This window comes from Triticum aestivum, chromosome 1B (genome assembly GCF_018294505.1).
Source record: "Triticum aestivum cultivar Chinese Spring chromosome 1B, IWGSC CS RefSeq v2.1, whole genome shotgun sequence".
NCBI lineage: Eukaryota > Viridiplantae > Streptophyta > Magnoliopsida > Poales > Poaceae > Triticum > Triticum aestivum.
Genome location: NC_057795.1, coordinates 607689796 through 607761884, shown reverse-complemented (window position 1 = coordinate 607761884; position 72089 = coordinate 607689796). Strand labels below are relative to the sequence as shown.

The following is a 72089-nucleotide window of genomic DNA, read 5'->3' as shown; positions in this document are numbered from 1 at the left end:
TTCCGTTAAGCCGCCGCCCCGGTCTAATGTGCAATTATTCGGGCAAGAAAGATGACCCTTTGTGACACAGTGTTGATGATTTGCCTGACCACGTCATCAATGACATGGCAAAGTCTCTCATGAATGTAAGCCTAGCATATTGTCGTAAGGTGCGCTTAGCCCTTTCTGCGAAGCTAATCCGGCTCCAGTGATAAGTCCCCAAGCTGAATAATTTATGTTTAATATTGATGTTTTGTCTGTACTCAAACTTTTACTGACTTTCACAGGCTGCTGAAAAATTCTGGAAAGTAAAATATGATCATGAGGCCACAAAAAGAGCCAGGAAGGCCAAGAGAGCTGCTAGGAGAGCCGCCGTGAAGAAAAGGGGAAAGAAACCCAGTGCTTCTGAGCTGCTTCAACTGGAGGACTCTTCTGAGTTGGAGGTAGCCCTTGACTCTCTTGGCTCATTTTTTAATCACCTTATTGATACTGATTATGATCAGGATGACATGGGCACGAGTCATTAGGTGGAGGAAGAGTTAACTATTATTTCCTCCGACTCAGAGCCTTTGACGCGTCAAAAAATCCGCCAAGTAACCCAGAAAGTAAGATTTTTCACATCCTTTAGCTTATCAAGATCCTCAATTTCTTTTGAAGCGACAGATTCATGAGAGCCGGAGGCAGACACGAAGCTCTCCTCCAGCTTGCCCAATAGACCATGGAAACACCGAAACGAGGTCACCTCTGACTTAAATTCCTCTTATCCTTTGGCGGGTCTCACTCATCAACCACTAAACCCTTCTGACTTGAATTATCAGGAAACATCTCCTTCCGCCAGCGACTCAATTCAATCCAACCTGCCGGCTTTCAAGACCGCTCCAGGGTAATGATGACTTACTTATCTTGTACTTTGAATTCTTATGCTTATACTGACCTTTTAATCTTATGCAGCGGCAAAGCAAAAGTTAGCAATAAGGCAAAGAAGGACAAGCCGGCTGATGAGCCAACCCTCAAAGAACCAGAACTTCAGACGGCCGCACCTGAAGCTTCTGTTACTGAGACACCGCCTAAACCGGCGCATAAGCCGCCAACATCAACCACTGACACGCTAGCTGATCGAGCCACTGATGGAGTCGATAATCCTATAAGGTCTCTAGCCCAGCCAAGACAAACGACCCTCAAGACACTGAGGTTGAAATTACCAAGACCAGCTATATTGAGCCGGGAAGGCCTACTATGCTCGCCAAATGCACTGCCATAGAAGAACTCCTGGAACGCCGAAAGGTCAGATTTGACATTACGGATTACTCTCCTATGAGTGTTGGAGAAGTTTTATCTGCTATCTCAGCCAAGTGCACAGTAGCTGTGACATCGAAATCGATATGGTGAAGCAGATGCACCATAAATTTGAGGTATGATCTTCTTTTCCCTGAATCATCCTTATTATGCCAGCCCCCAAGTCTACTGCTTATGATGAATATGTTGTAGACTTAGTAATATCAGATAAGTATTAATAATGTCTCTAGATCAAAACCTGTAAAAATCTGGCTTAATCCGTAGCCCCCAAGGACCGGTTTAATCAAAATGAATGAGCCGGTCCTTCACATGCTTGTGTAGAACATATTGACTGCATAGTTTAAACTGCGATATGCATTAGCCCCCAAGTGCCAAGTAGTCTTGCTTGCAAAGTGCTTGGGACTTTAATCTTTTAAACCGGCAATCTCATGAACCACCACTGTAGATAAACTTCTGTGGTAGACTTTAGCCCCCAAGTGTCAAGTACCCTTGCTTGCAAGGTGCTTGGGACTTACTCTCATGAACCGCCAATCTCATGACCTGCCAATCTCATGAACCGTCACTATAATTTAGACTTCCACGGTAGACATTAGCCCCCAAGTGCCAATCACTCTTGCTTGCAAGGTGCTTGGGACTTGAATATGATATGCTAATAATCATGATTTTGACTCAGTATTTGTGCAGGTCGCCACCAATCAATTTCAATCAGAAATGTCTGACTTGAAGAACCGCCTGCAATCACAAGAGACAAAAACCCAAAGGGCCAACTCCAAGTTTGAATTCAGTGTATTTGAACAAGAGAAGCTGAAGGCCGACTTTGAGGTGGAGAGAAAAGCTTGGGCTGATGAAAATAATGTCTTAACCCAACGAGCTGGCAAGGCAGAAGCGGCTCTTGAAAAGGCAACCAATGAATTGTCCGGCTTGAAATGCCACGTGACTCAGATGGTTACAGCAATCTTTGGTAAGTCGCCCTGCAAGTCATAAATACTGGACACTTTCCAATGATCATATAAATTGTTATTAACGCACCTGACATTACTATGTAGGCCCCTTGAGTTCAAATCTCAACCAGGACATGTTGATAAAGGTGAAGGTGGTTTATACACTGGTGGAGGAACTCTACACCGGATCTCAGCGCGCCTTAGCCACCGTGGCCCTGTCCAATGAAGTTCCCACACTTTTGGCGGATGTACTAAGGAAGCTTTCTATGATGCCCCAACGGTTTACTGAACTAAGGCGATCGTCCACAAGAGCCGGAGCTGTGGCAGCATTAAGCTGGGCCAAAGCTTGGCTTCCGGAACTAGACCCAGCCGACATCGCCATTGGGTATCCAAGCCTGAAGGAAGATGGTACTTCATTTGAACAGGAAGATTTCGCCGCTTGTGTGAAGGAAGTGCACCCTATGGCCACTCTGATTGTTGAAGAGGCGGATCTTTCAAAATATTAGGCGGGTTATGACGCAGAGAACCGAAGGATACCAACGCCACAATATAATTTGATAAGTCTGATTCCACCAATTCGTCCATACCTTTGCCCCTGAAGTTGACCCGGCCAGACTAATTGATAACGAAACTGAATTTAAAGCTTTGAGTGGCATTGACTGGTCGTCATCAACATTCTAGGACCGGGAACAGGACGAAGAAGTGGAAATGTGAAAGCACAAGTGCTCCCTGGGTGGTTTTGGCAATTAATGTCAACATATCTCTTGTTGGACTAACACTTTTACCTAGTATATTTCAGATAAGTTCAACAATGGAGTGGCATGGACTGAAGGATGTGGAACCCCTTCAAGATGCTAAGGACAAAGGATTGGCTCAAGCTCCAAGATCAAGACTCTACATTTTCTATTTTAGTGATCCAAGATCACATTGAGTCTGTAGGAAAAGCCAATACTATCAAGAGGGGATGATGTGTTGCTTAATGGCCTGCTTGCTCAAAGTGCTTAGTGATATGCTCCAAAGCCCTCAACTACTTTCTACCATCCACATATGTCCTAACCCAAAAGTCTAACTCGGCCCCACCGATTCTTTCTATCCGGCGCCACCGAGTTCAGATATCATAGCCACTGCCACAAACCCTAAGCAAATCGGTCCTACCGATAGGGATCTCGGTCTCACCGAGATGGGATTGTAATCCCTCTGTGTCTGTCCATTATTAAAATCGGTGTCACCGAGTTTGAGCAACCGGTACTACCGAGATTACAATGCAAACTCTCTGGTTAGCTTATTACCAAAATCGGTCCCACCGAGTTTGAGTAATCGGTCCCACCGAGTTTGCCTGACCAACTCTCTGGTTAGCTTATTACCAAAATCGGTCCCACCGAATTTGTGTAATCGGTCTCACCGAGATTACGTTATGCCCTAACCCTAACCATATCGGTCCCACCGAGTTGCATGTCGGTCCCACCGAAAATCCTAACGGTCACTAGGTTTACTGAATCGGTCAGACCGAGTTTCTCAATTCGGTCCCACCAAGATTAGTAAATTGTGTGTAATGGTTAGATTTTGTGTGGAGGCTATAAATACCCCTCCACCCCCTCTTCATTTGTGGAGAGAGCCATCAGAACAAACCTACACTTCCAACTTACCATTTTCTAAGAGAGAACCACCTACTCATGTGTTGAGACCAAGATATGCCATTCCTACCACATGAATCTTGATCTCTAGCCTTTCCCAAGTTGCTTTCCACTCAAATCTTCTTTCCACCAAATCCAAATCCTATGAGAGAGATTTGAGTGTTGGGGATAATATCATTTGAAGCACAAGAGCAAGGAGTTCATCATCAACACACCATTTGTTACTTCTTCGAGAGTGGTGTCTCCTAGATTTGCTAGGTGTCACTTGGGAGCCTCCGACAAGATTGTGGAGTTGAACCAAGGAGTTTGTAAGGGCAAGGAGATCGCCTACTTCGTGAAGATCTACTGCTAGTGAGGCAAGTCCTTCATGGGCGACGGCCATGGTGGGATAGACAAGGTTGCTTCTTCGTGGACCCTTCTTGGGTGGAGCCCTCCGTGGACTCGCACAGCCGTTACCCTTCGTGGGTTGAAGTCTCCATCAACGTGGATGTATGATAGCACAACCTATCGGAACCACGGCTCAAAATTCACCGTGCCTCCAAATTGCGTTTGAATTCTCCAAACCCTTCCCTTTACATTCTTGCAAGTTGCATGCTTTATTTTTCGCTACTCATGTACTCTTTGCATGCTCGCTTGAATTGTGTTAAAGGTTGCTTGACTTGTGCTAAGTTTGCTAAAATCTGCCAAAGACTAAAATTGGGAAAAGGTTAAGTTTTTATTTGGTCAAGTAGTCTAATCACCCCCCCCCCCCGCCTCTAGACATACTTATGATCCTACAAGTGGTATCAGAGCTTTGGTCTCCATTTTCTTTGATTTCCATAGCTTTTGGTGGCCATAGCCTTGGTTTCACAACCTAGGAAAGTATGGTGTCTAGCAAGGGAAACTACCATTGTAGAGGTCCTTACTTTGATGGTAATAATTTTGCTAGTTGGAAGCATAAGATGAAAATGCATATTCTTGGACATAATCATGCCGTTTGGGCTATTGTGTGTATTGGCTTGCAAGGTGAATTCTTTGATGGGAGAGAACCGAATCGTGAAGCTAGCGAGGATGAGTTGAAGATGCTGTAATACAACGCTCAAGCTTGTGATATCCTCTTCAATGGATTATGCCCCAAAGAATTCAACAAAATCAGCCGTCTTGAGGATGGAAAGGAAATTTGGGATACTTTGATTGATATGCACGAAGGTACCGACTTCGTCAAGGAATCCAAATTGGATGTGCTTCAAAGTCAACTTGACAAGTTCAAGATGAAGGATGGTGAAGGCGTTGCTGAAATGTACTCTAGGCTTGCTCTCATCACAAACGAGATTGTCGGCTTAGGAAGAGAAGAGATGACCGACAAATTCATCATCAAGAAGATCCTAAGAGCATTGGATGGAAAATATGATACCGTGTGCACCTTGATCCAAATGATGCCCAATTACAAGAATCTCAAGCCAACGGAGGTCATTGGAAGAATTGTTGCTCATGAGATGTCACTCAAGGATAAGGAGGAGATGCACAACAAGTCAAGTGGTGCTTACAAATCCTCATGTGAAGCTCCCACATCTTCAAGTGAGAAACAAACCTTCAATGAAGAATTGAGCCTAATGGTGAAGAACTTCAACAAATTCGACAAGAGTAGAAGCAACGAAAGAAGTTCCAAGTCAAGGTCCTACAATGATAAAAGATCTTCTATTTGAGAGCGCAATTGCTACAACTATGGAAGACACGGACACTACTCCAATGAGTGTACGGGTCCCTACAAAAGAAGAGAAGGATCACCTAAAAGGAGAAGTAAAAGAGAAGAATCACCGCCAAGAGAGAGAAGGAGTAGAGATGATCGTTATGAATGAAGAACATCCCGGAGAAGCAAGGATTCGAAAAGGAGGGACAAGTCATCAAGGAGCTACACAAAACAAAGACATCAAGCTCATGTTGGTGAATGGGTATCCGGTTCCGACTCCGAACATCACTCCGAGAGAAGCTATCACTCCGACTCCGAACATACTCAAGATGAAGGTGTTGCCGGTCTAGCACTTGTGTCAACCAACTCCTACGACATATTTGATTCACCAAATGAGGGACTTGGAAGATGCTTCATGGCTAAAGGCCCAAAGGTAACACACCCTGAGTATGTTGATTTCAATAGTGATGAAGATGGCTTGCTAGGTGATGATGATTTACTTATTGACAACTCTAGTGATGAATACTATGATGAAACGTCAATTAATCATGCTAATCAAGATAAAACGAATGACGATGATAAGGAGAAGATTGAGCTCCTAACTAAAGAACTAAACACTCTTAATTATCTCATGAAACTATCTTAGGGGATCATCGAGAACTTTTGAGGATTCATGAGAAGTTCTGCTTTGAAAAGCTCAACCTTGAGCAAGAGCATGAGTTCTTAAAAGCAATCAATGATGATCTTCGCAAGAAAAGTTCTTCTTACATTGCCAAGCGTTTACTCTTATCTACTTACATGCCTCAAGTCAAGTCTAGTAACAAGAACAAGAAGGATTCTTCCTCTAGTAGTAACAATAATCATGTTAAATCTAATGTTGTTGCTTCTAGTAGTTCCCTTGATTCCACTAATGATTCTCTTAGCCAAGTTACACTTGAGCAAGAAAATAGCTTATTGAAGGGAATTATAGAGAAAGGTGTTTACAAGAGCCTTGCCGGAAGTAAGCAATTCGAAGAAATTGTACGCAAGCAAGGAAGGCACCGGAAGAACCAAGGTGTTGGTTTTGAATGAAAGTTCAATGACAATGGAGTTGAGTGGGAAGAAGATCAATACCCCAAGACGAAGTTTGTTCCTCAACAAGAGAAGTATGATCCTACTTCCTTCAAAGGGACACAAGCTCAAGATGATCTTCCACCACAAGACCACAAGCAAAAAGGCAAGGATGAGCTTCAAGAGGAGATTGATGCATTTGAAGAAGCTCCCAAGGCCTTGGTCAAGTGGGTTCCCAAGACTACGTCAAGTTCTACTTCATCAAGTATGACTACAACTCCAAGGATTCCCATCAACATGGTGTGGATCCCGAAGAAGAAGAACTAGAGAGTTCTTGAGGGTGACTCCGCCAACATACTTCACTCATATCATTTTGGCAAGGACAAGTGCAATCAACTTCCACATCTTGCACTAGTTCATCGATTCACAAACCCTCTTGTTGGTAAGACAAGGGACAAGGTAACCTAATGCTTTCATAGACATCATTTTGTGTGTGCATCACTCTATGTCTATGGATATCCTTGTTTGTTCCTTGTGGGACTAACCCGTGTAGGTATTGAAAGTGCAACTCACTCCAAAGGATTTCTCCAAAAGATCTACATCAACATTGAGCATCCACATCTTCAACACCTACATGAAGTCATCATCGACAAAACCCAAGGTTAGTTCATCCCTCTAAGGGGGGATCTCACATCTAGGGGGAGCTTTACTCTAAGAATTGAGTTAAAGAAACTCTAATGGTGTGAACACATCAATGCATTATGTAAGAGTAGTAACCCCATTTGAGCTTAAATGATGAGTATGACCTATGATCAAATGTTCTCATTTGACTCCTAAGTCAATATACTCATATATAGATGACCTAGTCATCGCCAACTGCTTCATAAATGCTAGAATTGGTTGTGCATGCTTTGCCACATATTTCATTTGTCATTATATTGTGTGAGCATGTTGGTTGCATATTTTACTCATTCGAGGACATCCACTTGTAGTTTTGCTTGTTTGGCTTCTTTTTCTTTTGCCAAGTGGATGGACAAGAATGCCTAAGAACCTTCTCTAGCTATCTATGCTTTTCTTGTCTCAAACTCTATTCATGCTACATCACAAAGTTTGATCAAGTCAGATTCGAACCACTCTATGTGAGGAGCACTCGGAGTCCCCGATTTGTCATGGACTTAGACTTCCAAAAATTCTTTGTGTGTTTCGGTCTGACCGATTCTTCCATTTTGGTCATACCGAGATCACTAAGTCGATCTAGGTTTTCAATCTCGGTCCAACCGATTTGAACATTTCGGTCACACTGAATTGCAGTAACTGCTTGCAGTAATGCATCTTGGTGCCACCGAGTTGTTCCACTCGGTCACACCGACAGGGTCGGGCTATATATACCCACGGGCAAAATTTTGGAAATTTTCTCCGAACTCTTTCGCCCGCGCTCAGCCTGCTCTGCCTCCAGGGTCTCCGGATCGTCCTCCTCGTCGCGAGCTGCCTCCTGCCGCTGGTCTCCACCGCCGTCAACAGGAATCAACTCCACTGTTGCCGCCGTAGCGAGTCCATCATCGAACTAGGGTATGGACTTGATCACTATGCTATCCCTATTTGATTCCTAGCACATTGTGTTCGCCATGAATCTTTCCACGATTGAAACTATCTTATCTAGTCAAAACACTCCGTAGATTAGGTTTGAATTGAAAATTTAGGGTTAGGTTTCCGCCGGAACCATCACGGACCCACCGAGTTGTAGAAATCGGTTCCACCGATTTGGCCACGGCCATTGCACATGTGATTCTCAGTCTGACCGAGAATTGCAAATCGGTATGACTGATTTCAGGACTTTGTGAAACCCTAGCAGTCTCGGTGCCACCGAACTGTGACTTGGTTTGACCGAGTTTACTAGTTTAGCTTCCTAAAGCTGCATCGATATCACCGAGTTTACAAATCGATAGATCCGAAATGCTTTCTGTGGAAAACTAAAACTAAGTTTTCAACCCATTCTTTTGCAAAAACCTCTGTATTTTGTGATGCTCATCCCCTCTATCTCATCTATATCTATTCACAGGGTCAGGTGTCAGTGTTTGCAATATGTCTGATCAAAGTGACAGCCAGAACAGGGAAGAGGAGCAGGTTCACATGAGTGAGGGCACTAGTCCCTCTAGTTCCTCAGATGATGGCAGCAGGAGCACCCCAAGCAACTTACCCAAAGCTGTCACCAGGGCCAGAAAGAAGAGAACCTCAGACTCTGAGGATGAAGATTATGTGGCAGAAGAGGATGAAGCCACTTCCAGGAAAGTGCTCAAGAAGGAATATGGCACAGCTGCAGCCACTAAGCCTGGTCTGAACAGGAAAATCCCAGCCAAGAGGACTACTATGTTGAAAGTCAGAGGATCCACTAAAGAAACTGAGAAATCTGATCCCAAAGAGCCAGAAGTGACTAAGAAGAAGAGGAAGGAAAGGGTCAATAAGACCATGGCCAGGGTTGTTGGAAAGCCTTCCATGATGGAAGAGGAAGAAGAAGAGCTTGCTGCACTAGCACCTAAAGCACAGAAGCTCTTATGGGTGATGCCATTAGGTCAGGGGTTGCTTCATTAAATCCCAAAGAAGCACCCAAGGCTGCTTCCAAGCCCAAGACTGCACCTAAGAGGAATACCAGGAACATACCAGCTCCTGAGAAGAACAAGGCCCCAGTGCCTGAAGTTGTTGCTGAATAGGAAGATGATGAAGAGCATGTCTTGAGAATGTTGAAGCCTAAAATTCCAGATCATAACGATGCTCACCCTGTAGCTGAGAACATGAAGCTGAGGAAGGATGCGGGTCTCAGACAGTGGAGGTTGACTGATCCTTATGTAGTTAGGAGGAGAATTGTTGTGGACTACACGTTCCATACAAAGGAACAACAGGATTTCTATGAGACAGTGTTGCTAGACAAGAAGCCAATAGTTTGTGACATGAGATGGGTGGACTGGAAATACATCAAGGAGAATGAAGAACACTATCCTGGTGTGCATGACAGTTTCAAGGGTTGTGGAGTGGATGAATTTGTTGGGCAGAAGCTCACAAAGTGGAATGATGAGCTAATAATGCAATTCTACTCCACAACACACTTTTATCCAGATGGCAGGATAGTATGGATGTCTGAAGGTACAAGGTACCAATCATCAATGGAAGAATGGGCCAATCTGATCAATGCACCTAAGGAGAAAGAGGATGACTTGGATGTCTATGCCAAGAAGAAGATGGATCACAACACTATGGCACACATGTACAAGGAGATCCCAGATGCTGCTGTTGAAACACACAAGTTTGGATCAGTACATTACCTTTTGTCAGGTCTGCCAACCATCAACTGGATCCTCAGACACACTCTTTTGCCTAAGTCAGGAGATCACAATATGATCAGAGGCCATGCAATAAATCTGCTACACTTATTTGATGTGCCACAAAAGTTCAAGGTCATGAGCCTCATAGTTGAAACTATCAAGAGGACAGCTGCTGACCAGAAGAGAAGTTGTGGGTATGCCCCACAGATCCAAGAACTGATTAACTCTAAGATGGGCACTGGCACATACTTGTTGGACAAGGAACACATGCCTATCTATCCAGATTTTGAGGAGAACCAAGTGGTTATGAATGAAGATGAACCATCTTCTATGCAAGCACAAGCAAAGAAGGAGAAGGCAAGGACTGAGGAGGCTGCCAAGATGCCAACAATTAATGAGGCATCTGAGTACTTCCTGAAGAGCAAGCAAGATCCGCTTGGCTACTTGATTGCATCCCCTCTAAGGATTGAGAAGGGGTTGGCCACCCTGACTCAAAACCAGGAGAGCCTGGAGAGGATCATGGAGCAGAAGTTCTATGACTTGGATGTGAAGGTCACTGAGATTCAGTCTGTTATTGAGCAACTCCAGGAGGACATGCAGGAGAGGAAGGGCAAGACAACCACTAAGGCGTTTACCAGAGTGCCTAGAGCTCAAAGATCAGCTGCAATGCCAGTGACAGACACAAGAGCAACTTCATCTGCACCAGCTACAGCTTCAATGCCACCAGCTCCAGCATCTACTCCACCAGCTCCAACTTCATCAACTGATGCATTCGTCCTTGGAGTCATTTCTACACGACCACATCAAGACCAAGCCTGAGAGTCGATTTAGTACTATGCATTTTCTAGGAACTTTTTGGTAACTTGTTGCCAAAGGGGGAGAAAAATGTATAGATCATAGGCTCGAGAGAGAGTGTTTGCCTTTATTCTCTCTTGTTTTGGTGGTTGAACTTTGTTTGCTTTCGCTTGTTTGAGATACTTTATGTCTGTGTGATACTTGGATGATCATGTGTTTGATCATATGCTACATTAGTGCTTGTTAGATGACATTATCCTTTTATCTCTATATGATCATTCACTTTGCTTGGTGATGAGTGCATGTATTTTGATTATTATCATTTTGAGCGCTCCACCAAGATGTATGTGACATGGGAGAGTAACTCATGATCCTAACTCTATGTGCATTTGCAGTCCAAAGCAAATCTTAAACCATGCACAAATTTAGGGGGAGCTCTCACATTTCACATACTTCTCAAAGCGACAATGTTTTTCAATCTTATTATCATTTGTCGAAGCTTTGATCTATATGTTGTCATCAATTACCAAAAGGGGGGAGACTAAAAGTGCAACTATCTCTAGGTGGTTTTGGTAATTCCTAACAACATATAGCTCATTGAGCTAACATTATTTCAAGATAAATATTTCAGGAAAAGCTCAATGAATGGCATGGCATGGATGAGAAAAGTGGACCCCTCAAAATACTAAGGATAAAAGGATTGGCTCAAGCTCAAAGCTCAAGACTCTACATTTTCTATTTTAGTGATCCAAGATCACATTGAGTCTATAGGAAAAGCCAATACTATCAAGGAGGGATGAGGTGTTGCTTAATGAGGTTCTTGCTTCATAGTGCTCAGTGATATGCTCCAAAACCCTCAACTACTTTCTCACATCCACATATGACCTACACCTAAAGTCTAACTCGGCCCCACCGATTCTTTCTATCCGGCACCACCGAGTTCAGGTGTCATAGCCACTCCCACACACCCTAGGCAAATCGGTCTCACCGATCTCGGTCTCAGAGAGATGGGATTGTAATCTCTTTGTTTCCCTTCGTAACGTTTTGGTACCACCGAGATGAGCGATCGGTCCCACCGAGATTGCAAAATAAACTCTCTGTTTCCCTTTCGTAACATTTCGGTCCCACCGAAATGAGCGAACCGGTTCCACCGAGTTTACCTGACCAACTCTCTGGTTAGCTTATTACCAAAATCGGTCTTACCGAGTTTGTGTAATCGGTCTCACCTAGATTACGTTATGCCCTAACCCTAACCATATCGGTCCTACCAAGTTGCATGTATCCTAACGGTCACTAGGTTTGCTGAATCGGTCAGATCGAGTTTCTCAATTCGGTCCCACTGAGACTGGTAAATTGTGTGTAATGGTTAGATTTTGTGTGGATGCTATAAATACCCCTCCACCCCCTCTTCATTCGTGGAGAGAGCCATCAGAACAAACCTGCACTTCCAACTTACCATTTTCTGAGAGAGAACCACCTACTCATGTGTTGAGACCAAGATATTCCATTCCTACCATATGAATCTTGATCTATAGCCTTCCACAAGATGCTTTCCACTCAAATCTTCTTTCCACCAAATCCAAATCATGTGTGAGAGAGAGAGTTGAGTGTTGGGGAGACTATCATTTAAAGCACAAGAGCAAGGAGTTCATCATCAACACACCATTTGTTACTTCTTGGAGAGTGGTGCCTCCTAGATTGGCTAGGTGTCACTTGGGAGCCTCCGACAAGATTGTGGAGTTGCACCAAGGAGTTTGTAAGGGCAAGGAGATCGCCTACTTCGTGAAGATCTACCACTAGTGAGGCAAGACCTTCGTGGGCGACGGCCATGATGGGATAGACAAGGTTGCTTCTTCGTGGATCCTTCTTGGGTGGAGCCCTCCATGGACTCACGCAACCGTTACCCTTTGATAACCCACAAGTGTAGGGGATCGCAACAGTTTTCAATAAGTAAGAGTGTCAAACCCAACGAGGAGCTAAAGGTAGAAAATATTCCCTCAAGTTCTATCGACCACCGATACAACTCTACGCACGCTTGACGTTCGCTTTACCTAGAACAAGTATGAAACTAGAAGTACTTTGTAGGTGTGATAGGATAGGTTTGCAAGATAATAAAGAGTACGTAAATATAAACTAGGGGCTGTTTAGATAAAGATGCACGAAAGTAAATATAGCGAGTGTGGAAAAGTGGTGGTAGGAGTTGTGAAAGTGTCCCTAAGCAATTGACTACGTCACTAGACCGATAGCAAGTTTTATGTGGGAGAGGCATAAGCTAACATACTTTCTCTTCTTGGATCATATGTACTTATGATTGGAACTCTAGAAAGCGTCCGCAACTACTAAAGATTCATTAAGGTAAAAACCCAACCATAGCATTAAAGTATCAAGTCCCCTTTTATCCCATACGCAATAATCCCCTTACTCGGTTTTATACTTCTGTCACTCAAGCAACCCACCATAAAAGAATCATGAACGTATTGCAACACCCTACAGCGGGAATCCCTCACGCTTGCGCGACATGGAGGGCACAATAGGACAGCAACATAAGAACAAGCAAATTAAATCAATCATAGCAATTCATCAACCACCAATAGGACAAAGAAAATCTACTCAGACATCATAGGATGCAACACATCATTGGATAATAATATGAAGCATAAAGCACCATGTTCAAGTAGAGGGTACAGCGGGATGCGGGAGAGTGGACCGCTGAATATAGAAGGGGGAAGGTGATGGAGATGTTGGTGAAGATGACGGCGGTGTTGGTGAAGATCGCGGTGATGATGATGGCCCCCGGCAGCGCTCTGGCGCCACCGGAAGCAAGGGGGAGAGAGGCCCCCTTCTTCTTCTTCTTCTTCCTTGACCTCCTCCCTAGATGGGAGAAGGGTTTCCCCTCTGGTCCTTGGCTCCCATGGCTTGGGAGGGGCGAGAGCCCCTCCGAGATTGGATCTATCTCTCTGTTTCTGCGTTCTAAATTCTACCCCTTCACCGTTTCTTAAATATCCGGAGATCCGTAACTCTGATTGGGGTGAATCGTTCGCCCAGATTTTTCTCGTAAAATTAGCTTTATTGTAGCAAAAGAAGAGCGTCAAACGCCTTACGGGTGGCCCACGAGAGTCCAAGGTGCGCCCTGGGGGGGAGGGCGCGCCCCCTATCTCGTGGCCACCCCGGACACCGTTTCGCGTTGATTATTCCTCCGGAAAATCCCAAATATTCCAAAATAATTCTCTGTCTGTTTTTATCCCGTTTGGATTCCGTTTGATATGGGTTTTCTGCGAAACATAAAACATGCAATAGACAGGAACTGGCACTGCGCACTGGATCAATATGTTAGTCCCAAAAATAATATAAAAAGTTGCCAAAAGTATATGAAAGTTGAATAATATTGGCATGGAACAATCAAAAATTATAGATACGACGGAGACGTATCAGCATCCCCAAGCTTAATTCCTACTCGTCCTCGAGTAGTAAATGATAAAAAAGATAATTTTTGATGTGGAATGCTACCTAGCATAATCTTGATCATATGTCTAATCATGGCATGAATATTAAGACACAAGTGATTCAAAGCAATAGTCTATCATTTGACATAAAAACAATAATACTTCAAGCATACCAACCAAGCAATCATGTTTTATCGAAATAACATAGCCAAAGAAAGCTCATCCCTACAAAATCATATAGTCTGGCTATGCTCCATCTTCATCACACAAAGCATTCAAATCATGCACAACCCCGATGATGAGCCGAGCAATTGGTTCATACTTTTTAATGCGCTTCAACTTTTCAACTCTTACACAATACATGAGCGCGAGCCATGGACATAGCACGATGGTGGTCTAATGTGGTGGTTGTGAAGACAAAAAGTGGGAGAAGATAGTCTCACATCAACTAGGCGTATCAACGGGCTATGGAGATGCCCATCAATAGATATCAATGTGAGTGAGTAGGGATTGCCATGCAACGGATCCACTAGAGCTATAAATATATGAAAGCTCAACAAAAGAAACTAAGTGGGTGTGCATCCAACTTGCTTGCTCACGAAGACCTAGGGCATTTTGAGGAAGCCCATCATTGGAATATACAAGCCAAGTTCTATAATGAAAAATTCTCACTAGTATATGAAAGTGACAACATATGAGACTCTCTATCATGAAGATCATGGTGCTATTTTTGAAGCACAAGTGTGGAAAAGGAGATAGTAGCAATTGTCCCTTCTCTCTTTTTCTCTCATTTTTTTCTTTTTCTTTTTTTTTCTTTCTTTCTTTTTGTTTTATTTTTTTTTCTTCTCTTTTTGGTGGGCTTCTTTGGCCTCTTTTATTTTTATAAAGTCCGAAGTCCCATCCCGACTTGTGGGGGATAGTATTCATCATCCTTTCCTCACTGGGACAATGCTCTAATAATGAAGATCATCTCACTTTTATGGATTTACAACTCAAGAATTACAACTCAAAGCTAGAACAAAATATGACTATATGAATGCCTCCGGCGGTGTACCGGGATATGCAATGAAGCAAGAGTGACATGTATGAAAATTATGAAGGTGGCATTGCCACAAATACGATGTCAACTACATGATCATGCAAAGAGCAATATGACAATGATGAAACGTGTCATAATAAACGGAACGGTGGAAAGTTGCATGGCAATATATCTTGGAATGGCTATGAAAATGCCATATAGGTAGGTATGGTGGCTGTTTTGAGGAAGGTAAATAATTGGTTTATGCTACCGGCGAAAGTTGCGCGGTAAAATAGAGGCTAGCTAAGTGGAAGGATGAGTGTGTGTATATCCATGGACTCACATTAGTCATAAAGAACTCATATACTTATTGCAAAAATCTACTTAGCCCTTGAAGCAAAGTACTACTACGCATGCCCCAAGAGGGATAGATTAGTAGGAAAAGACCATCGCTCGTCCTCGACTGCCATTCATAAGGAAGACAATGAAAAAAAACACCTCATGCTCCAACTTCGTTACATAACGGTTCACCATACATGCATGCTACGGGACTTGCAAACCTCAACACAAGTATTTCTCAATTTCACAATTACTCAACTAGCATGACTCTAATATCACCACATTTATATCGCAAAACTATTGCAAGGAATCAAACATATCATATTCAGTGATCTACAGGTTTATGTAGGATTTTATGACTAACCATGTGAATGACCAATTCCTGTCATCTCTCTAAATAGATATAAATGAAGCAAGAGAGTTTAATTCTTTCTACAAAAGATATGCCCATGCTCTAACAAATATAAGTGAAGCAAAAGAGCATTCTACAAATGGCGGTTTTCTATGTGAAGAGAAATAGGCAATCCAAACTTCAAATGATATAAGTGAAGCACACGAAGCATTTTATAAAGCCATACTCAAAATATTTAAGTGAAGTGCAATGAGCATTCTATAAATCAACCAAGGACTATCTCATACCAGCATGGTGCATAAAAGAAAGGTGAAAACTAAATGCAAAAGACGCTCCAAGACTTGCACATAATGCATGAACGAAATGAATTCGAAAACATACATATACTTGTTGAAGAAAGAGGGGATGCCTTCCGGGGCATCCCCAAGCTTAGACGCTTGAGTCTCCTTGAATATTTACTTGGGGTGCCTCGGGCATCCCCAAGCTTGAGCTCTTGCCTCTCTTACTTTTCCTCATATCGAGACATCCTCGATTAGACACTACATCCACACAAAACTTCAACAGAAAACTCGGTAAGATACGTCAGTATAATAAAGCAAATAACCACTCTAAGTACTGTTGCAAACCAATTCATATTTTGTTTTTGCATTGTGTCTACTGTAATATAGCTTTCCCATGGCTTAATCCACTAATATAAATTGATAGATTCATCAAAACAAGCAAACTATGCATAAAAAACTGAATCTGTCAAAAACAGAACAGTCTGTAGTAATATGAACATCCACCATACTTCTGGTACCCCAAACATTCTACCAAAATTAGGAAAAATAAATAAGTTGTACAGCAAGACAGTTCAAAAGGAATCAGAACCTTTTGACTTTCCAGTTAAAAATGTAAAATCGAGCACTACAGCCAAAGTTTCTGTCCTGCACCGTACAAATCAACAAGCATTGTAAACATCCTAAAGGCAAACCTTGGCACATTATTTTTATAATACAATGGAATTTTACAAGGGGATAATTATTTTTGTTGAAAATTTTCTGTAATCAAGATTCACAAACTTTCCATGAGCATGAACAAAGTTCAAGGAGCTCTCCCACTTCAACAATGTTTATCTCTCTCACTTTCACTTTCCTTTTTGAAAGATTTTTAGGTTCCCCTCTTTATTTCTTTTGTTTTTAAACTATATAAAAGCACTAAACAGAAATAAATGACTCTCTAAAACTTTCGGGTTGTCTCCCTGGCAGCGCTTTCTTTAAAGCCATTAAGCTAGGCATTTAGTGCTCAAGTAATGGATCCACCCGGATCCCAAGGTATATCAAAGCCAATTTTAATTAACAATGATTTGTAATTTAGTAGTGAGCACAAAGTAATATATATCAAGCAACAACGAAGTCTAACTCTCTTCCTATGCATCGGCATGTCATAAAAGAACAATTCATGCACACAAACTAAAGGCTAATGCATAGTATAAGCAGTTTCTTGCAATTCTATCGTGTTGGAAACATAAAGAGGTGGAAACATAGTTCCTCTCTCATAATAATTGCAAGTAGGAGCAGCAAGCACATGCATATTACATTCATCAAAATCATCATATGCAATGGTAAAAGGTAACCCATCAATATAATCCTTACTAAGCGCAAACTTCTCCGATATAGTGTAGTCGGGAGAATTCAAGAAGATAATCGGACTATCATGCGTGGGTGCAATAGCAACAATTTCATGTTTAACATAAGGAACTATAGCAAGTTCATCTCCATAAGCATAATTCATATTGGCATCTTGGCCACAAGCATAGCAAGCATCATCAAAAAAGGATATTTCAAGAGAATCAACGGGATCATAGCAATAATCCTTCGGTAAGCACGAAGGGGAATTAAACAATGTATGAGTTGAAGAGTTACTCTCATGTAACGCCCCAGATCCGATGCGCCAGGTGTCTGCCAGTTATTCGCCGTCATTGCCATGTCAGCTGCTTGCGTGTTGCAGTTTGTCATGTCATCATCTGCATTGTGTCATCATGTGAATTGCATTGCATACGTGTTCGTCTCATGCATCCGAGCATTTTCCCGTTGTCCGTTTTGCAATCCGACACTCCTATGTCCTCCGGCGTCCCCTTTTGTCTCTCATTGTGAGCGGGTGTTAAACATTCTCGGAATGGACCGTGAGTTGCCAAGCGGCCTTGGTATACCACCGGTAGACCGCCTGTCAAGTTTCGTGCCATTTGGAGTCCGTTTGATACTCCAAAGGTTAACCGGGTAACCGTAAAAGCCTCTTTTGTCTTGCAGCCCAACACCCCTCCAAAGTGGCCCAAAACCCATCCTAACCCCCTCCATGCTCTTGGTCTTTCAATCAAGATCGCGTGGATGAAAACGGCTCCTCATTTGGACTCTCCTAGCTCCCAGAATCTATAAATTAGCCCCTGAAATCCTTTCTTTCCATAGATGTATCTGGTCTGAGACGGTACAGAACTCTACGAGAGGAATGCAATGGGATGGATGGTAGAGGGCTGCCTGCGCCCAAAAGCGATGATTCACTTGTCCCCTTGTCTATAGGGACCTTGTGGCATACAACCGCCACGACTCCTGCGTTATAGCCGCCCCTTTCTCTCTTTCTTTTGACTGCCTCGTGGACGGACGAAAGAAGGGAAGTTACAGAAGGGGGCAGTGAAGGCTCGCCAAGTAGACAGCAAGCCCCCACCCCGTCAGTCCTGTGTTGCCGTAGCGTGCCCTACTTCAATAAGGTATTACCTTGCCAATTTTAAACTTCCTCCTCCAGCCACCGGACATGTCCGTGCCCCACCGGACATGTCCGCCACCGCCCCCTCAGCGAATCGTGGAGCGCCACGTCGCCCTGCGAGGTCCTCCCCACGACTCCCTCCGCCACTGCCCGCTCCAGCCCACGTCCGGCCCGCGCCGGACCGCGCCGGGCCCGCCCACGCCCGAGCCGCCCCACGCGCTCCCGCCGCCGATCGCCGTCCCCGCCGCCGGGTCGCCGCGCCGCCTCCCGCGGGCACCCGGGCCTCGCCGGACCCGCCGCCGCCGCCCGGGATCTCCGTCGCCGTCCTCCGCCGACGTCTCCCCGCCTCCTCCCGTCGGCGCCCAGCCCCGCCACCATGCGCCGCCGCCACCGGAGGTCGCCGCCGGCCGCCGCGTCTCCCCTCGCGCGCGCCCGTGGAGTTCGCCGCCCCGCCGCCAACCGCCGCCGGATCGGGTCGGGAGCGACCAGATCCGGTCATCCCCGGCCTCCTCCGCCCCTTCCCGCGCCTCGCCGGACTTTCCAGGCTCACCGGAGCTCCATTGCCGGCCGCGTCGACTTCTTCTCGAGGTCGTTTTTTTTGTCTAAGTCCCTAAATTATTTGCATTTTGTTCTCTTGTTCATCGCATCATAACTCTGCATCCGTAGCTTCATTTTGTGCGTGTAATATATCAAAATGTTCATCATGAGATTCTCTACATTTCATTCCATTGTGACATGCTTGTTTGAGTCCATCTTGGTGCCTGAATCATCGTTGCAAGAGTGCTATATGATGTTACTCTGCTGAAACTGTTATAACTTGGATCATTTGTCATTTTTGTTGCATTTTGTGTGTGCATCCTATGAGCATGAGCTCTACATGTGTTTTGAACTTCATCATGCCATCTTTACAGTGGTGCTTGTCTTATATTTTTGTGAGTCTTGTAGTGAGTTCATCAAGCTTGTTAAGTAGGGTACTTGTTGTTGCTGTTTTGCTAGGCTGTTTCTGTTATTTAGTGATGCTATGTAAACCTGCTGCTACAAGTCATTCTATGCATAATCTGGAGATGTTCACTAAGGATGTTTTGTTATACATGTCATGCTCCATCCATCCATGCCCCTGGTTGCATTTGTAGCCTGCTGTAACATGTTGTTATCTTGCTCCAAACTTGCTAAATAATGTTACTGTCAGCCTGTTAACATTAAGTTCAGTTTGTGCCATGTGTTTTGCTAGTGATCCATGCACCCTATGAACTTGTTATTGCCATGCTTAGCTTCACAAACATGTCTTCTTACTGTTAGTTACCTTTTCATGCCATGTATTGCTCTGTGGTGAGTGGTACAAGCTCACCAACATGCCTACTTATTGTTGTTTCTGTCATGAATGAATCTGTCATATAACTTGCCATTTTTACATGGGTGTCATCATGTCTTCTGATCCTTTTTGGCTCATGTCCAGTAAGGCACTTTTGTTCTATGCATTCAGTAGTATCATGCCATGCCTTTGTTTGACATGATAAGTTCCTGTAGCATGTTGTTTGATAGCTCTAAACATTGCAACCTGATGTTATTTCTGCAAAGTTTGAAACTGTTACTATATGCAATCTTGCCATGTGTTTTTGAGCATGTTCTAGTGATTTATGAAGATAGCTCAGTGTTCTTGTTTTGTTATGCTTTACCTGTACATAATTTCCATGCCTTTTGTTTTTATGTTGAGGTGCTGTAGCATATTGTTTTGATGCTTGCAATATGCCTAGTTGCTGTTTTGAACAGATTGATGATATAACTTGTCTAGTGTGTGTGTGTGTGTGTGTGTGTGTGTGTGTTGAACCGTTGCTCCGTTTTGAGTGTGCTCTATATGAAACTTGCTTGATTTTACATGGAGTTTCATATTATCATGTTGCATCCTTGTTTTGAGGTGTTTGCTTCATGTTTGTATGCATTTTGCATCAATGACATGTTTAACTTGTTTTGCTCATATCTTCTAGGCCATAGCTCCGAATTAAATGAACTTTATATGTAACTTGACTAGAATCTCGTGTAGATCATCTTGATGCATCTTAACTTGCTGGTTAACAATTTGAACATAAGGTTTATTCAGATCTGGACCAATTTCGAAATTTGCATATGAGGACTTACCGGAATTGTTATATGTTGTTCTCGGCCTCATTTAAACTTGCTTTGATGTGTTACTCTTGTTTGCATAATCTCTTGCCATGAGTAGCTTCATGTAGCTTTGTCATGCATCATGCTTGTTGTGCATCATGTCATGTTTATGTGTGGTGTGTTTACCATGTTGTGTGCTTCTTCTCGATAGTTCATGTTTCGTTGCGATCGTGAGGATTCGTTCGCCTATGCTTGGATCATCTTCGTGGCTTCATCTTCTTCATGGACTTGTTCTTCTTCGTAGTGGGATTTCAGGCAAGATGACCGCTACCCTGGATCTCACTACTATCATTGCTATGCTAGTTGCTTCGTTCTATCGCTATGCTGCACTACCTATCACCTGTTTATCAAGCCTCCCAATTTGCCATGTCAGCCTCTAACCTTTTTCACCCTTCCTAGCAAACCATTGCTTGGCTATGTTACCGCTTTGCTCAGCCCTCTTATAGCGTTGCTAGTTGCAGGTGAAGTTGAAGATTGCTCCAAGGTGGACAGATTTATGTTCGAATATCACAATATCTTGTATTTAATTAATGCATCTATATACTTGCTAAATGGTGGAAGACTCGGCCTTATGCCTGGTGTTTTGTTCCACTCTTGCGTCCCTAGTTTCCGTCATACCGGTGTTATGTTCCCGGATTTTGTGTTCCTTACGCGGTTGGGTGATTTATGGGACCCCCTAGACAGTTCGCTTTGAATAAAACTCCTCCAGCAAGGCCCAACTTTGGTTTTACCATTTGCCTCACCTAGCCCTTTTTCCCTTGGGTTTCCGGAGCCCGGGGGTCATCTTTATTTTAGCCCCCCCCCCCCCCCGGGCCAATGCTTGTCTAAGTGTTGGTCCAAACCGAGCGATGTCCGGCGCCCGCTGGGCAACCAGGGTCTATGCCAACTTGTCGTCTTGCTCATCCGGTGTGCCCTGAGAACGAGATATGTGCAGCTCCTATCAGGATTTGTCGGCACATCCGGGCGGCTTTGCTGGTCTTGTTTTACCATTGTTGAAATGTCTTGTAAACCAGGATTCCGAGTCTGATCGGGTCTTCCTGGGAGAAGGTATATCCTTCGTTGATCGTGAGAGCTTATCATGGGCTAAGTTGGGACACCCCTGTAGGGTATAAACTTTTGAAAGTCGTTCCTGCGGTTATGGGCAGATGGGAATTTGTTAATGTCCGATTGTAGATAACTTGACACCTGATTCGAATTAAAACGCATCAACCGCGTGTGTAGCCGTGATGGTCTCTTCTAGGCGGAGTCCGGGAAGTGAACACGGTTTTGGGTTATGTTTGACGTAAGTAGGAGTTCAGGATCACCTCTTGATCATTGTTAGCTTCATGATCGTTCCGTTTGCTCTCTTCTCGCTCTTATTTGCGTATGTTAGCCACCAAATATGCTTAGCCACTGCTGCAACCTCACCACTTTACCCCTTCCTTTCCCAATAAGCTTTGCTAGTCTTGATACCCATGGTAATGGGATTGCTGAGTCCTCGTGGCTCACAGATTACTACAACAACAGTTGCAGGTACAGGTTATGTGATGATCATGACGTGAGAGCGATGTTTGCTTGTCTTGGAGTTCTTCTTCTGCTTCTTCTTCGATCAGGGGATAGGTTCCAGGTCGGCAGCCTGGGCTAGCAGGGTGGATGCCGTTTGAGTTTCTGTTTGTGTTTCATCCATAGTCGGATGTTGATCTTATGTATGATGATGTTGTATTCGTGTGGCATTGTATGCCTCTTGTATGTATCCCCATTTATTATGTAATGTTGATGTAATAATATCCACCTTGCAAAAGCGTTTCAATACGCGGTTCTATCCTTGGTGGGACCTTCGAGTCTTTTTAGGATAGTATCGCATATTGGGCGTAACATCTCATTAGAAGGTGGGCACGGGTGATCAATCCGCTCTTCCTCCTTTTGTTCTTCGCTCTCCTCATCATCTTTTTCATCCAATGAGCTCACAGTTTCATCAATTTCTTCTTCCATAGCTTCCTGCAAAATATTAATCTCTTCTTGGACAGCGGAGAAGACCTCAATATATGGTTTAACATAGGCATTAGAAGCATAATTGTCATAACAATATTCAAGTATGGCAAAAAATTTAGATTTGTAAAGAGTGGCATCATACTTTTCAATCAAAGAAGCAATTTCATAAGCACCCTTAAAAGCAACAAATTCTTCAATTTGTTGAACATCATAGTAATTATAAACACCCTTATCATACGAAGATACGATTCCATTGTCAAACTCACATTGGTAGGAAGGTGTTTCTTAGGGTTTTCAGAACAACAAGTAACATCATATATTTCACATAAATTCCAAGCATAGCATTGCAAACATTGAATTCTATCCCATAATAGTTTTCCTTTTTTTAGATATACGATGTCGCACATAACAAGCATGCTCATCTAAAGATTTTCCCTCAACTAAGCTAGTTGGGGTTTCAGCACGACCACAAAGGGATCAAAGATGATCCAAGTAAAAAGCTTCAGTAGTGTGATAGATTTTGAGTGTTCTTCAACCATTGGTTCAGTATGTACAACTAATTTTTTTGGTATTTTGCGTTTCCTACACATAACTAAAGATAGAAAACAACTAAGAACAGCAAATAAAATTTACTTAGTGATAAAGCAAACAAGCACACGCGAGAATATTCACCCCACACTATGACTCCCCGGCAACGGCGCCAGAAAAAGGTCTTGATAACCCACAAGTGTAGGGGCTCGCAATAGTTTTCAATAAGTAAGAGTGTCGAACCCAACGAGGAGCTAAAGGTAGAATAAATATTCCCTCAAGTTCTATCGACCACCGATACAACTCTACGCATGCTTGATGTTCGCTTTACCTAGAACAAGTATGAAACTAGAAGTACTTTGTAGGTGTGATAGGATAGGTTTGCAAGATAATAAAGAGTACGTAAATATAAACTAGGGGCTGTTTAGATAAAGATGCAAGAAAGTAAATATAGCGAGTGTGGAAAAGTGGTGGTAGGAGTTGTGAAAGTGTCCCTAAGCAATTGACTATGTTACTAGACCAATAGCAAGTTTTATGTGGGAGAGGCATAAGCTAACATACTTTCTCTTCTTGGATCATATGCACTTATGATTGGAACTCTAGCAAGCGTCCGCAACTACTAAATATTCATTAAGGTAAAACCCAACCATAGCATTAAAGTATCAAGTCCCCTTTTATCCCATACGCAATAATCCCCTTACTCGGGTTTATGCTTCTGTCACTCAAGCAACCCACCATAAAAGAATCATGAATGTATTGCAACACCCTACAGCGGGAATTCCTCACGCTTGCACGACACAGAGGGCACAATAGGACAGCAACATAAGCACAAGCAAATTAAATCAATCATAGCAATTCATCAACCACCAATAGGACAACGAAAATCTACTCAGACATCATAGGATGGCAACACATCATTGGATAATAATATGAAGCATAAAGCACCATGTTCAAGTAGAGGGTACAGCGGGATGCGGGAGAGTGGACCGCTGAATATAGAAGGGGGAAGGTGATGGAGATGTTGGTGAAGATGATGGCGGTGTTGGTGAAGATCGCGGTGATGATGATAGCCCCCGGCAGCGCTCCGGCGCCACCGGAAGCAAGGGGGAGAGAGGCCCCCTTCTTCTTCTTCTTCTTCCTTGACCTCCTCCCTAGATGGGAGAAGGGTTTCCCCTCTGGTCCTTGGCTCCCATGGCTTGGGAGGGGCGAGAGCCCCTCCGAGATTGGATCTATCTCTCTGTTTCTGCGTTCTCAGATTCTACCCCTTCACCGTTTCTTAAATATCCAGAGATCCGTAACTCCGATTGGGGTGAATCTTTCGCCCAGATTTTTCTCGTAAAATTAGCTTTCTTGCGGCAAAAGAAGAGCATCAACCACCTTACGGGTGGCCCATGAGAGTCCAGGGCGCACCCAGGGGGAGGGTGCGCCCCCTATCTCGTGGCCACCCCGGACACCGTTTCGCGTTGATTATTCCTCCGGAAAATCCCAAATATTCCAAAATAATTCTCCGTCCGTTTTTATATTGTTTGGATTCCGTTTGATATGGGTTTTCTGCGAAACATAAAACATGCAACAGACAGGAACTGGCACTGAGCACTGGATCAATATGTTAGTCCCAAAAATAATATAAAAAGTTGCCAAAAGTATATGAAAGTTGAATAATATTGGCATGGAACAATCAAAAATTATAGATACTACGGAGACGTATCACCCTTCATGAGTTGAAGTCTCCATCAACGTGGATGTATGATAGCACCACCTATCGGAACCACGGCTCAAAAATCACCGTGTCTCCAAATTGCATTTGAATTCTCCAAACCCTTCCCTTTACATTCTTGCAAGTTGCATGCTTTATTTTCCGCTGCTCATATACTCTTTGCATGCTTGCTTGAATTGTGTTAAAGATTGCTTGACTTGTGCTAAGTTTTCTGAAATCTACCAAAGACTAAAATTGGGAAAATATTAAGTTTTTATTTGGTCAAGTAGTCTAATCACCCCCCCCCTCTAGACATACTTCCGATCCTACAATATTTCTCCAAAACCTTGAGCCACTTTCTCATTTTCACATATGTCCAAAACTTCAAGTCAAACTCGGCCCCACCGAAATGATCCATCCGGCGCCACTGAGTTCCTTTGACATAGCCATTTCCAGAAACCCTAACAGTTTGGTCACACAGATAGGGATCTCGGTCTCATCGAGATGGTCTTGCATTCTCCCTGTGACATGTTGCACTCTTTCGGTCTCACCGAGTCAGTGCAATTGTTCACACCGAGTTTGCTTGTCATTCGCTCTGTTGTCCACTTTGGTCCCACCGAGTTGATATAATTGGTCATGCCGAGATAATGTTTGCCCTAGCCCTAGCACATCGTTCACATCGAGTTGTTCCTGTCGGTCCCACCGAGATTCCTAACGTTCACATCTTGAACTAAATCGGTCTCACCGAGTTCCTTTATTCGGTCTGACCGAGTTGGGTCAAATATGTGTAATGGTTGGATTTTGTGTGGAGGCTATATATACCCCTCCATATCCATTTGTGAGAGAGCCATCAGAACGTGTCTACACTTCCACTACTTATTTCCTGAGAGGTGTTGAGACCAAGATATACCAATCCTACCACAAGAATCTTGATCTCTAGCCTTCCTCAAGTTGCTTTCCACTCAAATCTTCTTTCCACCATAGCCAAATATGTGTGTGTGTGAGAGAGAGAGAGAGAGAGAGTTGAGAGTGTTGGGGAGACTATCATTTGAAGCACAAGAGCAAGGAGTTGATCATCAACACACCATCTATTACCTTTTGGAGAGTGGTGTCTCATAGATTGACTAGGTGTCGCTTGGGAGCCTCTGACAAGATGTGGAGTTGAACAAAGAAGTTTGTAAGGGCAAGGAGATCGCCTACTTCATGAAGATCTAACCGTGTGAGGCAAGTCCTTCGTGGGCGATGGCCATGATGGGATAGGCAAGGTTACTTCTATGTGGACCCTTCGTTGGCGGAGCCCTCTGTAGACTCGCACAACCGTTTTCCTTCGTAGGTTGAAGTCTCTGTCAACGTGGATGTACAACACCATCACCTATCGAAACCATGCCAAAAATCTCCGTGTCTACATTCGTTTGCCTTCTCCAAATCCTTCCCTTTACCTTCATATGCAATATTTTACTTTCTGCTGCTACACTCTTAAAATTATATGTGTAGGTTGATTGCTTAACTTAGCTAGTTACCGTAACATCACATATCTCAAGAGAATATAAGTCCATAACCTAATACAGAAAGCTTTGCATGACACCACACATATGTTACTATCCATTACGGAGGTAGTTTATACATATTGTACATTTTTGCATTGAAACATTGAGAGATTTCACATAAAGTTAGTATAAAATTGGGTCATTTATTTTGAAACGGTGGGAGTAAGTCGCAACGAAATATTGCGAAATCTGGCTCGCAGGTAAGTCACACGCCAACTAATAATCCCTTGCACATGCATCACACCTTTTTTTATCACTGCACATACGCCACACGCCTTGACTCGTTTCCGTTCGCTACCCCTTTCTCGCAACCTGATCCCGGCCCAGTTAAGACTAATGTTGTAGGTGAGTCGTCAGTCATTCTCGCTTGAAGCGAGACATAGGCTCCCCTGTAAAAAGCGGAAGGCGCCAAATAGGGGTTTGGTCTCGCTACAGACTTTTCTTTGAGAGATTTCACATACCATTGAACAAATATCAAATTACAACATGAAATCATCAAAATCACGAGAAAGAAAGAGAATACCCAAGAACATAGGCAAGAAAACTTCATTAAAGAAGATTTCTGCAACCGTCATCTTCACCACTTGCCGTCTTCGGAGACGAAGAAGCCCCATCGCCCATGAGGACTTTGTGAACCGAAGAAGAGGCCTGCCACTGGCCATTATCGTTGTGGCGAGTCGACAGTGGATCACCCCGTTCTTCTCGAAACCCAGATCCGTTGCACACCGTTGATTTTGCCGAGGTAGAACACCAGAACAGCCACCCACTAGCCTCCAACCTTGTTCTTGGACCTTTATCTTCCCCCAAACAAAGGTGACACCACAAGAGATGAGATCTGCCATAGACACAATAAACACCACCAGATCCATCGCACCAAGAAAATGATAGGATATGGTTCCCACAGATCCCTCGATTTCACCACCGAGGATGTCATCGAGGAGGGGTTGAGATTGGGGAAATTTTATTTCAGACGCTGGCGTCACCACCATCCAAACGCCACCTTGGGACACACTAAACCTAACCCTAACTACAGCTGAGGCAGAGAGCCGGGGTTCCCACACCCATCCGTCGCCGGAGCCGTGATCGGAGGGCAAGAGAACCCATGGCCTCGCTGGCAGAGGACGAGAGGAGTTGGTCGCCTCCCTGATGGCTTTTTCGTGGACGAGGGACCGAAGCGGTTAGCGAGAGCACGACATGCTTTAGTTTTGGGTAACCTCCCCATCTCGCTGCAGATTTAGGGCACAGCTCGGTCGCTCTGTGAGGGATCAAAATTATCATGCCCCTTTTTTACCTGCGATCTGCATTCTATTTTTTTTCACATGTTTCTTTACCAGGGATAAAAATGAGAATTATCAATTAGTATTGTAAAGTTTAACTACGATGAGAAGTTTGTAAATATTCATTGACTCGTAGATTTTCGATTTGTTTTGTCCATCCAAATTGGATGTCGGCAGAAGGTGTTTGCAAAAGAAAATTTAGAAAATGAGGATATACCTTTGGCCTCTGTATCTGGGCGATGCATATAGTCATTTTATTAATTATTTATAAAGACCTTATAAAGTAATACGCCAGTAAGCCTAAAGTCATCATCCTGACAACACATGTCGCTACTCCTATCTCCTCGAGGAAGGGGTGCCGAATGTCCGAGTCGAATACCAAATAGACATCGCACGAAAGCCTAACATCTAAAACCGGATGCCCCAACCAAGCCATCATTCTCAGAGGTTGTCACGCTGTATTCCACCGATCCATCTCCAGAGAAGGTACTGACGCACCGACCTTGCCAAGCCTGTCGTCGACGCCACCACGGCGCTAGACAACTCCATCATCCTGCACGTATCCATCCATACGGGCCCTTGGCCGAAACTCCGCAGCGCCATGCCACCGGGATCCGTCGTCGGCCTTGCAGTAGATGTAAAACCGCTCCTCCTCTTGTCCCCTCCAGCCATCACTTGCTACGAAATGATGTCCCAAGGAGGGAGAACGAACCAAAGGAACCGTCATCGTTTGATCCGGTAGATCCAGATCTAGGATTTCCATCAGAACATCCTGATCGAGTTGATGTGACCTGCAACAGCTATGCCTCGAGAAGGAAACAATGTCAGGGACGCCGCCACCGTCCGCCAAGACTGCAGTCAGGCACAGTTTTCACCGGAAGCCGTGTTGTCCCAATCTCGCGGCTGGCTGGAGCATGGAGCTTCGCCATGAAGACGTATGTCGCCGCCGGTACTCGGCGAAGATCCTCCATCCCCTCACCGGAGCCCTCATCGCGCCGCCAACAATGCGCGTGAAGAATCGACAACAGATCTAGGTGGCATCCAGATCCACGGCCGCCGTCATGCCGACCATCGCCAACACAACCATCCACGGGGTCGTCGATTGCCGCCGCACGGCCAGGGAGTCCCTGGCCGCGGTGCGAAGCCCCCAGCCTGAGGTGCCCCAACCGCATTGAGTGATTGCCGCCTCCTCCTCCTGCCTCAGCAGCCCCTTGGCACCGAGCGCGGCCGCTACCGCGCCCAACGCCAGCGGCGGCAGGATCTTTCGTTGTGGGGTGGGGGCTGGTGGCGCTGGGATCTAATCCTCCTGGCAGCGCTGAGGAGCGCTGAGGGGGTCGGGAGCTGAACCAACCAACCAGCACCCTTTCCGCGCAGAGTGAAGTGCACTGTAGGTCCTTGAACTATTCCAGGGATGTCACGTAGGTCCTCGAACTATGAAAATCATCATCCAGGTTCTCAAAGTGCAGTAAGTGTGTCATTCAGGTCCAAAATCTCCCTGACAGGCTCTAACTGGCCAGCTGACACGTAAACAGTAACCGTAACAGCGCGCGGGAAACAGTCATGAATTCCTGTGCGTGATGAACAGTACACGACAAAGAATAAATATAAAAATATATCAAAAAACTGAGATCCTCTGTCATCGAAGAGATCCTGGCGCGTGAACAGTAAAAATGTTCGCGAACGATGAATTTAGGAAAAATATTCGCGACTTTAAAAAAGTATTCACGAGTTTAAAAAAAGTTCGCGAACGATGAATTTGGAAAAAATATTCATGACTTTAAAAAAATGTTCGTGAACTATGAATTTGGAAAAAATATTCGCGACTTTAATAAAATGTCCGCGAACGATGAATTTGGAAAAAATATTTATGACTTTAATAAAAAGTTCACTAACATTTTTTAAAGTCACGAATTTTTGTGGTTCGCGAACATTTTTTCCATACCCACGAACAATATTTGTGGTTCGCGAACATATTTTCAAATTTATTGTTTGTGAACTTTTTTAAAGTCACGAATATTTTTCCCATATTCGCGAACATTTTTATGAACTAATGAACATTTTAACTATTCACGCACCAGGGGTATCTTCGATGCCAAAGATTTTCAGATTTTTTGTTCATAATTTTTTTTTCGTACTGTTCACCATGCCAGTTGGCCATTTAGAGGGGGTTAGTGAGATTTTGGACCTCGATGACACACTTCCTGTACTTCGAGGACCTAAATGACGATTTCCATAGTTCGAGGACCTATGTGACACCCCTGAAATAGTTTAAGGACCTATAGTGCACTTCACTCTTCCGCGCATGATGGAAATTTCCAGTGCACGGGAGTAAAAAAGGTGGAGTGATACTAACTAGACAGCTTTCTTAAAGTGAATGAAACATGGCACCACCTTCCTGAAAACGGGGGAAACATGCGGGGGCATCCTGTCGTCAAAATTTGCTGCACAAGTCCAGCTAGTCTGCTGCTGCGCACCACCAATGTCACTTTCAGAGCAGCTGGTAAAGAGGCAAGAGCTCGAGCACAAAATCAAGTTCCCCTTTTTCTATGTACAATAGACAATAGAAAAAGGTGTCCATTTGCTTGTTGGCGTTGGCTTTGACTCTGCTTCTTCTTAAATTTGTCGGCTAGGTTACGGTGTCGACAGGAGCACAGAGGATTAGCATGTATTGCCGAAAATAATGCTGACATCGTTTGCAAACAGGCAATGAGTTGCTTTCTCTGTGTCCATCTGTGTTCCTATCCATATGTTCACAGCCAACAAAGGAGAAATGGTACTCTTCGACGAAACGGACAAGGTTTACAAGTCAAGTCAAGACAAGTTTTACAAAGTCTAATTAGCGATTTTACAATCTAAGCAAGCCACTAGTCACTGCCTAGTCACCTGCTCGATCGGTGTTTTGACAACCTCTGCGTACTTACGTAGGCGCAAAAAAAGCCAATTTCTTAGTTAACCTCAGATACATAGTCTGACGCCCATCTCGCATGGACATGAAGTCATCGTCCGGTGGACATCATCTCACGCTCACCGGCTACCGGATCGGCTCCCTTGCGTTCTCCCCCCATTCGAGCTCCGGGCTTTCCGGTTGCAGCTCACGCGCCTCTGAATTGAACGCGCAGCCAGCCTCCCAGCAGCATGTTCATAGATAGCCGGAGCGGATCATGAGGCACTAAGGCCCGGTTATTATTTGCTGATTCCGCTGTAATCGTCGGCTTCCGAATGCATCACAAAGCTCGGAAACGCCGTTGTAATGTCCCTGAGCAAACAACATCAACCACAACAGCAGTCAGATGACCTGAAAATTTGGTAAATGGCAAAAACAAATGAACATCTCTACTGCTCTCCAGTTCACATATGGCGTTTGTCTTTCAGAACAAGAGCGCCAAGTGTATTACAGGCCATCCAGCCCATAAAGGAGAAGCGCAAAGGAACTTGGAGAGCCTGAGAAGCTGAAGAGTAGAGCGGCAGATGAGTACTCACTGGAGATAGGGCAGTGACATGTTCCTCAGCGATGCTGGGTTCTTCTTGACGAACTCCTCCCACTCCTTGGGGTCTATCCTGTCATCGCCATTCGAGTCTGCTTGACTGAACGTCTGACAGAAACAAAAGGAGCAGAGCAGCACAGAACATGTTAGAAGAGATCAGAAAACAGTTTCCAAAGCAAGAGTGAATAAATACTATTGAACTGATGCGCTAGCCAAGTTTCTCAAAAGTCTGAACTAATGAAAATCACCATGCAATATATTTTAACAAATACTCAACTATTTTTATATTAAATAGTACGTTGGCCAGGATTTGATCCCAAGACCTTGTGGCTTTGATATCATATTAAACTGATGCCAAGTTTCTTAAAAGTTGGAACTAGTGAAAATGACTAAGCAACATATTTTAACAAATACTTAGAGAGAAGTATCTAATTATCTATCTTGTTGGTCACATACATTGTCAACGATCTCCTCGACTGCGCTATCGGAGATGCACAGGTCGGACTCGTCGAGCAGTGCTACCACCATCTCCCGGAGCTGTACGTGTTGAGGCAATCAGTTCACCGAAATTCAGGATAGCCAATGGACAGTGCAAATAAGGTGCAAAACAAACAATGCCAACAAACTTATTTAGCAGTACCTCTTCTTTCTCGATGTAGCCTGTCCCCCTCAAATCATACAACTTGAATGCAACTACAAAATAAGTAGGATAGTGACGAATGAGAGAGATGGCAACTACAAATAAGTATGGTGACAAACCAGAGATGGCGATTTTTGCTGAGCAAAGACGATGAATGGACAGAAAAGACGAGCAGACAAGAGGCGTAGGGGCATACACGCGGTCTTGTCCGATTCAGGCGCTTTGGGGTGGAAGATGCTGAGCGAGCGCACGAACTCGCCGAACTCGATGACGCCGTTGCGCTTGAGATCGAAGAGGTCGAACACCCTGTCCGCGAACAGGCTCGGCCCTTTGCTGGTCCTGAAGAGGGCGAGCTGGAACTCCTCCTGAGAGTGAGATGAACCAACCAAGCAGATGAGATGAGATGAGCTGAGTGGACGCGGCCTTTGAAGATGGATCCATCCATGGCGGTCGTGGGGTGGAGCAGAGCTAACCTTGTGGATGAGGCCGTCCTTGAAGATGGAGTAGCTGAGCTTCTTGTAGAGCTCGTACAGCGCCTCCACCTCGTTCACCGTGACTGCAACCACGCGCACGCAATGCAACATGAGCTTCCATTCAGTCAAGGTGCAGAGGAAAATGAAACCAAGGAGGAGTATGGGCTGACGTACAGGAGGTCTGGGAGGCGAGGACGGCGGGCTCCTCGTACCCCGGCGCGCGCCTGGACCGCCTCGGCGACGACGACACGCAGCCCATCCGCTGCTTGTCCGGCGAGGGTACCGGCGCGAGGCGGAAGCTAAGCCGATCGACCGAGCACGCCGCGCCGGCGAGAGAAGGGATTCTGCGCTCTACAGCCGTTGACTGTAACAGAAACAGACCATCCATCAAGGTCCGGCGCAACACGCAAACGCACCAGCACGAAAACAGCAAGCAATCCGACTGACCTGAGGCGAAGACGGACGATCGAGGGCCCAACCCTGCCGCTTTGGCCGGAAAGAAGGGGGAAGAGAAAGATCTTTGCGCCGTCTGCTCCGTCCGTCCGTCCGTCCTCGTCGGCGACACGGCTCTGCTTTGTCTTTGCCTCTGAACCTCTGCGTCTGTCCCCTGGCGGGGGCGTAATATAGATATAGTATGGGGCGGCAAGTCAAATGGCTTCCTCCCGTTGAGGTCTCGCCGGGGTAGGCGATCGCGCGTCTGGGCTGCGGGGCTTCCGGACGGCGACAGGTGCGGCGAATCTAGAGCGGCGCTGTGGTAAATAAAAGGGGAGGGTGGTGCGGAAAGGAGTTCCCGAGCGGCTGGTTCGTTTCGTTCACGGGATGACGCGACGCCAGAGCGCCTCCTTCGGCCACGTCGCGCCACGCCGGCCGCCGCCTTGGGGCTCCGCCCGTGCTTTCTTTCCGTCGCCGTCCGGTGGCCTCTGATCTAAAGCGGCGTCCCACCGTCAGCCGAAAGCGGCCCCCCTGATTGCACGGGGGCTCGAGATTGGACGGGCTGGCTGGATGGATCCCCTTGATTCCCGCTGCTTTCAACTGTTTTTCTCTTCCTAATAACCAAAATGCTCCTTTTTCCTAGGGCTAGGGACGGTCGCCACCAGATGGCGCCGGGAGAGCCACGTGCGGGCGCGCGCTCGCCGAACCCGGCGTCGGCGACGTCAGGCGTGGTCGGGACTCGCACGAGCGGGACGTTTTTGGTGCCGTGTCCAGTCCTAGACAAGGGACGGAACAAGAGAGCTGACCGGGTACGTACCATTATTTGTTGTATATGTATGTGGCAGAAATACTTACTTTTATTTAAAGTGTGCACCGTAGGTGGATGGTACTGGAACATGAACGTTCCCGATACATGACTAGCTACCGTGTCGTCTTGATGTCATAAAAAAAACTAAGCTACTACTATCGTGTCGTCTTATGTGGAGCGTCTAAATTACTCCTTGCGTGATGGTGCCGCGGCGGCGGCATACTCGTGATGGATCTGTGTCCCCGGACTCCGCCGTTGCGACGGCGTTTGCTCCAGCGCCGGCGTGAAGCTCGGGAGATAGTCCAGGAGCAGATGCAGATTATGGTATGCATCGGCGGCATCTAGAAGATGAGATGGTGGATCTTTCATGGCAGGTAGGTATGATTTCCTCCTCCAACGCTTAGTTGGGTGGTGGTGCCAGATCCGGAGTTCGACGGCGTGTCCGGATTGTTGCCTCGATCTGATTCATTCAACGGTAATGGCTTCGCCTAGCGAGCCACCTTGGAGGTCTGCAAAGCTACATATCAGTGATGGAGCCGCGTCGAGCTCGGGGTGTGGAGGTGATCCGTCATTTTTCCTTTGGTGGCTGCTATTGCGTTGGTGTTAAGCTCAGAAGATTCTTCGGTCTTGTTTGTAATTTTACTTTTTTTTTTGAAACGGAGGCAAAAGCTTTCCCTCATCTCATTAATAAAGCAGAAGAGAGTTGTCCGGTTAATAAACAGAAAACCGGACGAAAACCGTAACAAACCGCTGAGCGGCACACACATAATACCACATACACCTCATATAGAGGGTTTCGTCAACATCACCCACTGGTGTCATCGTCATCACTTCTCCCCAACAGGCGTCATCGCCCTCCCTAATCTTCGAGAAAGCGACTCCGACTTCTCCAAAGACAAATGTCGCCCAACCCACACTGTAGAGGCTGTGTGGAACACAAGAAACCCCGCGCCAAACTCAGCCATCCGCACAAGGACATCACAGCTCCAACTCTGAAAGATAGCTTCGAAGGAGAACTATGCAAGGCTGGCGCCGCAGAAGACCACCGAACAGACCACCTGCTGCCTCTCATCGTCGCCACAGGGGCCCCGCCGCTGCAGCTCCGACTTCACGGCAACAAAACAACCCGAGGTAATCCCACAAACACGCCGGAGAAGAGCCGACTACCGCAGCCATTGCCGCGCCTCCGACATTGCACACGCCCATCATCCTTGCCACAGAAGCCTCGACGCAAAACACCACCAACTTCCATCGGTCCCGCTTGATGATGCTAGCTCCAAAGACGAAGCCCTCGAGAGGGGATACGATGCTAGAGCACCGTCATCGTCCGATCCCATGGATCTAGGGTTTCCCCCAAAGCTGCGAAGATTGAAACCGAGAGTACCTCGACGATGCCAACAAGAAGGAAACGACGCTTGAAAGCGTCGCCATCACCGGCTCCGGACACACCGGAGACAAGCTTTCACCCGGGTCAACCTCACGAGCCCCAAACATCATGCATCAGCAAGCCCTCCAACGAGCCACCGAGGGCAAATTCGGCTGGATCTGACCACCACCACACTTCGCAACCTCCGAACAGATCCGCGCCAACTTCGTCGTCCGCCTGCCGCCCCGACAACCAGAGACCTCCACCGCGCGGCCGCCGCATGCTGCACATCCAGAGAGGATCCCTAGCAGGGAGGGAGGGCCACCACCCCACCCCAACTCGCCGGACGAGATGCCAGATCTGCAGCCCGTTAACCAAAACTCGAGCAGGCACCACCACGACACCAAGCAGGAGGAACGCTGCAAGGGCTCCACCAGGACGCGCAGCAGGGGTCCGAGCCTCCGTCCATCCCAGCACCACCGACCGCGCCGGCCACATCTCGCGAGGTCCAGATCGGGCCCGTACGGGCACCACGACCGCGACCGCTCACCCGTGGCGCGCTCGCCGCCGCGACCAGATCCCGGCACAGCGCGCCGGAGACCTCCTCCACCGCGAGCCGGGACGCCGCCCCGGAGCCAAGCGCCGGTCAGCCGCCGACCACACGCCGTATCCCCATCCCACGAGCGAGCGGCAGCAAGAGGATGCCCCGCCGCCGCCGGCTCCGCGCAGGCTTTGCCTGCCGGAGGCAACCGGCGACGGCGAGGGGGAGAAGGAGGCGGGAGGGGAGAGGTGCGGAGGCGGAGGCGGGAGCCGCCCGTGTCGCCCCGGGGAGGGAGCGGCGTGTGCAAAGCCTAGCGTTCTGCTGTTTTTTTAATTTTGTTAGGTCGGTATGTACATGGTTTGTATTATGATCCTTATAATATAAATGCACGTTTTACCATGCAAAAAAGAATTACTCCATGCGTAGAACATGACATAGTTAATGGATCGCATGTGGCTACTCTCCAATGTACGTGGTGCTGTGGCCGGTTGATCTTGCTGTGTCCACTAGCTAATGAAATGCATGGTGCTCCAGGTTAAGAAAAAAAACATGACATAGTTTTTTCATTTCTTTTAATTTTGTGTGACGTTTGGAGACGCCTAAGTGTAAACCCACAGGGTAGGGCTTCGGGCTGGGCTTGGCAAGCCCGACCAAAAATGCCCGAACCTCAGGCTGGCCAAAATAACATATTTTATATACTGAAATACCAAAAATCAGGAAAAAATTGAAATACTAAATACATTGAGTGATATTCGAGTGAACCGTTGTCATGTGATGTTTCTTGCTTCAAGATACTACAAAAATCTGGGATTTATCAGTATTTTCCTCTGTCATCATCATGCTCACTATATCAAAATCCTCGTTACCGGTTTTGTCCTTTTTTCTCATTATTGTGTTTCAGCATCCCCGTGACAAGTCACCTGTGTCTGGCCCCACGTTGATTGATGCCGTCACACCGAGAGGGCCCTTAGAATATCTCTCCATCGCCGAAGGAGCAAATCTCACTCTTGATCTACCGGCCACTTGTAAAACTTTCCAATGAAGCGGTAAGTTGTCGTTATAATCACCGTGTTACAGGTGATGTTTGAGCAACCACAAAGACCACCGTACGGTAAGAAGTGACCACGATACTCTCATGGTCTAAGGAGCAATATCACACGTTAACACTCGGTGTTATTTCAATTGAATATTGACGATATTAACCCAATTCACAACAAACAAGTTTGGGTCAGTTCAATATGATCGTTCTTCCAACATCATAATCTCAATATTGTTTTAGGACTATCGTTTACATTTAATGATATCCTAAGATCTGGAAAACGTGATCACCAACAACACTTGAGCTAGTCCTAGAGTTAAGACTAGGAACCTTTTATTTAACCATTTATCATTCCACACCATATGAGTTTTGTTTGATCACATATTCCAGGATCATAGCAGTTATAACATAAAATATATACTCCATAATTATAAATTGCCTCCAGGGCATATTTCCAACAGTGGCAACACTACAAATGCACATTATTCGGTTTTCTCTTGAAATGATGTGTATGTGGTAAATAAAGGAGATTGATCAAAAGAGCTCAAAAGGGACATATATCAAAGGTCACAGCGAAATCCTATGCATGATCACAAAGTTGGCATAATCCCTTCACATGACAATCAAAGTTTCAGCAAACAGTGATTGAAATAAAGTGCTTGAAAGCCTTGAGGAGGAAATGATTGTGGGTGTGCTTAAGAGCATTAGAGCATCATATTTTACTACATGCTTTCACTCCCTAACCTATGTTTTATTGGCTCTATCTAAAGAAAACTCTTTCGTGCATTCCCGACAAGCAAGTGTTGTCTAGAATAAATAGAATATAGTGTTGCAAAGTTGTTTTATCTACTAGATCAAGAACTTTTTGTTGATTATCTTTACTTTATTAACACTTGCACTATAACCATCCCACCGCTACATCTATGCTAAGTTTTTAGGTCAAGAAGTGGAGGGGTATATAGATGTACCGATCGTAAGTGAACCAAAACCTTCTATTTATATCGGTTTAAACAAGTAAGTTTCTTATGATTCAGATTTCTCTTTATGTTGCTCGAGGACGATCAGGTTTAAGCTTGGGGGAGTTGATGAGTTATATTTTTACACTCATTTCACCTTTATTTAAACCAGATATTTCAATTAAAAAGAGATTTTCGCTCTGATATTGATACTAATGACTAATGAATGCAAATGATTCCACAAATCCTCTCTTTGATGTGTTTCCACGGAAATGGGCTAAAAAGGGAATAAATCACGTGTGGAAATGGAATGGAAGGAGAACGGAGGAAGAAGGAATCAACAGGAAGCATCTGCGCGAAGACATCACAAAAGATGGCGTTCCATACATGCGCGAGTGCCCGTATGGCGTGAATTTCGAGGTAGATCGTCCACTTGAACAAGTTTCTATAAAGGGACCCCATCGAAATGTCAACAGGGAGATGAGCACAGAAGCCAGAACCTCTTCATCATCATCCACAAACCCTAGCCGCCGCCATCTCCATCGCCATAGACATCTCCCCCACCATCATAGTGCTCTTCCATCTCATTCATACTTGTAATCATGCATCGCACAAGGCACCCATTATAAGACATATTGCAATCAATCAATCTCAAGATGTGTTATTAAAATGTTTTCTTCCCGCGATCTGATCTCCATGTGTGAGTAGTTCGGTAAGGTATGGGTTGAGGCAAAAGACTTGCAACCCAAGGTATTTGTTGAGGGGATCAATGGAAGACTTTGACATAACGTCAGGTATGTGTGAAATAAAATTATCTCGTGAAGATGTCTCTTGTCTTGTCCGCGATCTTCATCCTTGCAGGTACCTAGGATCATGGAGATCGAGAACCGGTGAGGCTAGTAGCAAGGAGACCGCAAAGTGTTATACCGAGTACCGTTGACACTAAGGTTCAGTAAGGTAATATGCATCATATCATTGGGGATAAATGAGGTGTAGTCATTAAACGCCAAAAGCTCTTGTCTTCTTTTATTATCTTAATTATCGAGGCAACCCCGTGTGTCGGATAGGGCCTACGGTAGGACAACTGATTCTTGATGCAGGACTCGTGCCGGTCAAGATGTTATTTGGACACATCCCCCACTTTGATCCTAACAAGCACATCTCGATGGATGACTTCCAGCGCACAAATTAATATGTTATTTGATCCCAGCGTAAATACAAGGCTGTAAGCATAAGACCTCATACCCATACCTCTTTTTATTATAAGCGTTTGAATCACTAGTTGCTTGTTGATCTGGTCAAAAGGTGAATTTGACACTTTGACAAAAACTTGCTAGAGACCATCGTTTCAAGGGAATCTTTCTCTCTTGGGTTCGATAACCCAGGTTCACCTCTGAAAAATAGGTGCAGGATACTTTTTTTCTGTTTCAATACCGGATCAATAAAAAGAAGGTATTATCACTCCGACCGACTGCTTCCACGCGGCGACAAGGATTTGCCGGGCATGCACACCTCAGGAGGACCTCGTGGTCACAGATAGATCTGGCACAGCCTCACTGCCCCGAGTGAACCGGCCATAGGTGGAGGTGATGCGCGCGTGCAGGTGCTCAAGGCTCACACGTGCATGAGTTCATAGAGGAAGAAGAACGGCTTAGCCTCAGCCAAGCCCGATCTGTTGCTGGCGTGCATGCGCGTGTAGTTGCAAGGACACAACACCTTCATAGACTAAACGGAGCAGGGCGACACACAGGGGCAGTGACGGGGACCGGGCACACTCTCTGACTCATTGTTCCAGCAGGAGGGAATGCCCAGAGATCATGCCGCACCGATAGATATGGGAAAGTTGGCGAGCCTACTAGAAAATGAGTGGCAGGGGAACGATGGATCTCGCCAGAGTACAAGCACTAACCAGAGGCAACGTATTGCGGGATGTATACACCGGGGGAGGGGAACGATGGAGGGGCGAACCGGGGAAAAAGACTCGACTGACAGGTGGGTCCTGCGTCCACCTCAGCGCATGCACGGAACTGGGAACTGGCAACTTAACAACGATGAATGGACGCCACAAGTCCGAAATGCTAACTAAAGGGTCATCAGTATGTGATTAGTGTTATTTTGCAATAGGGTGTTTTTTTTCACACAGAAAATGCGGTTGTTTCAATCAACTCTTCAGAGTCGAGACCACACAAATATCTTATAAAAAGGATGGCTACTGTAGCACAAATCCACAGTCCACCCAACATATATTACTAGAACATGTGTACGATCCGACTGTGATGGCCATCTGTGCGGTCATGAAACAAGCGTGCCTTCAGCTACATCAATCAACATGAGCCCCACGTCATAGATCTTGCTAACTAATAATGTCACCACCATTAGAGATGCTTCATGCTTCCTTAGAAAACACTAAAAGTGGTACTACTACTATGCTCATGAAAAGACGCATTTTGGAGCTTGGGCCACCACCTGACCACCCTTTGCTTAAAGCGATATGATGTGGACGCCATTAGAGATTCTTCCTAGGAAGGTCCAACGTGCAATCACGAGTCGCCAGTGCAGGGGGGCATCCACGCTACGATGACATGGAAAAATCAGTGATGCCAGATGCAACTGCACAAGAACGTGGACAGCACGCCGCAAAAAGCTTAGTCTTTCTTTTGCATATTATAAAGAACTAAGTACAAATCACGTAAAGACCGACATGACAAAATTAAAAAAATAACAAAACATCTCTGAACTTGACACCAACGCCCGTCACCTGCCTCCGGCACCACCACATCAGCCGCCGAAGAAAACAATGACGAATCACCTCCTCATCCGAGCTCGATGCGGCTCCATCTCTAATATGCAGCTTTGCAGACCTTCAAGGTGGCTCACCAAAAGTGAAGCCCTTGCCGTTGAACGAATCAGACCGGGGCAACACCCCGAACACGCCGTCGAATTCTAGATCTGGCACCCCACCACGACTAAAACATCGAAGGAGGAAACCATATTTGTCATCCACGAACCACGAGCCCAACACGTACTCCGTCTTCGTCGACGCAGACCACAATCTGCATCCGCTCCTGGACTACCTCTCAAGCTCCGCGCTGACGCTGGAGCAAACGACGTCGCAACACGGAGCCCGAGGACACATGTCCACCACGAGGATGCCGCCGCCGCCGCCACGCCATCCTTGCTTGAACAGGCTGGTTTCCAAATCCATCCCCAACCATAGGACCGATGGCCCCGTCGGAAAACGATTCGAAAAATCTTTATTCAGCAATGAAGCAAAGACGATGAACAATCTAAAAACCTAGACTACGAGGGACTAAAAAATATCCTCACGCATGAATCCGACGACCCCCCTCATCACAACGACCAAAGTCGCCGGCGAATGGGAGCCGTCGAAGAACGGCGTTGGAGGATCGGCCTCCCCTGGTGGCGGCTAGGATTCCAGCCGTCAGTCAGGGACGAGAGGAAATAGCGATCCCCGGCCTAACTACTCCCTGCACGGTATGGGACGTCTCTGCTTGCAAATAACTGCAAAAAGCTTAGTCGGCAAGCACACGGAGGCCCCGCTACACTGTACTTCTACGCTTTTTCCGTTTTAAAATTCTTGTCTTAAATTTGTGTAGATACGGATGTATCAAATCTTATTTTAATATTAGATTCATTCATACCTAAGACAAAAGGAAGATACATACAGTATAAAACAAGTCGACGTGCATGTGGAAGATTCCTCACGTGGCACGGGCGGTACAAAATACTGTCGGGTTGTCACGCGAGGGTGTTTGATCCGCACGTGGGAAACGACAGCCAAGCCAGCGCCGTGCCGTTTCCCTCCTCTCCTCTCCTTGTTTCTCTCCGCCTGCGTGATCCCGGCCGTGTCAAGGGCGCACCAAGTTAAGCATCGCACTGCTGCCGGCAGCTAGCTAGCGGTACGCGGCCTTGACGGAAAATCTAGCCGCTTCCGTCGCGGAACGACATGGACGCCCGCCTCCTCTCCTCCGTTGCCCAACAGCGTTTCCACCTTCGCGAGCGCTCTCTCGCTGGCGCCGTCGCTTTCTCCCGAGATCTCGCCCTTCCTTTCGCCCCACTGGTCCCACTGTATCCTTCCTGTAAAATTAGTGGCTTGCACTCCTCGGTTTGACGTTGGCGCCCCGTGTGACGCACTTTGACTTTATCTCTACGTAAAAATGAAATAAAACTCGCGTGCCACCTTCACCTTGTACTGACGCAGGTACTCCCTCCGTTCGGAATTACTTGTCTCGGGGATGGATAGATACATCCATCTCCGAGACAAGTAATTCCGAACGGAAGGAATACCTTGTAGGAGTACTCCTACGTCAGTACCAGTCGACAGCAGATACAACACCACCACGCCGTTGCGATCTGGCGACACTATATCTGGCCATGGACCAGGCCGGGCCGGGCTTGGACCGGGCTTGAAAAAGCCCATGGCAGAAAACTGAGGCCCAGGCCCTCCCAGGCCCTATCACTAGGCCTACTTTTCAAGCCCAAGCCCGGCCCAGCTGGTAAAAAGCCCTAAAAAGCCTTTAGGGCTTAGGGCCGTGGGCCGGGCCTCTTCCTTAAAATGCCAATACACCAAGCCCAAGCCCTACTAGTGGGCTCAAAACTCAGGCCCAAGCCCAACCCATGGGCAAGCCCATCAGGCCTAGGCCCTGGATTTTAGGGCCGGGCCTGGGTGGGCCGATAGGGCCGGGCCTGAGATGGCCAGGACTAGGCGACACCGACGTGGTGCGGCAGTGCCTACCAATAACTAGTGTCAGCTGCAGTGCCACCTCTTTGTCTTGTCTCCTCGCTGGACGCCTGGACCCTCCTCACCAAGAACTGAGCTTTCCCTCCCGCGCGATCGGAGCTGACAGGCGCGCCGAACCTACAGGAGGACTCAGACGAGACGGCGGCGGCTGTAGCTGTTTCGTACTGGATTATCCTGTATGCGCCACAGCTTCCGGTCGCCTGTGTGGTCCGCGCTCAGCGCCTGCTGGCAACCAGGCCATCGGGGTCTAGCTGTGCCAGTGAGGGTGACCTTCACTGAGAATCCTAGCTAGCGACGGCCTGCCGACAGCCGACCCACCGCCGGCCGACGATGGTGTCGCGGTCCCGGTGGCTTCTACGGCCACGCCCACGGCTACGGCTCCTCCGGCGCAGACAAGTCGCGGGCAGCGCGAGAGGGGCGCTCTTCTTTCTAGGGCCTGTCCGTGCACGGTTACCACCATTAACGTGTCGATCGTGCCGGTGAAGTTTTGGAGATATGCCCTCGCCGATGAGCCGATCCCGGCACATGAACGGCCGCGAATGACACCCTCCGGGCCGGCTGCGTCGCGACGTCAGGCGCTCTTTCCGTCGCCAGCGGGGCGGGTGGATGGGCATGGTCGGGACTCACGGGCCGACGTTTTTTTTTGAAAGGAACACAGGAATGCATTCCATTACATACCAATATTAGGCAAATCACCCATTACATAATTCAGTACAAAGTCTGGGAGTTGACCCAACCAGGTTTCACACATTTCAGCTCCCAAGTTAACTCCATACGCAGCTAAAACATATGCCACTCTGTTACAAGCCCGAGGGCAAGACACAACCCTAGTAGAGGAAAACTGCACACTCAGTTGAAACGTGATACTCCTAATAATAGCTCCTATGTTCGCCAGCTCATACTCACTAGAATTTACTGCCCTCCTCAGCTGCGTGGAATCAGTTTCAAACAACACCTTGTCGCAGCCCATATGAGCAGCCATTTTTATGGCATACAACAAGGCCAAAGCTTCAGCATGCAGAGCATCTGAGATATGTACCAAATTGACTGCCCCTGCAGCCATCGCCCTACCTTGCTCATCTCTAATGACGAATCCCCAGCCGCCGGAATTGGTGTCCTTGTGGAAAGCTGCATCAGTATTAATCTTGAGAAAGCCACTTGGCGGCCGAGACCAACTATGGTACAACTGCAGTTTTTGCTCCCTAATAGTCCTTTTGCTTTTCATTACACTTGATAGATGATAATTAATAGAAGAACAAACATCATCGGTCGAGATAAGGGCTTCGCCCGTGTTTGCCTTATTGCGAAAATGCCACCAACGCCAAAGAAGCAAGCAAGTTTTTATTTTCTCCTCCTCCACTAGACTAAGGATTTGCTCTAGGATGCTTACAGGATTTGTAACTTCAGCCAAAAGCACCCTGATGTGCTCCAGGTTTAATCTCCGCTACACCTCCTTGACTTTCTTACACATAAAAAAGCAATGTCCTCCCACTTCATCTAATCTAAAACATACAGGACATCGAGTATCTACCTCCATACCTCTCATTTGTAACTTCGCCCGTACTGGAAGGCTGTTCGTAGATAATCGCCATAAGAAGTGAAGCACTTTATTCGGGAGGGGAAGCGACCATAGTTTTTGCCAATCAAATTCACCTTGTCCCTCATCTGCACTTGAGGAGGAAGTTAGTCTTGTCCTGGACTCCCGAGCTGCACTTTGTATTGCTACTCTATAGGCAGATTTAACAGAAAAGGTACCTTTCTTGTTGAAGTGCCATGCTATAAAGTCGTCGATGTGTTCTTGAATTGGGATTTGAAGTATGATTCTTACATCTTCTGGAACAAAGGTCTGCTTGACCAAATCCTCATCCCAACTATTTGTCATAGGATTAATCAACTCACTCACCCTAGTGATTAAATAATTTCCTTTGTGGCTGATTACCTTTCTTGCATTGTTCCTTGGGATCCATGGATCTTCCCATATATTAATGTGCTCACCGGTACCGATTCTCCAAATGATTCCTTTTTTCGGAAGCTCAACTCCCTTAAGAATACTACGCCATGTATATGAGATGCCGCGAGTTGGGATTGCTTCCAGAATTGACCCATTTGGGTAGTATCTTGCTGAGAGAACTTGTGCACATAAAGAGGAAGGGTTTTGAATCAGCCTCCATGCTTGCCTTGCTAACATGGCTAGGTTGAAAGCATAGAGTTCCCTAAATCTCAGGCCCCCACTTTTATTCCCTCTTGTTAATTTCTCCCAGCTTATCCAATGCACTTTGTTTTCTTTATCAACTTGACTCCACCGGTACATGTTGATCATGGTGTTCAGTTCTTCACATAGTCCCTTAGTGATGTCAAAACAGGCCATAGTATAGACTGGAATTGCTTGCGCTATGGCTTTTATCAAGGTTTCTTTCCCTGCTTTTGAGAGTAACTTCTCCTTCCAGCCTTGGATCTTTTTCCAAATTCTTTCCTTCACATATTCAAAAGTCTTCGCTCTTGCTTGACCTACATATGTTGGAAGGCCTAGATATTTTGATGATAGACCCTCCACATCAATCTACAAGATGTCCTTCATTTCCTGTTTTTGCCATACCTTTGTGTTCTTACTAAACAAAATAGATGATTTATCCTTATTAATCATTTGAACCGAACAAGCTTCATATGTGTTCAAAATGCGGTTAACTTCCTGGGCATTACTTGAGTTAGCCTCCGTAGACAACAAAGAATCATCCACAAAAAGCAGATGGCTAACACTAGGGGCTCCCCTGCAGATTTTGATTCTTGTGAATGAGCCATTCAGTTCTGCCTTGTGAAGCAAGGCTGAGAACCCCTCTGCGCATATCAAGAAAAGGTATGGGGAGATAGGATCTCCTTGACGAAGACCTCTCTAAGGTATAATTGTGTCAGTGACGTCTGTGTTGATTTTGATCTGGTATTTGACCGTGGTAATGCACTTCATGATCAACTTAATCCAGTCTCTATCAAAACCCAAATTTTCCATCATACCCTTCAAGAAGGGCCATTAAACGCGGTCATAAGCTTTACTCATGTCAAGCTTGACTGCTGCATTCCCCGAAGCGCCACTTCTTTTCCTCTACAGGAAATGTGTTAGCTCATATGCCAATAAAATATTATCAGAGATTAGGCGCCCCGGCACAAATGCACTCTGGTTAGGGGAAATAATGTCAGGGAGGATTACTTTAACACTATTCGCTATTACCTTTGTGATTAGCGTATACACCATGTTGCAAAGGCTTATGGGCCTGAGGTCTTTTATCTGTGATGGATTAGAATTCTTCGGGATTAGTACAATAAATGTCTCATTCCATCCTTCAGGCATGTCACCCCCTCGTAGGGTACTCAACACTTCCTTCACCACTTGATCCCCAACTATGGGCCGGAACTTTTTGAAGAATATTCCTGGCATCCCATCTGGTACAGGAGCTTTTAAATCTCCGATACCATTTAGGGCTTCTCTAACCTCCTCTTCAGTATATTCCGCACAAAGGACGCTATTCATTTCCTCTGTCACTTTCGGATGTACAGCTTGCATGATTTCTTCATTATTTTCATGTGCTGAGGAGGAAAAGATATTGAAGAAATAATTTGCAATGTGCTCTTTTAGAGGGTTATCACCCTCGACCCAGCTTCCATCATCCCTCTTTAGTTTCCTAATCGTGTTCCTCCTTTTCCTTTCAGAAGCAAATGCATGGAAGAATGCGGTATTTTTGTCTCCTTCTTGTAACCATTTGACGTGAGCACGCTGCCTCCAATGAGTGTCTTTTTGATGCTCCAACCGGTCAAGCTTCTCACGGAGATAGTGTTCTCTTGACACTTTGTCCTGGCTAATCTCACCTCTTCTCACCTCCTCTAAATCCTTTCTCAAATTCTTAATTCTCTTATCAAGATCACCCAACACATTAGTGTCCCAGTCCTTGAGATCATTAGCCACCCTGCACATCATGCGCTGGGTATTATTACTGTCACAACTCTGAATTGCATTGTTCCATGCATTGTTCACAATAGCTTCACAATCTTCTTCATGCAGCCATCTTGCTTCAAACTTAAAGGCATGAACCCTTCTTCTGTAGATACGCGTACTATTTTCTCCTTCTATTTGAACAGTTATAGGCCTGTGATCTGAGTGTCGTGGGTCACCGTTGATAACCTTGGCAGAGGGGAACCTCGCACACCAACTCCTTGAGCCTACAGCTCTATCTAGTCTCTCTTTAATGTATCGGCTGGCTTCCCAACTATTGTTACGCCAGGTGTATTTATCTCCCACATAACCCAGGTCTCTTAGGCCACAATCAGAAAGAGTCATCCTAAATCCCTCCATCCGGCCCTGAGCTCTGGCTGGTCCACCTTTCTTCTCATGGTTGTACAAAATCTCATTGAAGTCACCCATACACAACCAAGGAAGATCCATTTGATTACTGAGCAAGCGTAGCAGCTTCCAAGTAATTATTTTCCTGTCACTCGCTGGTTCCCCATAGACACCGGTGAAACGCCATCTAAAACCATATTTTTCCACCACTTCCACATCGATATGGTATCTTGAGTAATTATGCAACTTCACATTTATTTCTTTCTTCCAAAATAAAGCCAAGCCTCCACTTTTTCCTGCACAATCTATTGCCACCATGTTATTCATTCCAAGCACCCATTTGAACTTTTCCATTCTCCTTTTGTCCAATTTTGTTTCGTACAAAAAGAGAATGTCGGGGTCCACCTGCTTCTGAAGGTCTAGAAGCCCTCTTACCGCCGGGCCATTCCCCAAACCCCGGCAGTTCCATGCCGTAAGCCTCATTTTGGTCCACAGGACTGATCCGTCAGCCCATGGGCCGACGTTTTTGGTCCGGTGTCCAGTCAGTTCTAGACAAAAGAGAAGTGACTGGGGTACCCCATATTTGTATGCGACACATGGTACTATAAGGTTCCTATTTCGGTATAGTTTGATGTGGAGTGTCTTAGAGCAACTCTAATTTGATCCTCTAGAATTTAGAGAAAGATCCGGATGAGTATTTTTTTAACTAAATTTATTACTCCCTCCGTCTGGAAATACTTGTCATGTTGTTGCAGAAACGGAACCACCGAAGACACGACTGGAGTGGAGGAGGAAGAACACAGAAGGATTGCCGGCGCACGAACACCTTCCCGCACGTATGGGACTTTCTATTATTCACCACGAGCACGAACTCGTCCTCCTCAGCGATTACACAGGGGTGGTGTGGATCTTATACCCGCGAGCTCTGACATCCCGGGCCGCGCTCAAACGCACCCACCTGCCACTCGCCACGTCCCGCGCGCACCGGCTCGCGCGCTCTGATCGCGCCCGCACGCGATCGCCGCGACCATGCAACGCCCGATGCAGTCCACTCCCCCTAAACCTCACTCAGAGCCGTGCAGTCACGCGCACACACACGCTGACCCGCGCGTGCGCACACACACACACACACACACACACACACACACACACCTACACGCACGCACGCACCTAGGCTCACTCTGGCTCGAGCCCGACACGTCCGTCACGCACACACACGCGCTCACCGTGCCCGCAGCCTAGTCGAGGCTTATATGCCCTACATTTCTCCCCCTAAGCCGAGGCTCAGAGGAAGCCGTAGTCCTCGACGCCGACGTCCTCAAGCAGTTCCTGCTCCTCCGTGCCGTCGTCGTCGTCGTCGTCGTTGTAACCGCCACCGCCCACTGCCGCTGCCGAAGCCCACAGCTCCATGCGTCGCCGCGCCGCGTCTGCGTGCCACACCCCACGTCCCCGCGCTCCCGGCCCGCGCTCCCGCCGCGCACACACGCAATCTGCGCAACCAGGTCCAGCGCCTCGACGCGGTCCACACTCGCGGTCCCGACGCGCCCGACGCGTCCGGTGTGCACCCATAACACGCACCGGTCGCGCCCGGCTCGCCGCCGCGCCTCATTCGCCACGCACCGCTGCGGCCTCACCCGAAGCACCGCGCCTCCATGCCGCCGCGCTGCTGTGTGTCGTCGCCGCGCCTCTGCATCCACCGCACGAACGGCGTCACAGCGAGCCATAGCCGCGACCGCCTCCGTTCTCACCACGGACTCGCCGTGCCACAGCCCCGAGCTGGGAGGCTCTGGTACCAATTGTTGTTGCAGAAACGGAACCACCGAAGCACGACGATCACCGGAGACATGACTGGAGTGGAGAAGGAAGAACACAGAAGGATTGCCGGCGCACGAACACCTTTCGGCACGTACGGGACTTTCTGTTATTCACCACGAGCACGAACTCGTACTCCTCAGCGATTACACAGGGGTGGTGTGGATCTTATACCCGCGAGCTCCGACATCCCGGGCCGCGCTCAAACGCACCCACCTGCCACTCGCCATGTCCCGCACGCACCGGCTCACGTGCTCCGATCGCGCCCGCACGTGATTGTCGCGGCCATGCAGCGCCCGACGCAGTCCACTCCCCCTAAACCTCGCTCAGAGCCGTGCAATCACGCGCACACACGCGCTGACCCGCACACACACACATGCCTACACGCACACACGCACCTAGAATCACTCTGGCTCGAGCCCGACACAGCCATCACGTGCACACATGCGCTCGCCGAGCCCGCAGCCTAGTCGAGGCTTATATGCCCTACATGTCATAGTTCTGGATACATCATTTTTTATCCATTTTGATGACAAGTATTTCCGGACGGAGGGAGTAGTTTATTGGCCAGCGACATAAACTTCACTACATCGTCACAAGCTTCATCAATTATTGGCTAAGAAAACCGATCAAAATAAAATTACACATCTGAATAGAAAAACTACTTCCTAGCTGCTCCTACTAGTCCGATCAATGCTTTCTCTATATAAGCGTTTGGTAGGCTGCAGACAGTCCAACCATGCCCGGGCGGGATGAAAGAAAACCCGTTTGGTTGCGTGCAAGGACGTCCGGATCACATCGGCATGAAACTTAAAGCACCTCAGAGCCTAGCTCGCTGGGAACGCTCGAATCAGTCGTTTCCAGCAAGCCAGGCTGGCTCGGTCGCAAAACCTGGTCCCGGCGTAGGGCGCAGTGCAGGGAAGATTCCGGCGGAGATGGTTGCAGACGGATATCGGCAGAGGCAAGATGGCGAAATGTACCCTCAACCCCTCCCCCATTTACCCGCTCGCCCTGGCTTTAGGACAAGCTCTTCCTCTGTTCTTGGCACTGGCGGCGGCAACGACAAAGTTGGTGGTGGCAGCGACAGCTGCTTCTCCCCTCCTTCTTTGACTCTGTTCGACCATCCTCGTCTCAGCCACCCCCACCCCAACTCCAAAGCTGGTAAGCACCCCCTCCCCAGTTAGGTCAGTTGTTAGGATTGTTTAGGGTCGATTGTGCCATTGCTGACCGCACCATGGATCTCACTTGGGTTTTAGATGAACGGATGAAGCTTGTAGTTCAGGCAGCATCGCTGATAGTTGTGGTTCAGGCCTGGATCCTATTGGTCCATAAGAGATTTGTTCATAGGAATGACACGCCTCTCATTCGATATTGTCCAATACTAATCCGGGACAAGGAGAGGATAGTGAATCTGATCTACATCTACAACCGTAATGACATAGAAGCTCTATGAAAGTTCGAACGAAAAGAGCACCTTTCGCAAGTGTGCATACGTTTAGGAGTAGAAGGCTGCTACAAGATAGCATTCACACCACTGTGGAATAGAAAGTTGTCATGTCCCTCCGTGTTTGTAGGTCATAACCAGAGGTTCAGGGTTATGCACAACACATTGAAAAGATCGATGGAGACCAATTCCAGGTACTTCAGATAAGTGTTGTATGTTGTTGGGGAACTCAGAGGAGAGGTGACCATGTCACCAACAGCCCGGACTCCTAGCAAAATTCACACTAGCCCAAGATGGCATCCATACTTCAAGATGAGCATTGACAATATGTAGTTCATGCCTTGATATGTTCTTATTGTTCTACTATAACCATAACAACATCTTGTAATGCCATTTCAGGATTGTATTGGGGCAATAGATGGTACTCATGTCACTGCCAGAGTGTCGAGGTCATAACCTGCAGCATATAGAGGGAGGAACCACTACACACAAGCAAGAATGTGATTACTGGTGTTGACTTTGATCTGAAGTTCACATATGTGCTTGCTATCTAGGAAGGATCAACACATGATGCTAACACTCTAAGTGACAACATGTGTAGACCTTATGGAAAGTTCTACCTAGGAGATGTTGGCTATGCATGTCGGCCAGGTGTTCATCCACCCTTTAGGAAAACCAGGTACCATCTGAACGAGTTATCTAGTAGAAACTATCCCAGGACTCCTCAAGAACTGCTCAATCTCAGACACTCCAGCCTTGGAGTAACGGTTGAGAGGGCATTTGGATCTCTGAATAATAGGTTTAAGATCCTAGATCAGAAGCCATTCCACCCTTACTATACCCAGGTTAAGTTTGTTCTTGCATGTGCCATCCTTCACAACTGGATCCTACAATGAGGTTGTGACGAACTTGTGCCGGATGAGGGAGATGTGGGGCCTGATGATGTGGTCGACTCCGGCCATGGTGTGGAGGCGTTTAGCAATGAAGTGTGGAAGAACAAAAGGTTAGAGTGGGCTCATGATATTTGGGATAACAGAGGTCATACAAGAATCTGAAGAAGAAGAAGAAGAAGAAGAAGAAGAAGAAGAGTAGGAGGAGGAGAAGGAGGAGGAGGAAGAAGAAGAGGATGGATTTCCTCATAGTTAACATCGTTGAACTTTTTCCTATTCAACCATATGGCTCTTAATAACTTGTGTTGCCATTTGTTAGTAGCTAGGATAAACTCTGATTTGTTTTCTAGATAGGACAAGACGATGTTCAATGTGTATGGTAAGGTTACCACTAGTGAGAAGTGGTAATCACACCTTATGTCGTTTGCAACCAAACAACATATTGTTTGTCTAACAACAACGACACATGCCACCAAACTTCATGCTAGAAATTGCTTCCCTCATGCAGGGAGCCTAATGCAGGCAACCAAACTACATGCAAATATTGGTTTTTGGCCTGCATTAGTTCAAGCAGGCCCGACTGGGACAAGTATGCAAAATGCCCTAAAACAAAGATGTCAACCAAACGCGCCCTATGTCTTCACTGTCTATATTTTTTCTTTTCCGAGTTTTCCCTATTGGCTTCTCGAGCTTGCATGCTTTTTTATTCTCCGCTTCCTCATACTTGGACATTGCATCCTCTCTAGTCTCAACTCTAGCAAGTAGTGCACAAACATCTAGCAAATTTCTCACTATCAATAAATCAATGTACTCCTTTTCACAATACAAAAACTTGCATCCATCCTACATATAATTTTGAGAAAACAATGAGTTTGAAATTTCTACAAATCCGAAGTCAACCGTACAAAATGGCACTCACTCCGTCCTTCTCGCAGTCGAAGAAAGTGCATCCGGGATGTTTCGGTGTGCTCAGAGCGTGACGCCGCACCAGCTGCAGGTGCTACTTGTGAGCTGAGTTGGGATTTCCTCGAAGAGGAGATGATGATGTAGTACAGTAGAGATAAGTATTCCCCTTAGTTAAGAACCTAGGTTATCAATCCAGTAGGAGAACCATGCAATACCTCGTGAACAACACCTAAACACAAAATTACAAATACTTGCACCCAACGCAAACAAGGGATTGTCAATCCCTTGGCAGTTAATTGAAAGAATAAAATCTTGTAGTGATAGATAGATATACAAAAACACAAAAAAGTTAATGGTAAATAAATTGCAGCAATGTATTTTTGGATTTTAATATATGTTAAAGATAGACCCGGGGCCCATAGATTTCACTAGAGGCTTCTCTCTTGAATTTAGCATACAATGGGTAAACAAACTACTATTGGGAAATTGATAGAAAAACGAATAATTATGATGATATTCAAGGCAATAATAATGTATATAGGCATCATGTCTGAGACAAGTAGACCGTCACCTGCCTGTATCTACTACTATTACTCCACACATCGACTGCTATCAAGCATGCATCTAGAGTACTAAGTTCATAAAGAACGGAGTAACGCCTTAAGCAGGAAGACATGATGTAGACAAAGTAAACCCAATTAATATGAATAAACCCCATCTTTTTATCCTTAATAAAAATGATACAAATATGTGTCATGTCCCTTTGTGTCATTGGATTGAGCAACTCAAGATCGAACCCATCACAAAGCACCTCTTCCATTGCAAGATAAATCAATATAGTTGGCCAAAGCAAATAGATAGATCAAAGGGAAATACAAGGCTATAGAAATCATGCATAAAGGAGTTCATAGAAGACTCAAATAATATTCATGAATGTTCTAATCATTGATACGTCTCCAACGTATCTATAATTTTTGTTTGTTCCATGCTATTATATTATCCATCTTAGATGTATTATATGCATTTATATGTTGTTTTATATGATTTTTGGGACTAACCTATTAACCTAGAGCCCAGTGCCAGGTTATGTTTTTTCCTTCTTTTTGAGTTTTACAGAAAAGGAATACCAAACAGAGTCCAATTGACGTGCCAATTTATGATGATTTTTATGGACCAAAATAAGCCCCCGGAGTAAAAGAGTTGGGCCAGAAGAGTCCCGAGCCATCCACGAGGGTGGAGGGCGCGCCCTATTGGGGAACGTAGTAATTTCAAAAAAATTCCTACACACACGCAAGATCATGGTGATGCATAGCAACGAGAGGGGGAGTGTATCTTCATACCCTTGAAGATCGCTAAGCGGAAGCGTTTATCAATGCGGTTGATGTAGTCGTACGTCTTCATGATCCGACCGATCCAAGTACCGAACGCATAGCACCTCCGATTTCTGCACACATTCAGCTCAATGACGTCCTCGCCTTCTCGATCCAGCAAGACGGGCGAAGTAGTAGATGAGTTCCGGCAGCACGACGACGTGGTGACGGTGTTGATGAAGAACAATCTCCGCAGGGCTTTGCCTAAGCACTACGGAAACTATGACAGAGGATAAACTAGAGGGGACATGGTTGCCGGCACACGGGTTGGTGTTTCTTGATGTATCTTTGGTGCTAGCCCTGCCCCTCTATTTATGTTGAGCCTTGGGGTCGAAACTTGGAGTAAAAGCCTCCACAAAGTCGGTTTCACCCGAAAGGCAAGAGTCCTTGTTGGACTCCAGGGCCAGACGCCAGGGTTCCCGGCGTCTGGACCCAGACGCCAGGCGCCAGGGACCCTGGCGTCTGGCCCCTAGACTCCGCAAAACTTCCTTTTGCGCTTTCGAAAAACCTTGTGGGCTTTCCCCTTTGGCCCAAATAACGTGTTCTCGTACCCAAACATTTCAGAAACATCCGGAACCCCTTCCGGTGAATTCTAGAACCCTTCCGGAGACCAAACAACATTATCCCATTTATTAAACTTCATCTCCGGACCATTCCGGAGTTCCTCATCATGTTCGTGATCTCATTCGGGACTCCATACAACATTCAGTTACCAACATGCATAACTCATATAATACTATATCGTCAAGGACCGTTAAGCGTGCGGACCCTACAGGTTCGAGAACTATGTAGACATGACCGAGACACCTCTGTGGTCAATAACCAGTAGCGGAACCTGGATCCCATATTGGCTCCTACATATTCTACGAAGATCTTTATCGGTCGAACCGCATAACAACATACGTTTGTTCCCTTTTGTCATCGGTATGTTACTTGCCCGAGATTCGATCGTGGTATCTTAATACCTAGTTAAATCTTGTTAGCGGCAAGTCTCTTTACTCGTTATGTAATGCATCATCCCGCAACTAACTCATTAGCTATATTTGCTTGCAAGGCTTATAGTGATGTGCATTACCGAGAGGGCCTAGAGATACCTCTCCGACAATCGGATTGACAAATCCTAATCTCGAAATACGCCAACCCAACAAGTACCTTCAGAGACACGTGTAGAGCACCTTTATAATCACCCAGCTACGTTGTGACGTTTGGTAGCACACAAAGTGTTCCTCCGATAAATGGGAGTTGCATAATCTCATAGTTATAGGAACATGTATAAGTCATGAAGAAAGCAATAGCAACATACTAAATGATCAAGTGCTAAGCTAACAGAATAGGTCAAGTCAATCACATCATTATCCCAATGATGTGATCCTGTTAATCAAATGACAACTCATGTCTATGGTTAGGAAACTTAACCATCTGTGATTAACGAGCTAGTCAAGTAGAGGCATATTAGTGACACTATGTTTGTCTATGTATTCACAGATGTATTATGTTTCCGGTTAATACAATTCTAGCATGAATAATAAACATTTATCATGAAATAAGGAAATAAATAATAACTTTATTATTGCCTCTAGGGCATATTTCCTTCAATCTCCCACTTACACTAGAGTCAATAATCTAGTTCACATCGCCATGTGATTTAATACCAATATTCTTATCTCTGTACGATTAACACCCATAGTTCACATCATCATGTGACCAACACCCAAAGGGTTTACTAGAGTCAATAATCTAGTTCACATCGCTATGTGATTAACACCCAAAGAGTACTAGGTATGATCATGTTTTTCTCGTGAGAGAAGTTTAGTCAACGGGTCTATCACATCCAGAGTCATATGTATTTTGCAAATATTCTATGTCTATAATGCTCTGCATGGAGCTACTCTAGCTAATTGCTCCCACTTTCAATATGTATCCAGATTGAGACTTAGAGTCATCTGGATCGGTGTAAAAGCTTGCACCGATGTAACTCTTTACGACGGGCTCTTTTATCACCTCCATAATCGAGAAATATTTCCTTAGTCCTCACTAAGGATATTCTTGACCGCTGTCCAGTAATCTACTCTTAGATCACTTTGGTACCTCCCTGCTAAGCTTATTGCTAAGAATACATCAGGTATGGTACATAGCATAGCATACTTTATAGAACCTATGGCTGAGGCATAGGGAATGACTTTTCATTCTCTTTCTATTTTCTGCCATAGTCGGGTTTTGAGTCTTACTCAACTTCACACCTTGCAACACAGGCAAGAACTCCTTCTTTAACTGTTCAATTTTGAATTACTTCAAAATCTTATCAAGGTATGTACTCAAAATCTTATCAAGTGTCTTGATCTATCTTTATAGATCTTGATGCTCAATGTGTAAGTAGCTTCACCAAAGTCTTTCTTTGAAAAACTCTTATTCAAGTATCCTTTTATGCTATCCAGAATTTCTATATCATTTCCAATCAACAATATTTCATCTACATATAGTTTTAGAAATGCTACAGCTCCCACTCACTTTCTTGTAAACACAGGCTTCTCCAAAAGTCTGTATAAAACCATATGCTTTGATCAACTCATCAAAGCATATATTCCAACTCCGAGATGCTTGCACCAGTCCATAGATGAATCGCTGGAGCTTGCACATTTTGTTAGCACCTTTAGGATTGACAAAACCTTCTGGTTGCATCATATACAAATCTTCTTTAATAAATCCGTTAAGGAATGCAGTTTTGACATCCATTTGCCAGATTTCATAAAATGTGGCAATTGCTAACATGATTCGGACAGACTTAAGCATCAATACGAGTGAGAAAATCTCATCGTATTCAACACCTTGAACATGTCAAAAAACTTTTTGCGACAAGTCGAGCTTTGTAGATAGTAACACTACTATCAGTGTCTGTCTTCCTCTTGAAGATCCATTTATTTAACTTGGCTTGCTGATCATCGAGCAAGTCAGCCAAAGTCCACACTTTGTTCTCATACATGGATCCTATCTCAGATTTTATGGCCTCAAGCCATTTCGCGGAATCTGGGATCATCATCGCTTCCTCATAGTTCGTAGGTTCATCATGGTCTAGTAACATGACTTCCAAAACAGAATTACCGTACCTACTCTGGTGCGGATCTTACTCTGGAAGACCTATGAGGTTCGGTAGCAACTTGATCTAAAGTTTCATGATCATCATCATTAACTTCCTCACTAATTGGTGTAGGAATCACTGGAACTGATTTCTGTGATGAACTACTTTCTAATAAGGGAGAAGGTATAATTACCTCATCAAGTTCTACTTTCCTCCCACTCACTTCTTTCAAGAGAAACTCCTTCTCTAGAAAGGATCCATCTTAGTAACGAATATCATGCTTTCGGATCTGTGATAGAAGGTGTACCCAATAATTTCCTTTGGGTATTCTATGAAGACGCACTTCTCCGATTTGGGTTCGAGCTTATCAGGTTGAAACTTTTTCACATAAGCATCGCAGCCCCAAACTTTAAGAAACAACAACTTTGGTTTCTTGCAAAACCACAGTTCATAAGGCGTCATCTCAACAGATTTTGATGGTGCCCTATTTAAAGTGAATGAAGCTGTCTCTAATGCATAACCCCAAAATGATGGTGGTAAATCAGTAAGATACATTATAGATCGCACTATATCCAATAAAGTGCGGTTACGATGTTCGTGTTGGGAAACGTAGTAATTTCAAAAAAATCCTACGCACACGCAAGGATCATGGTGATGCATAGCAACGAGAGGGGAGAGTATTGTCCACGTACCCTCGTAGACCGAAAGCGGAAGCGTTATGACAACGCGGTTGATGTAGTCATACGTCTTCACGATCCGACCGATCCAAGCACCGAACGTACGGCACCTCCGAGTTCAGCACACGTTCAGCTCGATGACGATCCCCGGACTCCGATCCAGCAGGGTGTCAGGGATGAGTTCCGTCAGCACGACGGCGTGGTGACGATGATGATGTTCTACCGACGCAGGGCTTCGCCTAAGCACCGCAACGATATGACCGAGGTGGAATATGGTGGAGGGGGGCACCGCACACGGCTAAGGAACAATGACGAAGATCAACTTGTGTGTCTAGAGGTTCTCCCCTGCCCCCGTATATAAAGGAGGGAGCCCCCTCTTGCCTTGGTGGAGAAGGAAAGGGGGGAGGGGAAAGAGGAAAGGGGGGCGCCACCCCCCTTCCTTGTCCTATTCGGACTAAGGGGGGAGGGGCCGCGCGGCCTGCCCTGGCCGGCCCTCCTCTTCTCCCTCATGGCCCATGTAGGCCCAATAACCCCTGGGGGGGTTCCGGTAACCCCCCGGTATTCCGGAAAAATCCTGGTTTCTCCCGGAACGATTCCGATATCCAAATATAGGCTTCCAATATATCAATCTTTATGTCTCGACCATTTCGAGACTCCTCGTCATGTTCGGGATCACATCCGGGACTCCGAACAACCTTCGGTACATCAAAACATATAAACTCATAATAAAACTGTCATCGTAACGTTAAGCGTGCGGACCCTACGGGTTCGAGAACTATGTAGACATGACCTAGAACTATTCTCGGTTAATAACCAATAGCGGAACCTGGATGCTCATATTGGCTCCCACATATTCTACGAAGATCTTTATCGGTCAAACCGCATAACAACATACGTTGTTCCCTTTGTCATCGGCATATTACTTGCCCGAGATTCGATCGCCGGTATCTAATACCTAGTTCAATCTCGTTACCGGCAAGTCTCTTTACTCGTTACGTAATGCATCATTCCGTAACTAACTCATTAGCTACATTGCTTGCAAGGCTTATAGTGATGTGCATTACTGAGAGGGCCCAGAGATACCTCTCCAACAATCAGAGTGACAAAACCTAATCTCGAAATATGCCAACCCAACATGTACCTTTGGAGACACCTGTAGAGCTCCTTTATAATCACCCAGTTACGTTGTGACGTTTGGTAGCACACAAAGTGTTCCTCCGGTAAACGGGAATTGCATAATCTCATAGTTACAGGAACATGTATAAGTCATGAAGAAAGCAATAGCAACATACTAAACGATCAAGTGCTAGGCTAACAGAATGGGTCATGTCAATCACATCATTCTCCTAATGATGTGATCCCATTAATCAAATGACAACACATGTCTATGGTTAGGAAACATAACCATCTTTGATTAATGAGCTAGTCAAGTAGAGGCATACTAGTGACGTTATGTTTGTCTATGTATTCACACATGTATCATGTTTCCGGTTAATACAATTCTAGCATGAATAATAAAAATTTATCATGATATGAGGAAATAAGTAATAACTTTATTATTGCCTCTAGGGCATATTTCCTTCAGTCTCCCACTTGCACTAGAGTCAATAATCTAGATTACACAGTAATGATTCTAACACCCATGGAGTCTTGGTGTTGATCATGTTTTGCTCGTGGAAGAGGCTTAGTCAACGGGTCTGCAACATTCAGATCCGTATGCATCTTGCAAATCTCTTTGTCTCCCACCTGGACTTGGTCCCGGATGGAATTGAAGCGTCTCTTGATGTGCTTGGTCCTTTTGTGAGATCTGGATTCCTTTGCCAAGGTAATTGCACCAGTATTATCACAGAAGATCTTCATTGGTCCTGATGCACTAGGTATGACACCTAGATCGAAAATGAACTCTTTCATCCAGATTCCTTCATTTGCTGCTTCCAAAGCAGCTATGTACTCCGCTTCACATGTAGATCCCACCACGACGCTTTGTTTAGAACTGCACCAACTTACAACTCCACCGTTTAATAAAAACACGTATCCGGTTTGCGATTTAGAATCGTCCGGATCAGTGTCAAAGCTTGCATCGACGTAACTATTTACGACTAGCTCTTTGTCACCTCCATATACGAGAAACATATCCTTAGTCCTTTTCAGGTATTTCAGGATGTTCTTGACCGCTGTCCAGTGATCCACTCCTAGATTACTTTGGTACCTTCCTACCAAGCTTATTGCTAAGCATACGTTAGGTTTGGTACACAACATTGCATACATGATAGAGCCTATGGCTGAAGCACAGGGAATATTTTTCATTTTCTCTCTATCTTCTGTTGTGGTCGGGCATTGAGTCTGACTCAACTTCACACCTTGTAATACAGGCAAGAACCCTTTCTTTGCCTGATCCATTTTGAACTTTTTCAAAACTTTATCAAGGTATGTGCTTTGTGAAAGTCCAATTAAGCGTCTTGATCTATCTCTATAAATCTTGATGCCCAATATGTAAGCAGCTTCACCGAGGTCTTTCATAGAAAAACTTTTAATCAAGTCTCCCTTTATGCTATCCAGAAATTCTATATCATTTCCAATTAATAATATGTCATCTACATATAATATCAGAAATGCTACAGAGCTCCCACTCACTTCCTTGTAAATACAGGCTTCTCCAAAAGTCTGTATAAAACCATATGCTTTGATCACACTATCAAAGCGTTTATTCCAACTCTGAGATGCTTGCATCAGTCCATAAATGGATCGCTGGAGCTTGCACACTTTGTTAGCACCTTTTGGATTGACAAAACCTTCTGGTTTTATCATATACAACTCTTCTTCCAGAAATCCATTCAAGAATGCAGTTTTGACATCCATTTGCCAAATTTCATAATCATAAAATGCAGCAATTGCTAACATGATTCGGACAGACTTAAGCATCGCTACGAGTGAGAAAGTCTCATCGTAGTCAACCCCTTGAACTTGTTGAAAACCTGTCGTAACAAGTCGAGCTTTATAGACAGTTACATTACCATCTGCGTCAGTCTTCTTCTTAAAGATCTATTTATTCTCAATGGCTTGCCGATCATTGGGCAAGTCAACCAAAGTCCATACTTTGTTCTCATGCATGGATCCCATCTCAGATTTCATGGCTTCTAGCCATTTTGCGGAATCTGGGCTCATCATCGCTTCATCACAGTTCGTAGGTTCACCATGGTCAAGTAACATGACTTCCAGAATAGGATTACCGTACCAGTCTGGTGCGGATCTTACTCTGGTAGACCTACGGGGTTCAGTAGAAACTTGATCTGAAGTTTCATGATCAATATCATTAGCTTCCCCACTAATTGGTGTAGTTGTCACAGGAACCGGTTCTTGTGATGGACTACTTTCCAATAAGGGAGCAGGTACATTTACCTCATCAAGTTCTACTTTCCTCTCACCCACTTCTTTCGAGAGAAACTCCTTCTCTAGAAAGGATCCGAATTTAGCAACGAAAATCTTGCCCTCAGATCTGTGATAGAAGGTGTACCCAACAGTCTCTTTTGGGTATCCTATGAAGACACATTTCTCCGATTTGGGTTCGAGCTTATCTGGTTGAAGTTTCTTCACATAAGCATCGCAGCCCCAAACTTTAAGAAACGACAACTTTGGTTTCTTGCCAAACCACAATTCATGAGGCATCGTCTTAATGGATTTTGATGGTGCCCTATTTAACGTGAATGCGGTCGTCTCCAAAGCATAACCCCAAAACGATAGCGGTAAATCAGTAAGAGACATCATAGATCGCACCATATCTAGTAAAGTACGATTACGACGTTCGGACACACCATTTTGTTGTGGTGTTCCGGGTGGCGTGAGTTGCGAAACTATTCCGCATTGTTTCAAATGTAAACCGAACTCGTAACTCAAATATTCTCCTGCACGATCAGATCGTTGAAATTTTATTTTATTATTACGATGATTTTCCACTTCACTCTGAAATTCTTTGAACTTTTCAAATGTTTCAGACTTGTGTTTCATTAAGTAGATATACCCATATCTGCTCAAATCATCTGTGAAGGTGAGAAAATAACGACACTCGCCGCGAGCCTCAATATTCATTGGACCACAAACATCAGTATGTATGATTTCCAACAAATCAGTTGCTTGCTCCATAGTTCCGTAGAACGGCGTTTTAGTCATCTTTCCCATGAGGCATGGTTCGCAAGTACCAAGTGATTCATAATCAAGTGATTCCAAAAGTCCATCAGTATGGAGTTTCTTCATGCGCTTTATACCGAGATGACCTAAACGGCAGTGCCACAAATAAGTTGCACTATCATTATCAACTCTGCATCTTTTGGTTTCAACACTATGAATATGTGTATCACTACTATCGAGATTCAAGAAAAATAGACCACTCTTCAAGGGTGCATGACCATAAAAAATATTACTCATATAAATAGAACAACCATTATTCTCTGATTTGAATGAATAACCATCTCGCATCAAACAAGATCCAGATATAATGTTCATGCTCAACGCTGGCACCAAATAACAATTATTTAGGTCTAAAACTAATCCCGATGGTAGATGTAGAGGTAGCGTGCCGACTGCGATCACATCGACTTTGGAACCATTTCCCATGCGCATCGTCACCTCGTCCTTAGCCAATCTTCGCTTAATCCATAGTCCCTGTTTCGAGTTGCAAATATTAGCAACAGAACCAGTATCAAATACCCAGGTACTACTGCGAGTATTAGTGAGGTACACATCAATAACATGTATATCACATATACCTTTGTTTACTTTGCCATCCTTCTTATCCGCCAAATACTTGGGGTAGTTCCGCTTCCAGTGTCCAGTCTGCTTGCAGTAGAAGCACTCAGTCTCAGGCTTAGGTCCAGACTTGGGTTTCTTCTCTTGAGCAGCAACTTGTTTGCTGTTCTTCTTGAAGTTCCCCTTCTTCTTCCCTTTGCCCTTTTTCTTGGAACTGGTGGTCTTGTTGACCATCAACACTTGATGCTCCCTCTTGATTTCTACCTCCGCGGCTTTTAGCATTGCGAAGAGCTCGGGAATAGTCTTTTCCATCCCTTGCATATTATAGTTCATCACGAAGCTCTTGTAGCTTGCTGGCAGTGATTGAAGAATTCTGTCAATGACACTATCATCAGGAAGATTAACTCCCAGTTGAATCAAGTGATTATTATACCCAGACATTTTGAGTATGTGTTCACTGACAGAACTATTGTCCTCCATCTTGCGGCTATAGAACTTATTGGAGACTTCATATCTCTCAATCTAGTCATTTTCTTGAAATATTAACTTCAACTCCTGGAACATCTCATATGCTCCATGACGTTCAAAACATCGTTGAAGACCCGGTTCTAAGCCGTAAAGCATGGCACACTGAACTATCGAGTAGTCATCAGCTTTGCTCTGCCAGACGTTCTTAACGTCGTCAGTTGCATCAGCAGCAGGCCTGGCACCCAGCGGTGCTTCCAGGACGTAATTCTTCTGTGCAGCAATGAGGATAATCCTCAGGTTACGGACCCAGTCCGTGTAATTGCTACCATCATCTTTCAACTTTGCTTTCTCAAGGAACGCACTAAAATTCAACGGAACAACAACACGAGCCATCTATCTACAACAAACATAGACAAGCAAAATACTATTAGGTACTAAGTTCATGATAAATTTAAGTTCAATTAATCATATTACTTAAGAACTCCCACTTAGACAGAGATCTCTCTAGTCATCTAAGTGATCACATGATCCAAATCAACTAAACCATGTCCGATCATCACGTGAGATGGAGTAGTTTAAATGGTGAACATCACTATGTTGATCATATCTACTATATGATTCATGTTTGACCTTTCGGTCTCCGTGTTCCGAGGCCATATCTGTTATATGCTAGGCTCGTCAAGTTTAACCTGAGTATTCTGCGTGTGCAACTGTTTTGCACCCGTTGTATTTGAACGTAGAGCCTATCACACCCGATCATCACGTGGTGTCTCAGCATGAAGAACTTTCACAATGGTGCATACTCAGGGAGAACACTTCTTGATAATTTTTAGTGAGAGATCATCTTAAAATGCTACCGTCAATCAAAGCAAGATAAGATGCATAAAGGATAAACATCACATGCAATCAATATAAGTGATATGATATGGCCATCATCATCTTGTGCTTGTGATCTCCATCTCCGAAGCACCGTTGTGATCACCATCGTCACCGGCGCGACACCTTGATCTCCATCGTAGCATCATTGTCATTACACCATCTATTGCTTCTACGACTATCACTCCCGCTTAGTGATAAAGTAAAGCAATTACAGGGCGTTTGCATTTCATACAATAAAGCGACAACCATATGGCTCCTGCCAGTTGCCGATAACTTCGGTTACAAAACATGATCATCTCATACAATTAAATATAGCATCACGTCTTGACCATATCACATCACAACATGCCCTGCAAAAACAAGTTAGACGTCCTCTACTTTGTTGTTGCAAATTTTACGTGGCTGCTACAGGATGATCAAGAACCGTTCTTACCTACGCATCAAAACCACAACGATAGTTCGTCAAGTTAGTGCTGTTTTAACCTTCGCAAGGACCGGGTGTAGCCACACTCGGTTCAACTAAAGTTGGAGAAACAGACACCCGCCAGCCACCTGTGTGCAAAGCACGTCGGTAGAACCAGTCTCGCGTAAGCGTACGCGTAATGTCGGTCCAGGCCGCTTCATCCAACAATACCGCCGAACCAAAGTATGACATGCTGGTAAGCAGTATGACTTGTATCGCTCACAACTCACTTGTGTTCTACTCGTGCATATAACATCTATGCATAAAACCTAGGCTCTGATACCACTATTGGGAAACGTAGTAATTTCAAAATATTTCCTACGCACACGCAAGGATCATGGTGATGCATAGCAACGAGAGGGGAGAGTATTGTCCACGTACCCTCGTAGACTGAAAGCGGAAGCGTTATGACAACGCGGTTGATGTAGTCGTACGTCTTCATGACCCGACCGATCCAAGCACTGAACGTACGGCACCTCCGAGTTCAGCACACATTCAGCTCAATGACGATCCCCGGACTCCGATCTAGCAGGGTGTCGGGGATGAGTTCCGTCAGCACGATGGCGTGGTGACGATGATGATGTTCTATCGACGCAGGGCTTCGCCTAAGCACCGCAACGATATGACCGAGGTGGAATATGGTGGAGGGGGCACCGCACACGGCTAAGGAACGATCATGAAGATCAACTTGTGTGTCTAGAGGTGCCCCCCTGCCCCCGTATACAAAGGAGGGAGGGGGGAGGTGAGGCCGGCCCACTAGGGGTGCGCCTGGAGGATTCCTACTCCCACCTGGAGTAGGACTCCCCCCTCTTGCCTTGGTGGAGAAGGAAAGGGAGGAGGGGAAAGAGGAAAGGGGGGCGCCGCCCCTCCCTTCCTTGTCCTATTCGGACTAGGGGGAAGGGGGCGTGCGACCTGCCCTGGCCGGCCCTCCTGTTCTCCCTCATGGCCCATGTAGGCCCAATAACCCCCCCCCCGGGGGGGGGGGGTTCCGGTAACCCCTCGGTATTTCGGAAAAATCCCGGTTTCTCCCGGAATGATTCCGATATCCAAATATAGGCTTCCAATATATCAATCTTTATGTCTCGACCATTTCGAGACTCCTCGTCATGTCCGGGATCACATCCGGGACTCCGAACAACCTTCGATACATCAAAACATATAAACTCATAATAAAACTGTCATCGTAATGTTAAGCGTGCGGACCCTACGGGTTCGAGAACTATGTAGACATGACCTAGAACTATTCTCGGTCAATAACCAATAGCGGAACATGGATGCTCATATTGGCTCCCACATATTCTACGAAGATCTTTATCGGTCAAACCGCATAACAACGTACATTGTTCCCTTTGTCATCGGCATGTTACTTGCCCGAGATTCGATCGTCGGTATCTAATACCTAGTTCAATCTCGTTACCGGCAAGTCTCTTTACTCGTTACGTAATGCATCATTCTGTAACTAACTCATTAGCTACATTGTTTGCAAGGCTTATAGTGATGTGCATTACCGAGAGGGCCTAGAGATACCTCTCCGACAATCGGAGTGACCAAACCTAATCTCGAAATATGCCAACCCAACATGTACCTTTGGAGACACCTGTAGAGCTCCTTTATAATCACCCAGTTACTTGTGACGTTTGGTAGCACATAAAGTGTTCCTCCGGTAAACGGGAGTTGCATAATCTCATAGTTACAGGAACATGTATAAGTCATGAAGAAAGCAATAGCAACATACTAAACGATCAAGTGCTAGGCTAACGGAATGGGTCATGTCATTCACATCATTCTCCTAATGATGTGATCCCGTTAATCAAATGACAACACATGTCTATGGTTAGGAAACATAACCATCTTTGATTAATGAGCTAGTCAAGTAGAGGCATACTAGTTACGTTATGTTTGTCTATGTATTCACACATGTATCATGTTTCTGGTTAATACAATTCTAGCATGAATAATAAACATTTATCATGATATGAGGAAATAAATAATAACTTTATTATTGCCTCTAGGGCATATTTCCTTCAGTTCGGACATACCATAACGTTGTGGTGTTCCAGGTGGCATGAGCTGTGAAACTATTCCACATTGTTTTATATGAAGGCCAAACTCGTAACTCAACTATTCTCCTCCACGATCAGATCGTAGAAACTTTATTTTCTTGTTACAATGATTCTCCACTTTACTCTGAAATTTTTGAACTTTTCAAATGTTTCAGACTTATGTTTCATTAAGTAGATATACCCATATCCGCTCAAATCATCTGTGAAGTTTAGCAAATAATGATACTTGCCACGAGCATCAACACTCATTGGATCGCATACATCGCACTAGTGCAGAACCGGGCAATAGCACCGGTTCATAAGGCCCTTTAGTGCCGGTTCCATAACCGGCACTAAAGTGTGGGCACTAAAGCCCCCCCCCCCTTTAGTACCGGTTCAGCACGAACCGGTGCTAAAGGGCAACCACGTGGCACGAGCCAGCTCCGGGGGCCTGGAGCCCTTCAGTACCGGTTGGTAATACCAACCGGTACTATAAGGTTTGGGGTTTTTAGTTTTATGATTTCTTTTTCATTTAATTTTGTGTTTCCATTTTAATTCTTTTTCGTTTGCTGGTATTTTACGATACTACACATTGTACACGTTATGCATATATATATAAATAGAATTTCTAGTAGAACCAATCATGCATATATATATATATCATCAATGTCTCACAAACCACCATATTAATTAATTCACACATACACACATGTATAGCTATATACAATTTCTCCTACATATGCATGTTGCCTTCGGAGCCAGTGGCATTAGCCTAATTGGTGCCTTCGGAGCACGATGACAATTGGAAGTGGTTTTGATGGGGGCGGTAGCAGGTAATAGTATTCTCCCTTCGGATTTATGACCTGGTCGAGCAAAAATCCCGCTATTTCCTCTTGAAGTGCTTCTACGCGCTCCGTTTCTAGGAGCTTCTCCCGCACCTCTCTGAACTGTTAAGAAGGAGATCAATATGCATGTGTATTAGTTGTGTGACTAGATATCGATAATGGTGTAAAAATTGTGAATAGTGTTCTGACAAGCGTACCCATTCCTGTCTTTGAGATCTGCTCCTTTCGGACGCCATCATGCGAATGTTCTCGCAAACGCAGAATGCACACAGATCAGTCCCCTGCGCCTGCTTCAGGGCCTTTACGAGAATGGAATTTGATCAGATAATAATTAATCAAGCATGATAATTAAAGAGATGGCAGCTAGCTAGCTAGCTAGTACTACTTAATTACTTACCTTGGGTCGAAACCATTGAAGCTTTTTTTTCCATTCGCCTTCCGTGACGCTGATGAACCTTGCCCAAGCCCTGCCCGCCGACAAAGAAAATGAATAAAGGGGTTATTAAATAGTTCATATCATGAAATGACGAACTAAATAGGCCGAGATATATAGTTAATAATGATTGAAATTACCTGTTGACTATCCCAAACAAGATGTTATAGTCAGTTTTAACTTTGAGTAGTGAGTCCAGTATTTCAACTGTTCCGTCGTCAACTTTAATGATACACAAGACCCAGTGAAATCTGCATGCACACACGTTTGCATGTCTTAATTAAGCGGGCATATGTAAGCAAAAACATGTAGCTAGCTAGTAGGCAAAAACAGAGAATTTGTAGTACAAGACAGTGTGACTCACTGGAAGTTGTAAGGAAGTAGTATATCTTCATTGTATTTGAGGCGCTTCAAGAACTCTAGCATGTTGTCCTCTACGTCCTTTTGATGATGTGGATTTATCCGCCATGTGTATTCATTAACGGTGTTTGGGTCAATGAACCCAATGCCAAAGCGTCCACCTTTTCTCATTTCATACATCTTCATCCTGCATAATACCACAGAAAAGAATATAGTGAGGATAATTACAGGTAATGATTGATCAAAAGGATCACTACAGCTAGCTTGAGACTTAAATTACAGAAAGAAATCACTTACAGACAATAGCAACTGACGATAGATTTGTCGAGTGCGTCTTGATTGTATAACTGAAACAGTTCAGAATACTCAACGGACAGAGCTTTCTCATGGAAGTAATGCTCCTCCTTGACATTCACCATGAGGGACAATCGATCTGAAATCTTGGTAATGTTCATGTACCATTGATGCAATTCATACATTCTCGTTGGGAGGTTCTTGACCTTGTCTGGCTCGACCAAAGGTTGGCCCCGGACATATTTCCGTTTTATTTCATCCTCTCTAAGCACAGGCATGGGCTCGATCTCGAGGAGTTGTCCAACAGTGATGTTGAGAACTTCAGCCTGCATTATATGGTCCTTGGTTATTACCACATTGCCCACCTCGGGAACGTAAACTGTTTGCCCACAATAATATTGGGCGCGCGTACTGTCACGTGTTGTTGGCACAACAAGCGAGGGGATCGATTGCGCCGCCTGTTCTCCCAGCTGGGGAATGGTTTTCCCGCATTTTTTGACAGCTGCTTGTTGTTTGCTCGATCCCGAGCTCGCCTCCTTACGTAGACGTGCTCGATTTAACTTCCTGATGTGGCGCTCATAGTCTGTGTCAACAGGCTTGGGAGCTGGTGGTTGAGCCATACGAATGAAGTGGTCAATCGTTTCCTCAGGCACTTTCTCCCTTGGCGGCGGTGGCGGTTTCGGTGCAAAATGGGCTTCCACCTCGGCCTTCGATATGGCTGCGTTTTCCTCCTCGGACTTGTCATAAGGCCTCTGCGGAAGAGGCGTGAGGCTTGGACCATATTTATATCGCTTGCCTCCGCCTGTACTTCCTGTACTACCTCGACTCGTACCGCTACGCACCATAGCTGCGGGGTGTCTCTTCTGCGATTGCTGAGGCGGCGGAGACGGCTGACGGGGCTGAGTTGGACGAGGAGGAGTGGCCTGAAGCTGTGCCGGACTTGGAGGAGTGGCCTGAGGTTGTGCCGGACTTGGAGGAGGAGTGGACGTCTGACGCTGTGGCGGACTTGGAGGAGGAGGAGTGGCCTGACACTTTGCCGGACTTGGAGGAGGAGTGGCCTGACACTTTGCCGGACTTGGTGGACTTGCAGGAGCGGGAGTCTGCTGACTCGGTGGCGGACTTCGACGAGGAGTCGGCTGACGCGGTGTCGGTGGCCTTCGAAAGATGATGCAATCCTTTTTCCATAGGATGATACGATGTTTGGCCTCTCCGAGAAAGCGCTCGTCGTCACCTCCAGGAATGTCAAGCTGTAGCTCCGAATATGGTGGGTCCACCACCTCATCAACCAAGACACGAGCATAGCCCGCTGGAATCGGGTTGCAATGGAAGGTTGCCTCGGGGGGATTTGTAAAAGCAACGGCGTCCGCCACCTTCATGGATATGTTCGTTATTTTGACGTGTAGCTCGCAGTTAGTGTTCTCCGTGATGTCATCCACGGGGTATCTACCCAGCATTGCGTCGTCCGGGGCGGAACCCACGCTGCTTCTCGGCATGGATGGGGCGGTGCTATCCAATGCTGGATCATCCGCTAGCTGCTGCAGCTGCTGAGACCCCCTTTGCTGGGTAAGTGAGTCGATCTGCTCCTGCTGCCGCTGGAATTTGACTGCCAATTCCGCTTGACTTGCTTCTAGGCCTTGAAGGCGTTCATAGTCCCGCTTCCTCTGCTCCTCCTCCATCTTCCTCTTCTTCTCCTCCGCAATCTTCTTTCTCGCACGGGTTCTGTAGTCGGTGTTCCAGTCTGAAAACCCCTCATACCACGGAATAGCGCCCTTGCCTCGTGTTCTTCCCGGGTGTTCAGGATTTCCCAGGGCACGCGTAAGCTCGTCGTTCTCTCTGTTGGGCTGGAACACCCCCGATCGTGCCTCTTCTATTGCAACAAGTATCGCATCGTCGGCTCCCTTCAGACTTGCCTTCGTCGAAACATTGCCTGTCTTCGGGTCCAACTCCCCCCCATGCGCATAGAACCAAGTCCTGCACCTGGGGGGCCAGCTCTTAGTAACCGGAGTGACACCTGCATCCTCCATCTCTTTCTCAGACTTATCCCACTTAGGCATTGCCACCGCATAGCCACCTGGCCCCAGCTTATGGAACTTATCCTTTTTTCGGCATTCTTCTTGTTTATTCTCGACCGTTCCTTAGCTAATTCCGAATCCTTGAATTTCACGAAATCGTCCCAATGAGCACGTTGGTTCTCTAGTGTTCCCTCGAATACTGGAGTCTTCCTTCCTCCCTTGACGTACTTGTCCCATTCACGATTCTTGTGGTTCTTGAATGCAACCGCCATCTTCCTAAGAGCAGCGTCCTTGACTTTCTGCACATCTGCTTTTGTGAAATGATCTGGTAGGGTGAAATGTTCCATGAGAGTATCCCAAAGCAGATCTTTTTGATTCTTGTCGACAAAAGTAACATCTGGACGTGGCTTTGCTGGCTCTCTCCATTCTTGAAGTTTGATCGGGAGTTGGTCCTTCACAAGAACTCCGCACTGACGAACGAACTTGTCCGCAATCTTCTTAGGCGCTAATGGTTCGCCATTAGGTCTGACTGCCTCGATATTGTACTTTACGCCCTCCTTCAACTTTTTGTTCGGGCCTCGTTTCGTCCTTTTGCCTGAAGATTTGCTCGATCCGGATGGCTGAAAGAACAAAGATCGATTCGTTAATATATCTTCAAGTCATTTAAAACATGTGATGATCACCAGATGCCTGCTTATATAAATATACCTCGCCGGTCTTTGTTGTTTCAGGATCAACATGTTCTTCGTCATCGTCATAATCGTAGTTCACGACTTCATCAATTCGGTCGTCGCGATCGAATATCATATCACCCTCTCCGGTGTTGTTTAGAAATTCGGAGCCGTCATAATCTTCTTCTTCATTCTGATCATCATCTGGCCCGCGTATCATATCGAACATGGTCTGTTCTCCCTCTCTGTCGGTATTGTCTGCCATAGCTTTTATTTAACTAATCCAAAAGAAATATAAAACAATTTAGTATTCAAATTACATCGTCTCGAATAATAGATATAATCTCGAATACATCATCTAGAATAATAGATATAATCTCGAATACATCGTCTCGAATAATATATAATATTGAATAGTACATCACTGGCTAGGTAGCTAATTAAAGATCGAATACTACAGAAGAATCTAGGACACTCGCGGTTCCTGCGGCACGGGCGGTGGACACCCAAAGAGAAGGAACCCTCACAGGATCATAGCTGAAGTGAGATCCCTGAAGAAACTGCCAGGTATTGGAGAACCTGCCGCCTTCTAACGCAACCATGTAGCGATGGACGTGCTCGTCCTCCTCCCTGACACGGCGACGTACCACCTCCGGCGGGGCCGGGTCCCTCCGCACCGAAACTGGCCCATGCGAACGCCACCAAACGAGATCAGGGTCGACGACGGGACCCGGGGCCGGGTTCCTCATCAAGCGGCGCGCCCCTCCAGGCAGCACCTCCCAGTGCCAGCCTGGCGGAGCCCAGTCCCGGACATGGGTCAGCCGGACATCATCGCGGACGGGTCGACAGCGAGGATGCAGGCCGGGCATCGTCGAGAACAAATACTAGCTATATGCCCGCAAAAAGTAACATTTTTTTAATGATTGGATTTTGATTACTAAAATTTCTAACATTTCTATATAACACTAATTATGCTATCATTGCATATGTCAAAAATCTATCTACTATTTCATACTAATTAAGCATCTAACACTAAAAACAGAAAACACAACTTTTATACATCCATTAAAAAACTGAAAAACAACATTATATTAAAAAATTCCATACTAATTAAACACTAATTATATCCATCTAACATGCATTCATACATATATAATAGTGAAAAATAATAATCTAAATAATCTAAACTAATTAAACATACAAAATACGTATATACTAATATATACATGCATTAATTCATACATATGTACGTGTGTGTGTGTGTTCGTCATGCTTGTGTGTGTGTGTATGGGCTCGGGGAGGGGCGGCGCCCATGGTGGCCGCCGGGGGCGAGGGAGAGGGGTTAGAGGGGGAGAGCTCACAGTGGGGCGACGGCGACGGCGAGGCGACGACCGGGGGCGGTGATGGGCCGCGGCGTGACACGGGGGCGGCGACGCGGGGACGGCGCGACGGGGACGGGCTTAGGGCGGCGACGGGGATGGGGCGGCGACGGGGACGGGGGCGGAGACGGCGACGGCGTCGATCGATCGGGGCACGCGGGCGGTGCTTCAATGGGGAAACAGAGGAAGAAACAGAGGAAGAATGAAATTTTCGCAAGTGTTGTATATATAGGAGAGGCCTTTAGTACCGGTTGGAGCCACCAACCGGTACTAGAGGCCAACTTTGGCCAGGCGAAGAGGCGGGAAGATGAGGCCTTTAGTACCGGTTGGAGCCACCAACCGGTACTAAAGGGTGGTCTTTAGTACCGGTTGGTGGCTCCAACCGGTACTAAAGGCCTCACACTGCCACCCCAAAGTTTAGTCCCACCTCGCCGGGCGAAGGGCAGCCGCACTGGTTTATAAACCCAGCCGCAACTACCACTTCAAACTCCTCTATATAGCAGGCTTGTGGGCCTAAACTCTGTGCTCTGCCCTGTGAGTCTGCTCAGCCTTTAAGGCCTGTAATTACACACTTGTGGCCTATCAGGCCCACAGGGCAGCGCCCCAATTTTTTGTATAGTTTTTTTCTTTTCTGCTTTATTTTCTTCTATTTATTTTGGCGTAGTTTTTTGTATAGTTTTTTCTTTTCTGTTATATTTATTTTCTTCTATTTATTTGTGAGTAGTTTTTCATCTAGTTT

General features: G+C 45.7%; 2 protein-coding genes across 2 annotated transcripts; both read right to left on the bottom strand.

The window, feature by feature from the left end:
- Positions 1–30517: 30517 nt before the first annotated feature.
- LOC123142072 (calcineurin B-like protein 4) lies at positions 30518–33355 on the bottom strand. Its single transcript, XM_044561098.1, has 8 exons — positions 32800–33355; positions 32527–32716; positions 32353–32435; positions 32076–32244; positions 31880–31932; positions 31696–31776; positions 31235–31347; positions 30518–31010 (listed from the first exon to the last, which is right to left on the bottom strand). Exons 2-8 carry the CDS (start codon positions 32609–32611, stop codon positions 30938–30940), a joined length of 657 nt encoding a protein of 218 aa, XP_044417033.1. The 5' UTR covers positions 32612–32716; positions 32800–33355; the 3' UTR covers positions 30518–30937.
- Positions 33356–42993: 9638 nt separating this feature from the next.
- Positions 42994–44941, bottom strand: LOC123096967 (uncharacterized). Its single transcript, XM_044518757.1, has 2 exons — positions 43796–44941; positions 42994–43374 (listed from the first exon to the last, which is right to left on the bottom strand). The coding sequence occupies exons 1-2, from the start codon at positions 44622–44624 to the stop codon at positions 43241–43243; spliced, it is 963 nt and encodes a 320-aa protein (XP_044374692.1). The 5' UTR covers positions 44625–44941; the 3' UTR covers positions 42994–43240.
- Between the last annotated feature and the right edge of the window lie 27148 nt (positions 44942–72089).

Coding starts and splice junctions, on each gene's coding strand:
- LOC123142072 (XM_044561098.1), bottom strand. CDS start 32,611: ATGGGCTGCGTGTCGTCGTCGCCGAGGCGGTCCAGGCGCGCGCCGGGG. Junction 32,245..32,352: donor AGGACGGCCTCATCCACAAG/GTTAGCTCTGCT, acceptor TCTCACTCTCAG/GAGGAGTTCCAGCTCGCCCT. Junction 31,011..31,234: donor ATGTCACTGCCCTATCTCCA/GTGAGTACTCAT, acceptor TTGTTTGCTCAG/GGACATTACAACGGCGTTTC.
- LOC123096967 (XM_044518757.1), bottom strand. CDS start 44,624: ATGGCCTGTTTTGACATCACTAAGGGACTATGTGAAGAACTGAACACC. Junction 43,375..43,795: donor GGCGAAGTTACAAATGAGAG/GTATGGAGGTAG, acceptor AGCTTTCCACAA/GGACACCAATTCCGGCGGCT.